General features: G+C 45.4%; 1 protein-coding gene across 1 annotated transcript; it reads left to right on the top strand.

Annotated features, from left to right (window-relative positions):
- Positions 1–43,096: 43,096 nt before the first annotated feature.
- ERGIC3 (ERGIC and golgi 3) lies at positions 43,097–71,451 on the top strand. Its single transcript, XM_084218163.1, has 13 exons — positions 43,097–43,208; positions 43,327–43,397; positions 43,918–44,005; positions 44,124–44,243; positions 45,478–45,571; positions 46,729–46,894; positions 48,374–48,431; positions 60,942–60,973; positions 61,616–61,712; positions 63,334–63,398; positions 64,197–64,333; positions 65,184–65,239; positions 67,793–71,451. Exons 1-13 carry the CDS (start codon positions 43,121–43,123, stop codon positions 67,870–67,872), a joined length of 1,152 nt encoding a protein of 383 aa, XP_084074289.1. The 5' UTR covers positions 43,097–43,120; the 3' UTR covers positions 67,873–71,451.
- The last annotated feature ends 412 nt before the right edge of the window (positions 71,452–71,863 follow it).

Here is a 71,863-nt window from a genome sequence, read left to right as displayed (position 1 = left end):
CTGGTTTACTGCAGTGCTCCACCCCGTTTCCTCACTGGTTTCCCAGGTGGCTGCCCCTCCTCTGCACCACTTGTGCTCCGTTGCCGTTGGCCCTTGACCCTCAGCTCTGCCCCTTTCCCCCCTTATAAAACCCTGTGTCCTCAGCCCCATTTTGTCTCTGTCCCTGGCTTTTCTTCATTGCACTAAACTGTATTTGGAGCTCTGCACAATGATCCATCTCTGGCCTTGCCCATCAGCAGGTTAAGCAAGCGTGCTCCGGGCTCTGGGAGTGCAGGTTGCTCACAGAGAGGCTCATTGTGGATGTGCCACAACACTAAAGATGGACTTGGGCAGGAGAAACCCCCTAACTTAATGGGCTCATCCATTGTATTTTATCCTCAAGCCAGGATTTCCCATTCCCTAACCTTGACGTGATGGAGCGGGAGGCTGCAAGGAAGAGGAAGATGCCCCAGGACACCCAGGCAGGTGAGGAGGAAGTCAGTGCCCCTTTCCCCCTCTCTTTTGCTCCATCTCCCAGCCCAGCACAGGCCCCGGCTGCAGGACAACCCCACTGCTGATGCTGTCCTGCTGGGGATTTACTGGGGGGATCTCCTTCCCCTTCCCTCTGGCATGGAGGCAAATCCCATCCTCTCATTGTCCTTCCTCCCCTAGACAAGGAGCTGAGGATGGAGACCAGGGAGGACAAATTCTTGCAGCGGAACCTCATGGAAGAGGCCGTTTTGAGCAGCACCACAGTCCAGAAATCCAAGGTGGAGGAAAAGCCCGGGAGATCCCACAGGAGGAGGGGCTGCAAACCTAGCCCAGGGTGCTCTGAGGAGGAAAGACCCACCCTGAGCCAGGAAGGTGGACAGAGCTTCTGCCAGAGCTCGGAGCTGGTGGCGCATGAGCAGCTTCATGATGGGGAGAAGCCCTACAAGTGCTTGGAGTGTGGGAAGAGCTTCAGGTCGAGCTCTCACCTGATCCGCCACCAGATGATCTACACTGGGGAATGGGCCTACAAGTGTGGGGAGTGTGGGAAAGGCTTTGGCTGCAGCTCCCACCTCATCATCCACCATCGCATCCACACTGAGGAGAGGCCCAATGAGTGTCCTGAGTGTCAGAAGAGGTTTCAGACCAGCTCCCATCTCCTCCAGCACCAGCAGATTCACACTGAGGAGATGCCCTTCTGCTGCCCCGACTGCAGGAAGGGCTTCAAGACAAACTCCCACCTCATCAGGCACCATTGCATCCACACCGGGGAGAGTCCCTACAAGTGTCCCCAGTGTGGGAAGAGGTTTCACACCAGCTCCAGTCTCCTCCTGCATGAGTGGATTCACACAGATGAGCGTCCCTTCCACTGCCCTGGCTGTTGGAAGGGCTTCAAGGACAACTCCGACCTCATCACCCACCGGCGCATCCACACCGGTAGAGGCCCTACGAATGTGGGGAATGTGGGAAGAGCTTCACCCAGAGCTCTGCCTTGACTAAACACCAAAGGAGGCACCGGTAAGGGAAGCCCTGCCAATGCCCCAATTGCGGGAGTAGCTTCATTGGCTGCTCCAGCTTTATCCCCCATTGGAGATCCCATGTTGGGCAGAGCCCTGGTTACCCACATTCCCAGTGATCCATGCTGGGAAAACATTTGTCCCTTTTCCTGCCCCTGACAGGGACATGATATATGATCGAAGAACATGAGGGTCTGGCCCTGGCTGTGTCATTACATTCACTCCCACCTCAGGTCATTGCTATGGGCAGGAAAGGGACTCTCACCCTGAGGAGAAGGGTATCCTTTCCAGGCAGGGGAAATGGTGGCTGGGAAGAGGCAGTCACTGGTGTTGTAGTTTTACCTTTTTCTTATCCCTTCTGTTATCAGTATTGTTTCTGTTCTTGTTTGTTCCTTATTTCATTGCTGTTCCCAATAAATTGTTCTTATCCCAGCCCAGGATCTTTGCTATTTGTGCTTTCCATGGGAGGTGGGAGAGCAGCGAGGGCAGTGCGATTTTAGTGGGAGCAGGAAATTGGGGAATCCCATTCCTGAACCCCGGCCCATGGAAACCGAGCATCCCAGCTGGTCCCAGCCCTGGTGGCCATGGCAACCACCTTGGGAGTGGGTCCCTGGCTGGCACTGTGGGAACCTTTTCACTCTGGTGCCCAGGGACAGGAGTGGAGGGAATGGCTGCAGCTGAGTCAGGGCAGGCTGAGGTTGGATCTCAGGAAAAGGTTTTTCCCCAGAGGCTGCTGGGGCCCTGCCCAGGCTCCCCAGGGAAGGGTCCCAGCTCCAGGGCTCTCTGAGCTCCAGCAGGGTTTGGACAGCGCTGCCAGGCCCAGGCTGGCATTGTTGGGGTGTCCTGTGCAGGGCCAGCAGTTGGGCTTGAGGATCCTGATGAGTCCCTCCCAGCTCAGCCAATTCTGTGGTTCTGGGATCCCATGAGCCTGGGGATGGGACTGCAAATGGTTGCCATGGGAAGGGGCTCTGTCTGCAGGCCTGAGCTGGTGACCATGGCAACCACCCCTGGCATGGGGTCTCCATGGAGCTGCCAAAGGACTGACCATAGCAACAGTGGACTGGTGATGGTTGCCCACTAAGGATCAGATTTTTCACAGGTCTTCAGAGTGATTCCATGGGGACTTTCCAAGAGTCTCCAGGCTGTTCAAGAGCTGGAATGTCACAGGAAGAGACAAGGGCTCCATGGAGACCTCCCAGGGCTTTCTGGGGATGGTAAAGAGCCGTGTGGTCAGAGGCAATCACAGCCATTCCATGGTGACATCCCAGGGGTCCTTGGGCTGTAAAGGCACCGATCTGTCACAGGCACTCATGGGGGCTCCACGGTGACATCCCAGGAGTCCCCAGGTGGCCAAAAGCCGGGATGTCCCAGACACTCACAGGGGTTCCTGTCATGGGCACAGTGGGAGCTTCAGGCAAAACCTTTATTTCTTTACTGGAGACACTCCTGCTGAGACATGAGGTGGAGAAATGACATCCAACAGCCACCATGGATCCTCAAATCCCTGCAGAGCCCCTAGACTTCTAAAATTCCTTCTAAGAGAGGAGACAGGGAGTGGCTGGTTTCAATCCCAGCCCCAGAATTTCTCAAAGGTTTATGTATAAAAGATTGGACAGGTGGAATTGAACCTTAGCTCACAGGGGCTCAGCACTGGCAGGGGCTGTGGGATGTCCCAGAGGGAGCTGTGTCACAGCAGCACCTCTGTGGCTGTGTCAGAGAGGCACAGAGCAGCTGTGATGTCAGAAAGACACTGTGTGACAGCACAGAGTGGGCTGTGTGAGGTCACAGATTGGTCTATGACATCACAGAGTTTGTTGTGAGATGTCACTGAGTAGCTAGAGCATCACAGAGGAGATTCTGTGACATCACAGAGCAGGCTGTGACGTCATGGCATGGCTGTGTGGCCTCACAGAGCAGGCTGTGATCTCAAAGTGTGTGCTGTGACATAACAGAGTGGCAGTATGACATCACAGAGAGGCTTTGGTGACATCACAGAGTGGGTTGTGACATTACTGAAGGAGTTGTGACATCACTGAGGGGGTTGTTACATCACAGAGCTGTCTATGACATGATAGAGTAGGGTGTGAGGCCATAGAGCAAATCCTGCCATCATAAAGGGTGGCTCTGTGACATCACAGAGTGGGTTGTGACGTCACAGAGTGGCTGTGTAAGATCACAGAGCAGGCTGTCACATCATGGAACAGACACTGGCATCACAGGGTGACTTTGTGACATCACAGAGCCTTCTGTGACATCACAGAGTGCTGTATGACATTCCAGGGTGACATTCCAGAGTTGGCTCTGTGACATCAGAAGAGTGATGTGTGACGTCCCAGAGTGGGCTGTGACATCACAGGAGGGCTGTGTGGCATCATAGGGGGCAGTGTGACATCCCAGGGGCTGTGTGAGGTCACTGGGGAGGTCTCTCTACGGACAGGTTTCGTGATGGTTAGTGGGGGATCTCAGAGTGCAAAAAGAACCGACAAGGTACAAGGGGGTTTGCAGCAATAATCAAAACAAATGCGCTTTATTGAAATAAACACAGCAAAAATGCGTTGGGTAAGGGTTGTGAAAAGGGAAAGATAAGGAAAAAGGGAGGAAAAAGGAAAGGGTATATAGCTCCCAAACGTGGAACGGCAAAGGTCCTTCAGTGTCCAGCCGACGGAGTTCACCAGTTCACGTGGGGAGATCTCAGAGATGCAGTTCATCAGGATTCCAATTACACTCTTTTTTGATGGGGGAAGGGAATGATTTTGAAACTGAATCTATTGTATTTGGAAGAAGGGTGCGCACAGTCCATATCTCCGTGGGCGAGAGCCATTGTTTTTGTGGTTGGTTGCTCACACCTGTAACATTGCTTTGGTCAGCTCGCCTTCCCCCTGCTCACCTCCCCTGGGCCGGGGGCTTCAGTCCCAGTCCTTGGAAAGTGTGGGAGGGGCCTTTTCACACGGGGATTTCATGGATCTCAGTTTATCTGTCCCGGTGGGCGTAAACGAACCGAAGGGGTCTTCTTTGAGGGACCACAGTCCAGCCAGGCCAGGAATCGGGAGAGAAGAAATCTCAGAGATACTGTTGCAGAAAGGTCAGAATGTTCCTCTCCTGGAGCGCAGTGTAGCATGCAGCAAAATACACACACCTGTGGTGACAGTAGCTTAGCAATGCTCTCAGGTCATCAAGCTCTCCTGGCTTACGAAGCCCAAGGCCTGTGGACAGGGGGATCTTCAGTGGTCTCTCAATGACGGTCGTGAGGCAGTTGAAGGATATTTCGGACAGACTCTCACAACACTGTGGACACGCCAGGCACAAGGACACCACGGACACAGCCCATGCTGATCCAGGTCACCCTCACCAGGTCATGATCACATCCCCATTATCCCATCCCCATGGCCACATCCTCACGGTTCTTGTCCCCTTCTGTCCCTGCATCCCAGTTCCCTTGTCCCTATCCCCAGAGCTACCTGAGCCCAAAGGTGCCAGTCCCCACCTTCCTGCCCCCACATCCCCATCCCCAAATTCCTGCCCCCTGTTCCTGTCCCCAGAGACACCCTACATCAGTCACAGTCACACCAAGGTCCGCTGCGGGTAACATGGACTGGCTCTGCTGGCACTGGGGACCTCTGGGGTCCCAGCAGCCCCCCTGTGCCCCCTCCCCTCGCCATCCCCGGGCTGTCAGGCCTGTGCCCAGGGAACTCACCCCACAGGAGCAGTGCCACCTTCCCGGCCATCTCGGTGTCCCCAGCCATGTGGACTGGCTGTCACTCGCTGCTGTGGCCACCGCTCCCCTGGCTGGCGGCTCTTTGGATGAAAGGGAAGGAAGCGAGGTCATGCCTGTCCCCACGTGGAGGTGGCCTTTGGTGGAGGCAGGGTGGCCACAAGCTGGGCACAGGATGGGGACAAGGCTGGGAAGGATAAAGTGGGACACAGAATTCCCAGGAGTGGAGGGCTCAGGGGGTTTGGGGAGCCAGGGATGAGTGTCAGGGGAAATGGGGGGATCTTAGGGATGGGGTGCCTGGCAAATGGGGGTGCTGAGGAGGGGGAGTCACTGAGAATGGGGGTGCCATGGGAATGGGGGTCCCCAGAGCTGGGGGGGACTCAGGGTTTGTAGTCCCAGGGGAATGTGGGCTCCAGGGATTTGGGGTCAGGAGATGGGGGTCCTCAGGATGAGGGTGCTGGGGGAATGGGGAGTCCTTGGAGAATAAAGGCGCTGGAGAAAGGGAGATTTCTGGGGATGAAATGAACAGGAGAGTGTTCCTTGGGAATGGGGTGCTGGGCCATGGAGATCCTGTGGAATGGCATTAATGGGATGGGGGTCCCAGGGATGGGGGGATATAAGGAATGGGGCTCCCATGGTTGGGTTCCCAGGGGAAGGGGTTACCAGGGATGGGCAGTTGCTGGATGGACACAGGCATCTCATCTCCTTCCCTGGGTGCCTCAGATCTTGGGGTGACCCATGGAATAGCATTGCCCCCATGGGGTGCTGGTTTCCTGTGCAGGCATCACATGGGGTCCTCTGCTTCTGTGCCCTCCCCTGCCCTTGATTTCTTCTCTCTTTATTTTTCTTTTTTCCTTATTTTCCTCACTTTTGTGCCAGGTCCCCTCACGACCGGTTCCTGGCTCAGCAATCCCAGGAAGCACTTGAGCAGGGAAGGGGTTGGGGGGACGGAGGCAAGGGGGAAAATGTGGAGCAGAAAGAGCAGGGACGGGTGGGGAGGCTGTGGGAGATGGAGGTGTTGGGCTGTGCCCCCTCAACATAAGAAGGAAGAGGCTGTTCGTGCTCAGTTTCAGATGGGAAAGGGAGGCAGTTCTGTCCTGGGGGCCCGCATCCAGGGGGCTCCTGTCCTGGGAGGATCCTGTCCCAGGGAGTGACACATCCTGGCATGGGGGAACCTTTACCAGAGGGTGGTGGTTCCAGAAATGTCCCTACACATTCCTGGAGAATCCCATCACTGAACCCCGGCCCATGGAAACCGAGAGTCCAGCCCTGGTGGCCATGGCAACAGCCTTGGGAGCGGGTCCCTGGCTGGGGCTGTGGGAATCTCTTCCCTCTGGTACTCAGGGACAGGAGTGGAGGGAACGGCTGCAGCTGAGTTGGGGCAGGCTTAGATTGGATTTCAGGAAAAGGTTTTTCCCCAGAGGCTGCTGGGACCCTGCCCAGGCTCCCCAGGGAAGGGTCCCAGCTCCAGGACTCTCTGAGCTCCAGCAGCGTTTGGACTGCGCTGCCAGGTCCAGGCTGGCATATGTTCCACCACTGGGCCTCTTCTTAGCCGGATAGCGAGACGGGTCCAGGGTTCCTTCAGGCGAGCAGTCTCAGGCCGGGCAGCTCAGCCTTCAGCAGGCCGAGTGTCCGAGCCGTAAGTGCCCTTTAGCCTGACATCTTAGCGAGCTCAGTGATTATCAGCTCTTAGTGATTTTCAGCTCTTTTATAATTTCAGCTCTTTGCTCGCTAAGATGTGGCCTCAGTGGCTTCCACAGAGCAGACGGAGAGAGAGGAGAAGGCAGCCTCGGAGATTCCACGATGGTTTATTTGCAGGGAGTTCGCAAAGGGTTCCGAAGGAAGCTCCTCTCCCAGAATGGGCCAGGGAGGCTGCTTATATAGGGTTAGGGGGGATTGAAAACTGACCAATTGTAAGGGTTAGGGAAAACTAGCCTATAGGGTCACAGAGATAAGCTTAGGCCAGAGGACCTAACTGAGGACTCCAGGCTTAGCTATACTGACTCGGCAAATACTTATCTCAGGCTTACATCCTCCACGGGGCCCTAGCCATCTCAGTGTCCGCTACACTGGCATTGTTGGCATGTCCTGTGCAGGGCCAGCAGTTGGGCTTGAGGATCCTGATGGGTCCCTCCCAGCTCAGCCAATTCTGTGGTTCTGGGATCCCATGACCCTGGGGATGGGACTGGAAATGGTTGCCATGGCAACAAGCTCTGTCTGCAGGCCTGAGCTGGCGTCCATGGCAACCACCCCTGGCATGGGGTCTCCATGGAGCTGCCAAAGGACTGACCATAGCAACAGGGGACTGGTGATGGTTGCCATGGAAACTGACCATAACAACAGGGGGCTGGTGATGGTTGCCCACTAAGGATCAGATTTTTCACAGGTCTTCAGAGTGATTCCATGGGGACTTTCCAAGAGTCTCCAGGCTGTTCAAGAGCTGGAATGTCACAGGAAGAGACAAGGGCTCCATGGAGACCTCCCAGGGCTTTCTGGGGATGGTAAAGAGCCGTGTGGTCAGAGGCAATCACAGCCATTCCATGGTGACATCCCAGGGGTCCTTGGGCTGTAAAGGCACCGATCTGTCACAGGCACTCATGGGGGCTCCACGGTGACATCCCAGGAGTCCCCAGGTGGCCAAAAGCCGGGATGTCCCAGACACTCACAGGGGTTCCTGTCATGGGCACAGTGGGAGCTTCAGGCAAAACCTTTATTTCTTTACTGGAGACACTCCTGCTGAGACATGAGGTGGAGAAATGACATCCAACAGCCACCATGGATCCTCAAATCCCTGCAGAGCCCCTAGACTTCTAAAATTCCTTCTAAGAGAGGAGACAGGGAGTGGCTGGTTTCAATCCCAGCCCCAGAATTTCTCAAAGGTTTATGTATAAAAGATTGGACAGGTGGAATTGAACCTTAGCTCACAGGGGCTCAGCACTGGCAGGGGCTGTGGGATGTCCCAGAGGGAGCTGTGTCACAGCAGCACCTCTGTGGCTGTGTCAGAGAGGCACAGAGCAGCTGTGATGTCAGAAAGACACTGTGTGACAGCACAGAGTGGGCTGTGTGAGGTCACAGATTGGTCTATGACATCACAGAGTTTGTTGTGAGATGTCACTGAGTAGCTAGAGCATCACAGAGGAGATTCTGTGACATCACAGAGCAGGCTGTGACGTCATGGCATGGCTGTGTGGCCTCACAGAGCAGGCTGTGATCTCAAAGTATGTGCTGTGACATAACAGAGTGGCAGTATGACATCAAAGAGAAGGTTTGGTGACATCACTGGGGGGGTTGTGACATCACAAAGCTGTCTTTGACATCATAGAGTAGGGTGTGAGGTGATAAGACAGATCCTGTCCATAAGACAGATCCTGTCCATAAAGGGTGGTTCTGTGACATCACAGAGTGGGTTGTGACATCACTGGGTGGCTGTGTAACATCATAGAGCAGGATGTGACATCATGGAACAGACAGTGACATCACAGGGTGACTTTGTGACATCACAGAGTCTTCTGTGAGATCACATAGGAGCTGTATGCCATTCTAGGGTGACATTCCAGAGTTGGTTCTGTGACATCAGAAGGATGCTGTGTGACATCCCAGAGTTGGTTCTGACATCCCAGGGGCTGTGTGAGGTCACTGGGGAGGTCACTCTGCCCTGTCCCCCCTCACAGTTCCCCCCAGAGCAGTCCAACCCTGCTCGTGCACAGCAGGGTCCCCTGTCCCCCCGGGTCCCCCTGCCCCGGCGCCGCAGCCTCCCCCAGAGGATGTTCCACGAGATCGACCCCAGATCCTGACACGGGGACGGGGGGCCGGGGCCCTGGGGGTGGGACAGGGGGACAGGGACCCCCCTGGCAGTGTCCCCGTGTCCCCCAGGGCCAGAGCCTGGGCCAGGGCTCCTTCACCCTGTTACGAACGAGGGCTTGAGAGCGCTGAAAAAATCCCTGGCAAGGGATCAGCAAAAACCAGATTTAATATTAAGGGACAGCAGCACAAAGTTCCTTGGCAAGAGTCACTGTGCTCCTGACTGGACACTTCAGGCACACCAGGGGAACAAAGCAACACAAAACCAAACAGAATCCAGGCAATCAAACCAGAAAAGAACCAAGAACTGTCCCTGTGTGTGTGTGTGAGACAAAAGGACTGTGAGGGCAAGGATAAAAGGAATACCGACCAAAAGATTAACAGAGCTCAAACTTAATAGGACTTAACTGTGACTGATACCTTAAACTTCACAATTTAGCAAAAGAACAGCACTTAACAGTATTTAACCTAACTTAAAATCTATGACATTGCAATTTAACAGAGGAATAACATTTAACAGTATTTAACTATGTATATAACATATATTAAAACTCCATTTATAACATATATTAAACAACTTAGCAAAAGAACAGCTCTTAACAGCATTTAAATTCACTTAGACCTTGTGATTTAACCTCACTTAGAGGCCTGACTGACTCAGCTACCCAAGGCTCTCAAACCCCTCAGAGAGCAGCATTTCTGCCACATTTCCCCAGCACAGGCACTCCTGTGTGCACACAGACACAAAGAGTCAGTGCAAGGCACCTGGGAGAAATTCCCCTGAGGGCAGGGAATGCTCCCTGTGGATGCTTTGGCATCTCCCCAGCGGGTGAAGGGCTGAGCCTGGAGGAGTGGGGGGATCGGCCCAGGCTCTGTGGTTGTTTGGGATCCCCGAGTGCAGCAAACGGGAGAGTTCCCGGCTGGGAGAGGCCCCACTCAGAGGGAGTCGCTGGCCCAGGAGAGCTCCAAGGGCTCCTTTTGGAGCGCTGTTTGCAGGGCCCCACGAGAGGGGCTTCAGTCCCAGCAATGGCTCATCCTGGCCACACTTGGCATCAGCAGCTTTCTTTGGCAGTGTGAGAACAGGGATGTTGTGCCACTGAGGGAACAGAAACAGTTCCCAGGGCTGCTCCTAAAGGAGCCAGGAGCTGGTTGGGCAGCAGCAGTGCCTGGAGCAGACAGTGTTTGTGATGAGCTGCAGAGGAGCTGAGCCCAGGGGCTGTTGGCCAAGGCCGAGGCCCAAGGAGCATTTCTCAGCTGGCAGGGCAGCCTGAGAAGGGGAGGGGGGAATGCAGCAGCACAGGGCCATGGAACCAAGGGAGCCTTGTGACACTGTGGGGCCCTGTGAGACCAAGGGACCCTTCTGACACTGTGGGGCCCTGTGACACCAAGGGACCATATCTCCATGGGAAGGAAAGAACCCAGCCCCAGTGTTGCAGAGGAAGCCGCCAGAGGCCAAGGCCAGCCAGACTTGATAGTACTGCCAGATTTTGCCTGGGAGCAACCCTTGGATATACAGAATTTTAGAGGTGGAATCCCAATTTCAGACAGGGACACCTGGAGGAGAAGGATGGTTCTTTTCCATAGGAAGGAAAGCATGGAACACCAGTGTTTCAGGGGCAGACGAAAGACAGCCATCAGAGGCCTAGGCCAGGCAGACCTCTCTGTCCTGGTAGCTTTTGTCTGAAAGCAACCCTTGGATATAGGGAATTTGGGAGGCGGAACCCCAGTTTCAGCCATTTCTGCATAGGTAAGAAGGACAGTTCTTTCTATAGGAAGGAAAATATCGTGCTCCAGGGTTTTGAAAGGAGTTGAGAGGCAGCCACCAAGAGTCCAAGGACAGCCAGGCCTGTCTTTTCTAGCAGCTTTTCCCATGGGAGCAATCCTTGGATATAGAGAGTTTTGGAGGTGGAATCCCAGTTTTGGCCATGGGCCTTCTCAAGATGGATGGGTTTTTTACCTATAGGAAAGTAAAGTATGAAGTCCAAGTGTTTTGGAAGAAGATGAGAGGTGGCCACCCTTAGGCCAAGCCAGACCTGTCTCTCCTGGCACCTTTCATCTAGGGGCTGTCCTTGGACGTAGGGCATTTTGGAGGTGGAGTCTCAATTTTAGACATGGGCACCTGGACAGGAAGAAAAATTCTTTTCATTAGGAAGGAAATCACAGAGCCCCAGGGTTTTAGAGGTATGTGAGTGCCAGCCCTCAGGAAGCCAAGGCCAGCCAGACTTGTCAGTCCTGGCAGCTTTTGTCTGGGAGGTATCCTTGGATATAGGGAATTCTGGAGGCAGATGCCCAATTTTGGCCTTGGGTGCCTGGTTAAAATGGCTCGTTTTCCCTCTAAGAAAGAAAAGCACATGGTCCCAGTGTTTCAAAGGCAGATGAGAGGTGGCCCCTGGGTGACCAAGGCAGCCAGATCTGTCTATCCTGACAGATTTCATCTGAGAACAATGGAGGAGGAATCCCAGTTTTGTCCATAGGCCCCTGGGGGAGAAGGACAGTTCTCACCCATAGGAAGGAAAGCCCAGAGCCCCAGTGCTTCAGGGGCAGATGAGAAGCAGCCCTCGACATGCCAAGGCCAGGACCTGTCAGGTGGTCCCCAGGAGGCCCAGCCAGCCAGACCTGTTCCATGTTCCCTTGGTTTATGTAATCCCACAGTGTCACAATGGTCTCCTCAGTTCCATGAGGCCCTGGAGTGTCACAATGTTCTCCTTGCTTCTGTAGTGTCACAATTGCCCCATGCTTCCACGGGGCCTTGCAATGTCACAATGGCTTCGTGGTTCCACAAAGCCCTGATGTGTCACCATGGCCCCTCAGCTCTATGTGCCCTCGCTGTGTCACAGGGCCTCCTCAGCTACACTCTGGGCTCCACAAGGTCATCACGGACCCCTGGTTCCTTGTGGCCCTGGAGTTTCACAATGGTCTCCTTGATTCCATGAGTCACCACAATGTCACAATGGCCCCTTGGTTCCAAGAGGTTCTATAGTGTTACCATGGTGTCCTTGGACTAATGTTGTAACAACTGACCCATGGTGGAGATCACCAAAATACAGAATGCCCTCAGCAGTTCTTTCTCTTCCTGAAATTTTCTTCAGTTCTCCAGGGCTTCGGCAGCTGATTGGACTCAGTTTGGAGTTCTGCTAAGGAGGAAGATTTCAAAGCACACCTCATGACTTTTTTCCATTAATCAAGTGAGTATTTTTTATTTACCAGCTGAGAGAAGAGCTGATAGAAGCATTCCCCAGGTGATCTTGATGCTGAAGGTCTTTTTAGGAGGTCTGGACACAGAGAAGAACCTCTGCGGTGAGGAATCCACCTCAGCGGCGAGGAAGCCGCCTCTGCAGCGAAGAAGCCGCCTCTGCGGCTCCCGGAGACGGAGAGCGTGGTAGCTGCTGAAACATGAAGAAAGAAGCCGCATAACACTGGGACTGAATGTGCAGCTTTCCAACAGAGAGAAAACAGTACTTTAACACTCTGCAACCGTTTAAACTCACAAAAACATTCATATGGAAGGAGTTCCTGCAAAACAATGCTGTGCTCGCTGCTGGTCCTCCTGAAGCTCTGGGTGCTGAATTTTATGCTTTCCTTACAATTTCAAGATGCAAAGAACTTGATGAGTTCAAGGGAAGGTGTGGGAGGTATTTGCTGTGCTGGCACAATTTCTCTCACCTAGAAATAGTGGAAAAGCTTTTGCCTGCGATGTAGGCGATAAGAGACGCATTAGACGGGCATCAGGAGCTGTCCAAAGGTAAGAGCCGGTTCCTGGCGTCTTTCGGCAGAAGCACCACTCCGGAGCACACAGCAGCCTGCAGTATGCTCTGTGCACAACGAAGCCGCCTCTGAGGCGAAGAAGCCACCTCTGCGGCTCTGGGAGACGAAGAGTGCGGTGGCTGCTGAAACGTGAAGAAAGAAGCCGCATAACACTGGGACTGAGCGTGCAGCTTTCCAACAGAGAGAAAACAGTACTTTAACACTCTGCAACCGTTTAAACTCACAAAAACATTCTTGTGGAAGGAGTTGGTCTAAAACAATGCTGTGCTCGCTGCTGCTCCTCCTGAAGCTCTGGCTGCTAAATCTTACGCTTTCCTTACAATTTCAAGATGCAAAGAACTTGATGAATTCTAGGGAAGGTCCAGGAGGCATTTGGTGTGCTGGCACACTTTCTCCTTGCTAGACAGAGTGGAAAAGCTTTTCCCTGCCATGTAGGCGACAAGAGATGCATTAGATGGGCATTCGGAGTTGTCCAAAGGTAAGCGCCTGTTCCCGGCCTCTTTCGGCACAAGCCCCCGCTCCGGAGCGCACCGCGACCCGCAGTATGCTCTGTGCACAAAGAAGCTGCTTCTTCGCCTCCCAGAGAACTGAAAGAACAAGCGGAACCTTGACACCTGTTTGCCACAGTTTTCGGTGGTTTTTGCGCTCTAGCCATTTTATTATTATTATTACTCCAGGTGTCGCTTCTGGGCAAGCTTTTGCTACTCTCATGAATTTGGGATTCTGGATTGTCAAAAAATCAGACGTAACTTTAGGTGTTTGATAGTATGTGACGTAGATACTATTAGACACAGCACACTGCAGAATAGTAGTGCTACAGATTTATTTTTGTTAGCCCATTGGCACGCCTGTATGGAATTTGAAGGATTGAATGAACCCACCTGACCGGTCTGCAGCCATTCACAGTAAACTCATACGGTGACAAGATACCATGAAGAAATTTACTGGGAATTAGTGGGGTTTGCATCAATGGTTTGAGGGATGGGAATGAACTGGATGGTTGAAAGATCTCATAAGTAGAGCTCTGTTATTACTGGTAGTCATTCTTATATTGCTTTGTGTTATTCCATGCATCATGAAATTGGTGAGCTGCTTAGTAGAAAATACGGTGGATAGGGTCTTGCTGGTGCAAGAAGAAGAAGAAGACGAAGAAGAAAAAGAAGAAGAAGAAAAGAAGAAGAAGAAGGGGGAATTGTGTGATGAAAGTTTTCTAGTTAAGAGTGGGTCAAAGCCATGGTCCTGCTCTAGAAGGAGATGAGGTTTCTGCAGTCTTTGTCATCTCTAGTGCTTGGGATTTCTATACAAAACCAGTGGGAAGTTTTCTGAAGGCAGTCCAGAAGCTGGCAATATGGACAGCTTAGAACTGAATACTTGCTGCAGTGCCACCATGGTGCTAGCAGAAATGACTTAGAAAATTTAAAACGGCAAACAAAGAAGTTGAAAGGAAAAGAACATTAACCGTTATTTTATTCTTCTAATATATCCTTCTTTAAATCATCATTTTCATGCAGTTTCATGGCTTGCATTGGTATCCCTCCAAAGGAATCTGCTACAGAGGAAGCTTTTTAATGGAGTAGATGTGACAAACACAGGCCAAGTTGCCTTTTTTGGCATCAAATCCGAGTTATGCTTCAGCTACCCTTTGCTTAAGGTTCTTAGCTCACACTAAGAATTTTACTCATGATTGAGCAAATTTTACTGTCATGATTGAGCAAATTTTACTGTCATGATTGGGCAAATTTTACTGTCATGATTGGCATTGAAACTTTTCAAGGAAAGCTCTGAATAGCAGTGTTTGTGTAAAAATAGTATTTTATCTCCTGTATTTGTGTGAAGCAGGTAAGCCTTTTGCTGTCACCAGTGTTGCTTAACCTTTGTCATACCTCATGTCATATCCCTCTTCATATCCATATTGTGCTTAAGGGTTATTAATCTACTTTAGAATTGGCACGTGGAATAAGACTACTTTTTCTTTTTGAAAGCTAATGTCATTTGACCTACTTACAGCAAATTATTCAGTAATTGTAAGTCCCCGGCTAACATCTTTTACACATATTCTAACCTTCTAAACAAGTAAGAAAAGCACTCTCCAATACTTTACTTTCTTAAGCACAAAAAATGCTTCCCTCCTTTGCAGTTGGCAGCTCTCAAAATGAACAACATATCTATTTTCAAAATAAATAAAAGGAGTCCCTTCCATTTGGAAATGTTTTTAAATTGGTTTTGAATATACAAAACATATCCTTACCGCATGCATTGCATGCAGATTTAATAGTTGTAAAAGCAGACCGTGTGCTTTTGTTTGGATAGCACGGTTTTCCACAGTTTTCTACAATTGTTCTTGGCACAGTTTTCCACTTGCCGGGACTGTTAGGACACTCAAAGATACTTCTAAGGAACTTTAGTAAGCAGAAAAGGAGGAGAGGTTGTGCCTTATTCTGGGCTTCCTTTGGTTTTCTTTTTGTTTTTTTTCCTCTTGCTCTTTTTCATGTCACCTTTCTAGATATTGTGATTTAGATTTGCAGTTGACTAAGCTATGTTTTCTGTCTGGAATTCTTGTAAATTCTGAAAGGAACCCAACCTGTTAATATGCATCTTTTTATGATTTGCTAGCTACATATAAAATCTTCCTGCTGCTCTAAAATGCTTTTATTTGATATGCATTTTTGTCACCATGCCAATGAAAAGAGAATAGTTCCTCTCTTCACTGCTTTTGTACTGTATTCAGTTCAATGTGCGCTAATGGTGCAAAAAAGTCCTGCTGGAAGAAAGGATCTGCGTACAAACCGACCAAGACACGTGCTACAAGGGTCTTGTAAAGGTTCAAAGTTTCTCTACCTTTCTGGCAGTCTGTCTTCACAGCAAGACTTGATGAGGTATTTTGCTAGTGTTTCTTTGACAGAAAGCAATAACAAAGCAAGCAAAATGGAGCAGCAAAAGAAGATAGCAGCAAAAGGTACATTATCCCCTCTGTTATTTCTCATTGTCAAAACAATTTTTTTCTCGCCACGTTACATAAAATACCTCAGTAGAGCTAAGGACTAGAAAAATGCAACTCTGTTCTGGATTCATTAAAACCATAGCTATCTGTGGACAGAAGTGCCCAGTGTGATGCTGGGAACTTCTAGCTGGTTTCAGTAAGCTGTCTGGAGAACTGCATTTTTGGTGGGCTTTACTCGTGTGTCTGTAAGGTGGGGAGTTTATATGGGGCCTTGAGCTCTGAGAGTGCCATAGGCACAGAGACCCATGGTGTAGCTCTCTGACCAGCCGCAGCACACTGAGACATGATGGATGACTCCCAGAGTTCACGTGGTAGAAAGGTTTTCTGCCTCTGTGAAGGACGACACTTCCATTTTCTTGCATAGAGCCATTGTGTATGTCACAATGATACCTTGAATTCATCAAGTGCTATTTGCACAATGGCCAGTGAGCTTGGATTTTTAAGCTACTCGTGTTTGATCTGTTTCCTGTTTCAGTAAACAGCAAAACTTCCAAGGACTGCAAGGAAAAGAAGATGAAGCTGCTACCGTATTTCAAATGCTTGTATAATAAAATGGTGATTCTTGCACATATTTGCAATGGTAATTTCAGGTACTGAAACACCAGCTCTGCTCAGGGCAATTCTGAAATTGACTTTAGCTGTTTTCCATGTTTCTTAGCGGGGGGAACTTGTGGAGGAATGGCTACAGGACAGAGGTCACGTAGACATTCTCTTGTTAGCTGACTAAGGACTGGGAAAGTACCAAACCCAACTTATCTGAGTTTCTGCACTTGCGAAAACATTGTGTCCTTGAGTGTAGCTGTAGTACGATAACAGTAATGAGAAAGAGACCTGAGAAACAGAAATATAAATTCTCAAGAATGAGGAAGAGCTGATATTGTAGTACAACCAATAGATTGCTTGGCTTACAGAATATGCATGAGCTTATTACTTGTTGTGAATAAATGTCTGGGGCTTTATCAATAAATCGGAGCTTGCTGATCCTCATATTGAGTGTCCCGAGACTTCCCTCACCGCAACAAATGGCGCCTGAACAGGGACCTTACAGAAGGCTTAGAACCTGCGAGCCACAGCCCAGTGCAGATCCATGTCAGTCCCAAAGCAGGGCGGGAGGCAAAAAGAGCGGGCTCCTTTGCCCTGAGCAACCTTATATAAGAGCTCGGCGGACTGAAAGTCGCTGATGTTCTTGCAAGGGCTGCAACAGCGCTGACGATTAGATTAAAAAGTAATGGAGAGGCAAGAGGTTTATAACCTTTTTAAATGCTTTTTAGAAAAGCAGGGACTACAAGGTATAGACCTAGCAAAAGAACTCCCGGGATTGCTTGCATATGGAGTTGCAAAAGGGTGTTTTATAGATCCTAACCAGGTCTTTGAAGAGTTAGAGTGGTGTAGATTTGGAGATAAATTATGGCAGGCAGTGCTAGATGATTGTAAAACTGCAAAAAAGTTGTCTAAAACATGGCAAATAGTTGCTGATGCCTTAAAACAACATCAAGCTGAGCAAAAAGTTGCTCAGGCAGCTTCCACTCGACTGGGAATGCCTGCTTCTAGCAGGAATAGCGGGGCCTCAGCATCCACTATTATCTCCTTATCCCCTCCCCCCAGCAACTAATATGGTGTATCTACCAGCGGGGACGACCTCAGCGCCAACCGCTCCCCCCACTCCCCCTGCGCCTCTGCTTGCCGCGGGGGATTGCCCTAGCCGAAGGGACGCCAAAGAAAGAACAAAAGAAATGCTTGACCCAGAGGCAGTCCAAATTGCTAATGAAAAGCATAAAATTTGGCAAGCAATTACAGGAGAAGCCATGGCCGCAAGCGACACAGCGGCTGCTAATGCCTTACTTGAAGTAGCTTGTCCCGTAGTTTTTACACTGAATCCTGCCAGAAGTTTGCAAGCAACAATTACTGCCTTAGATTGGAAGTAGGTGGCACAGCTCCATGCCACTGTAAGTGAGTGTGGCATCCACAGAGAACCCACCCGTCAAATGCTGAATTATTTATAGGGAGACAACATACTGTTGCCATCAGATATTAAAAGCCTCATGAAACTAGTGCTTACCCAGCATCATCAGTTGTTAAATGCTCACTGTCAGGCTGCGTGCCAAGAGTCTGTGGCTACCCAGAGACAGCCGGGAGATCCGCTATATAGAGTTACTGTAGAAGAGCTTATAGGAGTGAAGGCATACATAAAGACAGAAGCGCAAGTGTTAAACAGACCTGAGAAGCTGAAGGAGGCTATGCGGTTGGCCTGGGTGGGGCTCGATAGGGTGAAAACCCCAGGGGGTATTCCCTCATACATGAGAATTAAACGAAGAAGAGAAGAGCTATTTAAGTTGTTTATTGACAGAGTAGCGAATGCTATTCAGACAGCAGAGATCCCTAAATATATGCACAGAGCACTGTTAAAGAAATGTGCCCTGCAAAATTGCAACCCTGCCACTCGAAATATACTTGTCACACTCCCTAGTACCTAAACTGTTGAAGAAGCTTTAGAACGAATAGCTCAGGTACCAGTGGGGCCGCAAACTATATCAGTAGAAGCAGTAAGAGAATTAAGAAGTAATTTAAAAGAACAAGTGCAAGCAACACAGAATCAAGTGTCAGCTGCCCTTGCTCCCTTGCAAGTGTCAGTAAATCGGCCTCAGAGAAAAAGACTATCATGGTTCCGATGCTTCCGCTGTGGACTAGCTGGCCATATGCGACGGAATTACACAGTGAGAACTGTCTAGTGCCAGCGCTGTACACACACAATGAGTCAGCCTGCCATCGTGGCTCGAGAAACCGAAGGCTCAGCGGGAAAGGTTGCCTCGCGTTGACACAAGCTGCCCAGGACCCGAGCGCCTTCCCAGCACAAGTGCCTCCTCCCTCCACCCCACAACCCGCAGAAGCCTCAGCTTAGACTTAGCAACCTCAATAGACTGTACCTTAATGGACTGCAAGCCACAGTGTATCCCCCCAGAGATTAAGAGCCCTGTTACGGCAGGTGGACAATCAGTGGAAGCTTTATTGATTAGACGCTTGTCTGCCAGCATGGTAACACTTACTATTATTGTTGGACTAATTGATGCTGATTATACAAGAGAAATACAAATAATGGCACAAAAGCTATTCCCACCGTTGTTCATTCCAGCTGGATCACGAATTGCTCAATTGATTCCTTTGCCTCAATTAACCAGAAGAACTTTACCACTTAGCAAGCAGCAAGGTGGTGAAGGTAGTTTTAGCTCTACAGGAACAATGGCATTGTTAACAGTAGACTTAAAGTATGGTCCTAAAAAACATATTGACGTTCAGTATCAAAGCCACACCATCACCCTAGTTGCGCTCCTAGACACCAGCACAGACGTTAGCATCATAAAGACACAGAAATGGCCACCTCAGTGGCCCACCCATGCAGCAGATGCTACAGTGGCAAGAGTAAGAAGACTCACACTTGCACGAAATCCCCTCTGTTGAAAATTCTTATAGAAAGAAAGACTGTCACCTGTGCAGTTTCTGTAATACCACTCCCTGCTGGGCCGCGACGTGTTAGCACAATTGGAAATGGTCCTTACTACAGATCTCCCTTTATAGGGACGGCCATTGCATGGACTTTCCCGATCCCACTTCAATGGAAAACAGAGGACCTGGTATGGGTTGAGCAATGTCCTTTAAAAAGGGAAGGTCTCATTCAGCCACACAAGCTGGTACAGGAGCAGTTTGACCAAGGACATCTTTGGCTCTCTGTTAGCCCTTGGAATACTCCTGTTTTTGTGATCAAAAAGAAATCTGGCAAATATCGGCTCCTGCATGATTTACGTGCCATCAATGATCAGATGCATACTATGGGAGCCCTGCAGACCAGACTGCCTAATCCTGCAATGCTCCCTGAAAGATGGTCCCTCCTCATTATTGATCTAAAAGACTGCTTTTTCACCATCGCCTTGCATGAAGCAGATAAGCAACGCTTTGCCTTTACCCTGCCTGCATTAAATTGAGAAGAGCCTGCCCAGAGATATGAATAGATGGTACTTCCACAGGGAATGCGGTGCTCCCCTACCCTTTGTCAATTGTATGTTGATGCAGGTTTGCAGCCAATTCAAAAGGCGTGGCCCAAGGTTATCATTTACCATTATATAGATGACATTCTTCTTGCTCAATCATCACCATTCTCTCCAGAGCAAAACCAGCAATTAGCTCAACAGCTCCAACAGCAAAGCCTGGTAATTGCTGCAGAAAAGGTGCAAGAAACGAGCCCTTAGAAATACCTAAGGTGGAAAATCACTGACCAGCACATTCAGCCTCAAAAACTCCGTATTATGATTGATCTTCAAACACTCCATGATGCTCAGTGATTATTAGGAGATCTGCAATGGCTTCGCCCAGTGATTGGCATTCCCGACAAATATCTTGAGGAGCTGCAACCTCTTCTAAAGAGTACGGACCCTGAAGCTAAAGTATCCTTAACTTCACAACGAAGAAGCATACTGCAAGACATTACCACCATGGTTGCCCATCACTCATCGCCGCCAAGAGAGCCTTCCATTAAACCTTACCATCCTGGCAAGAGACAAGCACCTACTAAAGGCCATCACGCAGCACAAAAGAAAACAGAGGAGAAGCAGGCAGCTGAACAGATCCTCTTAAAGTGGATTGCCCCTCCCCTACAGCCTCGAAGAACGGTGCAGGAAAAAGTACGGACATCGGCGGAGCTTATTAAAAGGGGCAAACTCCGAATTCTGCAAATTACAGGGGAGCGACCAGGTGAAATTCACGTCCCTATCCATGAAGAAGACCTAAAGTGGTATTTGCTCAACTCCACAGCCCTCCATAATGCATTGATAGAAGATGGAGCTGTAATTCGTATTGAGCCTTTAAAATCACCTGTATTAGCATGGATGGCAAATCAAGGCTGGAAAAAAATTCCAAAACGGGCTGATCAACCACTGCCGAACGCTGTCACAGTTTTTACAGATGCTGGGAAGCAGTCTTGAACAGCTGCCGCCACTTGGAGAGACGTTGAGGGATGGCATCATCAAATCCTGCAGGCAGAGCAAAACGATTCCCTGCAGACTCTTGAGCTGTTGGCAGTAGTATGGGCCCTGTCACACTGGCTGCATCAACCTTTGAACAATGTTACAGATTCACAATATGTGGCAGGGGTGGCAAATCGCATTGAGGAGGCAAGTATTAGAGACGTGAGCAATAAACGGTTAGGAGAGCTCCTGATGCAGCTCCAGCGGGCCACACAACAAAGGACTGCCAGCTATGCTGTTTTGCACATTCGCAGTCATCAGTGGGACCAAGGACTTGGAGAGGGCAATGCAAGGGCAGATCGTCTAGTGGTTGTGACAAATGAAGCCCCATTGTCGCCTCAGTGCCGAGCTAGAGAGGCTCATGCAGTATTCCACCAGAATGCTCGGGGTCTCCACCAAGCATATGGTCTCTCCTTGGAAGAGGCTAGGGCCATTGTGAAGGCCTACCCCACATGCAGCCACCATAATCAGGGCTTAGGGCTTGGGGCAGGAGTAAATCCGAGGAGGTTGAAGGCCAATGAAGTATGGCAGATGGATGTCACAGATGGATGCCTGCATTAGGTCGGTTAAAATACCTGCATGTTACCATTGACACTTACAGCAACATGATTTGGGCTACTCCTCAGCCTGGTGAAAAGTCAAGGGACGTAAAACGGCACCTTACAAGTTGCTTCTCAGTTATGGGGGTGCCTCATTGTATCAAAACTGACAATGGGCCTGCCTATAAAAGCAAGACAGTTGTGCAATTCATGCAAACATGGGATATAAGCACATAACCGGCACAGCTCATTCCCCCACAGGTCAGGAATAGTGGAACGAGTTAATGAAACTGTGAAGAAGTATCTTGAGAAATTTCGGAGCACAGTGGGTCCACATTAAAGGGTTAATAAGAGCCTGTTTGTAATGAATTATTTATGTGTGTTTGGTGACCACCAAGAGCCTCCTGTAATTAGGCATCATGTTAGCCATACGGAAAAGCAAAAACAGCCATCCATGTGGGTCTGTTACACAGATCCCAAGACAGGACAGTGGAACAGGCCTGCAGAAGTGGTCTTTGTGGGCAGGGGTTATCTTTGTGTGCTTACCCCAACAGGCAACATCTGGGTCCCTAGCCAGTGGGCCAAACCTGAGGTCGGTCATCCTGGCATTGGAGGAGGAGTGGAACAGACTAATTCTTCTGCTCCACCTGGCCATAGAGCCGATCATCCAGCCAGTGATATATCTGCTGGGGTGTCATCGGGTGATATGGCAGACGCTTGAAGATCTTGATGAGCTGATAGCAACATTAGGAAACGTGTATCCAGGGGGTCGTAGTGATATACAGTGCTTAAATTGTCGTGATAGACACTGTCGTGCTTGGGTTAAGCTCTGGTGTGGGGGCTGTAAAAGAACCCTGTGGGTGCACCAAAGGACATTGCATAGCTTATGGTGCGCAAACTGTAACTTTCAGTGGAACCAGTGGAATATAATCAAGGCATTATGACAGGCGACAGTGTTTCCACGTTTGGAGGGTGTAGCTTTGTTTGAAAGTGAAGAACAGAAGGTCATAGCACGATTGAGGTGGAGGGCCCAAAAAGAGGTGGATAGGATCCAAAGTCAGCAGCTGTCCAAAATAGAGGAAACTGTCTGTGACTATGGCCTTAAGATTCCATTGCAATGGATGGTTCTGCCCCAGGACTGGGGCGAGTTGTGTCATCACTTTGCTCGCATGCCTCCTCCTAGTAGAGACAGCGGGTCACGTAGAAAGTACAGGGGTAGGAATTCCTCGCATGGCCCCAACTCAGCCTAAGACCAATATTTGGGTCACTCCAGCAAACTTAACCAATCAAGAGGCCATTTGTTTGTCATTGTCTTCTCCAGGTAATCCATTTACAACCTGCTTAGTCAGGCTACCAGTGGATCCTTGGCCATTTACCTCAAGTACACCCACCTTCAGGACCAACGACTCTAGAGCAAGTGTAGATAACTAGGACCAGTGAGTTTCCCATTTTCCCATAGCACCACAGGAACCCCAAGAATTAGAGCTGTTAGGCTCAGTGATGGCAGATGCATGCCCTAATTTTAACCATATAAGCTGGCTGCCAGCAAAGAACCATTCCACTATTGTAACTTCTGGCATGGCTGTCTGCCATGATACAACTGCCTGGTGCAGTTATACTACAAAGAAAGTGTCAATCTCATCAAATTACCCTATTCAATTGCCAGCAGGTTACTTCTTAATATGTGGAGACCGTGCCTGGCCTGGTATCCCATCTATGCTGCCAGGGGGGCCATGTACAATTGGATGGCTGTCTCTACTTACACCCAACACTTCCATGAAACTAAATACGAGCTGCTGCCATCATCAAAGTAAAAGAATGGCCCATGCATTTACTGCTGACTGTAAAGATGATGTAAAATTTTGGTCCCCAGGGGCCATAATTGCAGCGTCCTTTCTAGCTCCAGGGGTGGCAGCCGCAGGTGCCCATGCCACCCTAAATAAGTTGGGATGCTGGCTCGCGAAACAAACCAATGCTACTTCTATGGTGCTTTCTAGCCTTTTGCTTCATGTTGATTCTATACACCATGCAACGCTTCAAAATAGAGCTGCAATTGATTTTCTTTTGCTTGCACAAGGCCATAGCATAGAATTTGAAGGCATGTGTTACATGAACCTTTCTGACTATTCTCAGTCCCTCCACTCCCAGCTCTCTGAGTTGCAGAAGTTGACTATAAACTTACAAGTAGAATCAGGCCTTGGAGTTGATGGATGGCTCAAATCTTTAGGCCTGGGGTCCTGGCTACATGCTATTGCTAAGGCTGGTATTATAGTAAGCATTATAGCTTTTTAGTAGTGTTAGTTTTGCCTTGCTTTTGTATATGCTTGCAAAATATGGTGCAAAGAATGATATCTGCTGCATTTAATCAAACCTTGCTTGTGCAAAAAGAAAACAGGGGAATTGTGGAGGAATGGCTACAGGACAGAGGTCACGTAGACATTCTCTTGTTAGCTGACTAAGGACTGGGAAAGTACCAAACCCAGCTTATCTGAGTTTCTGCACTTGCAAAAACATTGTGTCCTTGAGTGTAGCTGTAGTACGATAACAGTAATGAGAAAGAGACCTGAGAAACAGAAATATAAATTCTCAAGAATGAGGAAGAGCTGATACTGTACAACCAATAGATTGCTTGGCTTACAGAATATGCATGAGTTTATTACTTGTTGTGAATAAATGTCTGGTGCTTTATCAATAAATCGGAGCTTGCTGATCCTCATATTGAGTGTCCCGAGACTTCCCTCACTACGACATGAACTGAGACACTTCTGGCTTTCAAGGCAAGGCGTTTGACAGTATCCTCAAAAAGGCTCAGGATGCTGGATGAAAAGGTGAAAAGACTGGGGTGAATGGGGGAAATTTCACTTCTGGTTTATGTCATGGATTCAGCCAGATGATCAACAATCATTAGTTTAATGAGGCAGCAGCGTAGTCTTTTACTCTTGCATATCCCCAAAGGCTTAAACCATCCAGCAGCTTCTTCCTTGCAACAAAAGCCACGGCCAAAAGTCAGGCCTGGCCGTCACCTTCTCCTCACAGCCTACAAACTCTGCCAAATGATACCGGTGATACTCACTTTCCTGCTCAGCTATATGGACAAGCACATCCTCTTCATGTCGCCGAGTCCTTAGTGAAACCAAACAGCGGTTCACCTTCAAACAGCTCAGTGTGCCAGGACAGAAAGCTTTCACTGACCTGTCCCCTTGCCTTTTCCTTGCAGCCTTTTCTTTTCAGAGCACCCACCGAGGCATTGCACTTTGCTTCTCAGCTGAGTGCATTGTCATATTGCTGGAGTCCCATGCGTCCATCTTCTTCTCTCACAAACTGCTTCTGTTGAAACATGTTGATGTGATGTGCTTTCCTGCTCAGCTATTCACACCGCCACTTTCTGTGTCCTGCTTGCAGTCTGAATCTAAACGGGGAAGTTCTGGCTATGTCTCACACACACAGATGTGCCAGGATGAAAAGGTTGCTTGGACCTTGCCACTTACGTTCGAAAACATCTGTTCACTCCACAATCAAGAGACAGCTTTCTTTGCTTTACATCTTACAAACTTCACACACACACATGTTGAGAGTTTTTTGCAGGACAATGGACATATACAGCATATGCACAATCCAGTCTACATAGAAACTGAGTAAGGTCACCATGCCCTTGAAGGACACGAAAGGAGAAGAACACGCTCAAAAGCAGACAGTTCAGGATGCAAAGGCAGACAAGAAAACCGCAGCGAGACACATGAAGAAGGAAGACTAACTAAAATTAACTAAAATATTAAAATGCGTGCGTAAAAAGGATTTAACCAATCATGTATTAGCTTGAGGCGTGAACAATAGAGAACAGTATAAAAATGGCTTGCTTTTTGTAATAAATTGGCTTCACTTGATCATATTGATCATGGCGTGATGTCCCGTTACTGTTCCTCCGCACACACACACACGCACACACAGAGACACAGAGACACAGACACACACGCACAAGAGAGAGCCGTGCACTTTCTTTCTTTCTTAGCTGCACTCACCTATTTCCCACTTTGACCTCTCTACCACTTTTCTCCTGGCCTTGCTGCGGAAGGACATTTCCTGTTAAGGTGCCCATTGTGTTGCCTATCCCTCCCTACATTGTCTTGCCTTTCCTACCCAACCTTGCACTTCCTTGTCATTGCTGACCATTCCTTTTTTTTCCTTTTCCTTCCTGACCCATGCATGTCCTTCCCTTGCCCTTCATACCAAGGCAGTGCCTTGCACTGTCTTGCTCACCTATCCTTCTTTTCCTTCCCATTTGTCCAGCTCCAATCTTTCATTTCCGTCTCCTTCTAGGACTCTCATTACCTTGCCTCCCACTCCTTTGTGTTGCCTGGCAAAGCCACCACTTATCTTGCCTTGCCCATGAACCCCTTCCTTGCCTTGCATTACCTTGCTCACCAGTCCCCCACCTGGAATTCAACACCTCTCTTTTTGTGGAATTTCTTCAACTTGCTTCCTAATTCCCTACCTGCTTCTCCTAGGATTCTCCAGGCTTCCACTGGCTTTTTTTTTCTCAAGGTCCCACATTTTCAGGAGCACGTGAGAGCAAGCCTGGAGGTCACATGCAAGCACACCTATCTATCCTGACAGCTTTCTTCTGACATCTATCCTTACATGTCTTGAATTTTGGACACAAAATTCATCTTTCACCCTTGGGCAACAGGACCAGAATGACAGTTCTTTTGAATGCAAAGGAAAGCAGGCAACCCAAGTATCTTAGGTGCAGATTAGAGATGACCCATACAAGATCAAGGCTGGACAGAGCGGTCTGTCCTTGATAGTGGGGCCCTGGAAAAATGTTAAAAATAGACTCTGAAAATGTTAGGCTTTGTGCTTGCCAGATCATGTGAAATTGCACCTGCGTAAGCAGTATATGATAAATGATATAATTGTTAGATGTAATGATTGTTTAGTAATTAAATATAATTATTGTTTAATCACAGGAATAATCATGAGAAACTATGTTAGAAGTTTGAGGGGGGTCACAAAGAGCCCATGCTTGAATGAAATCTATGTATACAATAGAACAATATAAGTTTAATAATTTACATGAAAGTTATATAACAATAGAATATAAAAACATGTTCATCCAGAACCCATGTCAGAGTCAGATTTGGGTTTGTACCCCTGACACCCAGAGTTCTTCAATAAAAGCACCTGCATATAATCATTCTCGTGATTATGTGTTTCTGAACCCTAATATTTTGGCTACCCAGATGGGACCCTGTGAGTGCTGCTGAGCGAGTTCGCCACTCAATCACGCTCCAGCCAGCACCGAGGGATTCTTGGGGAGCCCATCGGCCGTGACCGCCTCTGCTGCTCACAACGTCCCTGGGAGAGAGGTAAGGTGCTTTTACTTTGGTTTGGTTGCCTGCCAATAAGACACAGCAAAAGCTACGCTTGGTCGGGCTAAGGAATTCCTGTTCCATAAGACAATTGTGAAAGCATTGCAGGTTTGGCATTTGTGGTGCATTTTTGGATGGAGAAGCTCAAAGGGATGTTGGGCAGCAATGCCTCTATTCCACGAACTTCTCCTTTGGGGTGCTTATTAGCACATTAGAAACAGGGTAATTTTGGGTAAGAATTACGTAAGGCTAAGTTGATTGATTATTGTAATACATGGTGGCCAGAATATGTCTTGGAGAATGGTGAAAAACGGCCAAAGTACGGGATTTTGCAATATAACACCATTTGGCAGTTAATGTCGTTTTGTAAGCAAGAAGGAAAATGGGATGAGGTTCCGTCTGTTGATTTGTTTTTCTATTTATGGGAAAAGCCAGAATGGCAGGATGAATGTGGATTAATGGTGGTAAGAACATCTGCAAGTGATAAGTGTGGGGTTTGTGAGAAACGTTGTCTAGAACACTTGGCATTGACAGAAAGTCTGAGTAGGGAAAATTATACAGATATTGATTTACAGGTAGCTCCAATAAGACCAAGAGAACCTAGCCCTATCCCACCTGCTTCACCTGTCCCTATCCCACCGTCTGCCCTTACCCCACCTAATCCTGAATCGATCTCGTCTAGTACACCCTTCTCTCTTTATCCTCCTCTCCCACCGTCACCTGATCCCTCTTCCTTGGAAGATGAGCAAAACCTAACTGTGATAGAAAGGAGGGGGAGGGATGCAAGTGAAAAAGATAGTAATAGTGATGAATCAATGACACCAGTATCTCACAGAACTCGAAGTCCATCAAAGCTTGCCCCAATTGTGGGTAGAAAAGATCTGGGCGGACAAAAGTGAACTGCGATCCCTCCCTTGTGACAAGGTGTGGGAATGGAAGGGCCAGTGTTTGTAAAAGTGCCTTTTTCTCCTGCAGATTTAGTTATTTGGAAACAGTCAGCCAGAACTTACAGAGAAAATCCTGATAAGGTGGCATGAGTAGTAAAAATGGTTATGAAAACTCAGAATCCTGACTGGGATGACATACAAGTAATATTAGATACTCTGATGGATTCTACTGAGAAAGAGATGGTACTTAAGGCAGCCAAAGAGAGGGCAAGGGAGGATATCAGAAACGGGCTCGTAACAGGAACTCTAGATGAAAATTTTCCAATTGAGGATCTAAAATGCGACCCTAACTTGTCTTGGGGTATGAGGAGACTACAGAAATATCAGGAGTGGATCCAAATAGGAGTTCAGATTGCTGTGCCCAAAATTATGAATTGGTCTAAACCATACGAGGTTCGACAGGAAAAGAAAGAATCTCCTACTGCGTTTTTGGAAAGGCTCAAGGAGGTAGCAAGGAAATATACAGATCTCCAAATAGACGCAGAACAAGCAAAGGTTCAGCTTGCTCTCATATTCTTGGGGCAGTCACAGGATGATATCAGGAGGAAAATGCAAAAATTAGAAGGGGAGGAATTAAGGAATCCGGATAAACTACTTGAGGTAGCCTGGAAGATATATAATAATCGAGAAAGAGAAGCTAGTAAAAGGCAGCAGCAAAGTCTTTTGGCAGTAATACAAGGAAAGGGGAACCCAAATTTCAGGGGACGTGGCAGAGGTAGTCATGGTAGAGGACTAGTTATGCAAGGGTTAAGCCTAAATCAATGTGCGTATTGCAAAAGGGAGGGGCATTGGAAGAGAGAGTGCCCAAACAACCCAAACAACTGGTTTCACCAGGTCAATCAGTTCCAGCAGGAAAACGTTACCAAGGCGATGGTGTTAGACGAATATAACAGCTGACTAGACATGGAACCTGTAAAACAGGTTCAAGAACCTGTCATTAATATACAGTTAGGGCATAAGGAGGTCAAATTTCTAGTGGATACCAGAGCTACATATTCTGTGCTGAATGATCTGCAAGGACCAGCTGGGGACAAGCAAACAACAATAGTTGGGGCTACAGGGAAAGAGGAAAAACAGCCATTCTTGCAACCCCTAGATTTGTGTTTTGGGAACAAGGTTTTAACACATGAATTCCTATAGGTACCTGAGTGTCCAATTCTGCTTTTAGGGAGGGATTTGCTAGAGAAACTTGATGCGATCATAACTTTTGAAAACAGGAACTTATAATGAAAATACCTGAATCAAAGATGGAACAGATTTTAATGATCAAAGAAAAACTGGTTCCCTCTATCCCTAGGGAGGTAGAAGATGCAGTGATTCCCTCTGTATGGGAAACGGATATACCAGGAAAATCTAAATTGGCACAACCAATGCATGTAGAGTTAAAAGAAGGGGGGAGGGCTGTACAAGTCAAACAGTAACCCATAAAACCAGAAGCACAGCAAGGAATAGTAAAGATTATTGATAAGTTCTTGAAATACCAAATTCTAGAGGAATGTGAATCAGAATTTAATACACCAATATTTCCAGTAAAGAAACCAAATGGTGAATATAGATTAGTGCAGGATTTGGAGCAATAAATAAAATAACAAAGGACACTTATCCAGTGGTAACAAATCCCTACACATTGCTGACATCCATAAAAGAGATATATAAATGGTTTACTGTGATTGATCTAAAAGATGCCTTTTTCTGCATACCCCTTGACAAAGAAAGTAGGAACTGTTTGCCTTTGAGTGGGAAAACCCAGGGAACGGAAGAAAGACCCAGCTCACCTGGACACAACTTCCACAAGGATACAAGAACTCACCGACCCTATTTGGAAACCAACTGGCAAAGGAGCTGGAGATTGGGACCGAGAATGGGCAAGTACCAAGAGACCAATACCTGTTGTTGCAGTATGTTGATGATATACTAATAGCTACAGAAGAAAAAGCAACCTGCATAAAGGTAACAATTGAGATTTTAAATTCACTGGGAATGGGAGGTTATAAAGTATCCAGAGGAAAGGCACAAATTGCCCAACAGACTGTGATCTACCTGGGATGTGACATTTCACAAGGGCAACAAAAACTAGGTACTAACCGTATCCAAGCTACTTGTGCTATTCCAGAGCCCCAGAATCTACATGAGCTGCGAGTCTTCCTCGGGAGGGCAGGATGGTGTCGCCTGTGGATCATAGACTATGGACTGATTGCTAAACCCCTGTATGAGGCTCAGAAGACGCAACCATTCACCTGGGGCAAGCCACAGAAAGAAGCCTTCCTAAAATTAAAAGAAGCACTGACAACTGCTCCAGCATTATGGTTACCTGATCTGTCTAAAGATTTTCAGCTGTTTGTACATGAGAGGCTGCGCCTAGCACTAGAAGTCCTGACCCAACATCTGGGAAGTTGGAAAAGGCCAGTGGGCTACTTTTCCAAACAACTTGACAACATAAGTGCCGGGTGGCCTCCATGTCTGCGGGCAGTCGCAGCGACTATGATGCTGATACAAGAAGCCAGGAAGCTTACTATGGGAAGGCACATAGATGTCTATGTACCACACATGGTAACCACAGTCTTAGAACAGAGGGGGACCATTGGCTATCTCCAAGCAGGATGATAAAATTCCAGGTAGTCCTGACTGAGCAGGATGATGTCACATTAAAAACAACTAACCTTTTGAATCCAGCTTTATTCCTAGGTACCACAACTGAAGAAGGCCCATTAGAGCATGACTGTGTAGAGGTAAAAGAGTACACCTGTTCAGCAAGAGAAGACCCGAAAGATGTCCCACTAGAGCAGCCAGAGTGGGAGCTATTTACAGATGGGAGCAGCTTCATGGAAAACGGAACCAGATACGCTGGATATGCGGTAACAATAGTCAATACAGTAGTGGAGGCAAAGGCATTACCACCAAATACAATTGCCCAGAAGGCAGAACTGGTTGCCTTAACCAGAGCGCTAGAATTAAGTGAAGGGAAAAGGGTAAATATATGGACTGACTCAAAATATGCTTTTGGAGTGGTGCATGTACACGGAGCACTGTTGAAAGAAAGAGGATTATTATCTTCTCAAGGTACGCACATTAAACATCAAGATGCAGTCCTGCAATTGATAAAAGCAGTACAAAAACCTGAACAAGTGGCAATATACTGTAAAGCACACCAATCAGGAAACTCCAAAATCTGTGAGGGAAATCAAAAGGCAGACTGCATAGCCTGACAGGTTGCTCAAGAGGTGCAAACAACAATGGCATTGATATATTTAAAGCTTAATGTATCCCAATTCAATTTGCCTCCAAAACCAAAATATTCAGTAGAAGATGAGAGACTGGCACATTTGCTAAATGCACAAAAGAATTCAGAAGGATGGTATGTGACTGCACAAGGGCAGATAGTGCTACTCCCCTTGATAATGAGAGAAGTTCTACAAATTAAACATAACGAATGTCATTAGGGTGCAGAGGCATTGGTAAAATTACTAAAGCAGAGTTTAATTTCGGTATGGATGTTAACAATGGCAAAATCAGTAATGTCAAAATGTGATATCTGCTTGAAAAACAACCCAGTGGCTAGACGACAGGCACAGCTAGGAAGAATTCGGATAGGAATAGAGCCAGGAGACTATTGGCAGGTAGACTTTGTAGAATTGCCAAGAACTCGAGGTTACAAATACCTGTTAGTGGGGGTTGACACATTCTCTGGATGGCCAGAAGCCCTTCCCTGTCGCACAAACCAAGCAAAGGAAACAGTAAAGTGGTTACTACAGGAGATTATTCCCAGATTCGGGATTCCCCTAGGGGTATCATCAGATAGGGGGCCCCATTTTGTAGCTATAGTAGTAAGAGAGGTAAGTAGATTGCTGGGGATAACTTGGGACCTCCACACACTGTGGAGACCCCAGTCAAGTGGACAGGTAGAGAGGATGAATCAGACACTAAAAAGGCAAATCAGTAAAATATGCCAAGAAGCCAAATTGCAGTGGCCCCAAGCTTTGCCAATAGCACTGTTGAGGATTCGGATAAAGCCTAGGAGTGGGATGTCAGTCAGTCCTTATGAGATACTGTATGGGAAACCATATGAATCTCCTGAGCCTAACCCTAATGTACATGTCACAGGAAAGCAGGAAGGGTGTAATTATCTTTCTCTTGGGAAAACTTTAGCTTGGCTCCAGAGCATCCTTGTGTGGAATAGGCCACTGACTCTTGAGAACCAGTTCATAACATATATCCAGGAGACGAGGTGGAACGAAGAACCACTGAAAGAAAAGTGGAGTGGACCCCATCAGGTATCGCTGACCACCTTTACAGCAGTCAAAGTGGCCGGTGTGGACTCCTGGATTCACTATATCGGAGTGAAGAAAATCCATCCTGGATCATGGACTGTGTGAACTGTGGAACCAACAAGGCTGCAGATAAGATACATTTAATTGCTTCAAGAATGCTATCAGTAATTGTGCCAATGTTATGGTCATTAATGTCTTTGGGATGTGGAATGCAAAAAGAACAACTAACCACTCTTCATTCTAGAATGAAGAGAGAGGTACAAGCAGAAACAAGGTGATAAAAGTTTCTAATGCAGTTCGGGCTGAGAATGTAATGATTGGATTAGTCAAAGACTTTGCCAAAATGCAAAACACCAGTAGAATAACTGCCTGTCTGCCAAAACCAAAGGCAGTGGGAGACCCAGTAAATTGGGGAATCATAACATCAAAACTACCTGAAATACAAAAGAACAAAACAATTGCATGCAAACAGGTACTCAAGTCGACGCAAGTAGTCAAGGAAACTTGGGAGAAAATAAGAACATGGATGAAACCTTTGAGTCAGAAAGACTGTATTACAAGTGATAGCCCACTAGGAACCCCTATGGGAGAGTCAGGAGGCATCACACAATGGCAATGCTATTTGCCACACTATAAAAAGATTATAGAAAATGTTACAAAAACCACTCTGGTATGGAAGTGTGAAGCCAAGGATCAGAAAGATCAGATAGAGCCTTGGGACAGTGCATGGTCTGTGAGTATACTTCAAAAATTCCAATATATGGCAAACACTCCTTGGTGTATTAAGTGGGAAAGTTCCAAGAATGAAACAGATCCAGCAGTAACAAACACTGCCACCAGTAGCAGAACGAGGACAGACAAAGTAAGTTGGTGGGCATGTAATAAAACTTATGACTGCACTTCTGATGATGCAGAGATAAAACAGATGCCACCCCTGGTAATAGCCCTACAAATTGGTTGTGCTTGCAGAAGGATCAAACATAAACAAGGCAAAGTGAATTATAAAATAGTTGTAAGATGTACCAAGAGTACAATCCAAAGTCCAGGACAATTTGCATGGGCAACAAGCGATGGTACCTGGACAACACATCTGCCTGTAGACAGGAAAGTAAAGGAAATTACTTTGGGCTTCCCAACCTTATGTCCAATTTGGAAAAAGTCCCCATTTAATGGAAAACATGAACTTCTGCAGATAAGAGCAAGATGAGACGTTCTAGACAATGAAAATCCAGATGACACTTGGCAAGAACCCTCTAGTGGAGTGAAATTTGGGTGGGCCCTGGAGTCTTTGCTTGGTCCTATAGCAAACTATCAGAGTAGAGAGATGCTGTACAAACTTACAGGGCAGGTAGATAGACTGGCAAGTCACCTGGGAAGGATTTAAACAACTAAACATACAATTACAAGCCACCACAAAAATGACTTTAAAAAATTGATTTGCCTTAGATTTGTTACTCCTGAAAGAGCATGGAGTATGTGGATTTTTAAAGGGATGGGTTCATCATTGCTGCGTTCATATCCCAAATGTAACTGCAGATGTAGAATATGACATCAATCAGTTGAAACAAATAGAGCATGAACCACAAGAAGAGCAAAAGGATTTGACTACGACCTGGCTAGGCAAAATCTTTAAAGGGTTAGGGTGGAATGTGAGTTTATGGATAAAATCTGTCATTGAGAGTGTGATAATCTTACTAATTGTATTCTTAGCAATTTGGTTAGTTTACAGAACCTTTAAAGGAGAGATACAGAAGAAAACGTCCTGGAACCAGAAAATAATAAAGGCACTGACACGAGATCCACACCCACCATCTTCTGGTTCTCCAGTTTGTGATAGCATCCACGACAACGTTTACATCAACCATGGATTTGAAGAACATCAAGTATAAATTGAGAAATAAAGGACTGTATCAAGTGAAAACATTTACACCTATAGTGAAGTGAAAATGCTTTCAAAGGGGGGAGAATGATAGTGGGGCCCTGGAAAAATGTTAAAAATAGACTCTGAAATGTTAGGCTTTGTGCTTACCAGACCATATGAAATTGCACCTGCATAAGCAGTATATGATAAATGATATAATTGTTAGATGTGATGATTGTTTAGTAATTAAATATAATTATTGTTTAATCACAGGAAGAATCATGAGAAACCATGTTAGAAGTTTGAGGGGGGGTCACAAAGAGCCCATGCTTGAATGAAATCTATGTATACAATAGAACAATATAAGTTTAATAATTAACATGAAAGTTATATAACAATAGAATATAAAAACGTCGGAGTCGGATTTGGGTTTGTACTCCTGACACCCAGAGCTCTTCAATAAAAACACCTGCTTATAATCATTCTCGTGATTATGTGTTTCTGAACGCTAACACCCAGATGCTGGGGAAATGACATCATTTTCCTATGGATAAGGGCCTCTGTTTCAGGCCACTGCACCTGGCCAACCAAGGGTGCCAAGTTAGAAAGTGACAAACTTTGCTGGATTTCTCAAAACTAAAGCTGCAAGAAACAAGGACCCTTCAAGTCCACAGAGCCCCAAAGTCCAGCTTTCATCTGATATCCAGACGCTAGGGAAATGACTTCTTTTTCCCACAGAAAATGGCCTCCGTTTGCAGCCACTAGGATGACAGAGGGAGCAAGCTGAAAATAGGCAAATTTTGCTAGATTTCTCCAAAAGCAAAGCTGCCAGAAACTAGGACCATGTGCATCATTAAAGCCCCAAAGGCCACCTTCAAACTGATACCTAGACACTGCAGAAATTACTTCTATTTCCCACCGAAAATGACCTCAGTTTTTGGCCACTCGGCCTGTCCGATAAAAGGCGTCAAGCTAGAAATTGGCACACTTTGCTGAATTTCCCTAAAAGGAAACCAGCAACTCTGACCCTGCAAGTTCTTAGAGCCAAAAAGGCCACCTTTAATCCGATCCCCAGACCCTAGGGAAATGACTTTGTCCTATGGAAAATAGCCTCTGTTTGAGGCCAGTCACCCTGGCCAACAGAGGGCACCAAGGTAGAAATTGGCAAACTTTGTTGGATTTCTCCAAAACTAAAGCTGCCAGCAATGAGGACCCTGCAGGTCCTTAAAAGCCCAAACACCACCTTTCATCTGATTCCCCAGACACTGGGGAAATGGCTTCATTTTCCCACAGAAAATGGCTTACATTTGCGGCCACTTGCCCTGATGGACAAAGGGTTATGCCAAGCTAGAAATTGGAAAGCTTTGCTGGATTTTGCCAAACCTAAAGCTGCAAGCAACTAGGACCCTGCAAGTCCTTTGAACCCCAAAGGCTACCTTTAATCTGATACTCAGACCTTGGGAAAATTACTTCATTTTCCCAAGGAAAATGGCCTCCATTTGCAGCCACTCAGCCTGGCCAACAGAGGGAGCCCTGCTGGAAATTGGCAAATACTGCTGGATTTCTCTAAAACTAAAGCTGACTGCAACAACGACCCTGCAAGTCCATAGAACCCCAAAGGCCAGCTTTCATCTGATACCCAGACACTGGCGAAATGACTTATTTTTCCCATGGAAAATGGCCTCCCACTGCAGCCACTTGGCTTGGCTGAAAAAAGGGTGAAGGCAAGGTGGAAATTGTCAAGCATTGCTGGATTTCTCAAAAACGAAGGCTGCCAGCAACAAGGACCCTGCAAGTCCTTTGAACTGCAAATGCCACCTTTAATCTGATCCCAAGACCCTGGGGAAATGACTTCTTTTTCCCATACAAAATGGCCTCCATTTGTGGCCACTCAGCCCAGCCAACAAAGGGTGCCAAGCTGGAAATGGTCAAACTTTGCTGGTTCCTCTAAAACCAAAGCTGCCAGCAGCAAGGACACTGAACATCCCTAAAGTCCCAAAGTCCCCCTTTAAACTGAAACCCAGACCGTGGGGAATGACCTCTCTTTCCAACAGAAAATGGTCTCCGTTTGCAGCCACTTGGCCTTACCACCAAAGGGCGATGCCAGGGTAGAAATTCACACACTTTGCTGGATTTCTCCAAAATGAAAGGTGCCAGCAATGAGGACCCTGCAAGTCCTTAGACCCCAAAGATCAGCTTTAAACTGATACCCAGACCCTGGGGAGATGACTTCATTTTCCCATGGAAAATGGCCTCCCTTTGTGGCCACTCGCACTGGCTTACTAAGGACACCAATCCAGAAATTGACACACTTTGCTGTATTATTCTTATATGAAAGGCACCAGAAACTAGGACCGTAAAAGTCTTTTGAACCACAAAGGCCAGCTTATATCTGATACCCAGGAGCTAGGGAAATGACTTCTTTTTTCCTTTGAAAATGGCCTCCCTTTGCAGCCACTTGCCCTGGCCAACAAAGGGCGATGCCAAGCTAGAAATTGGCACACTTTGCTGGGTTTCCCAAAAATGAAAACTACCAGTAACTAGGACCATGCAAGTCCTATGAGCCCCAAAAGCGAGCTTTCATCTTATACCCAGACCCTGGTAAATGACTTCTTTTACCCATGGAAAATGGCATCGATTTGCAGCCACTCCTCCTGGCTGCCAGTGTGTGCCAAGCCAGAACCTGGGAAACTTTGCTGGATTTCTCTAAAATTAATGCTGCCAGAAACAAGGACCTTGCAAGTCCTTAGAGCTCTAAAGGCCACATTTATTCTGATCCCCAGACCCTGGGTTAATGACTTCTCTTACCGTGGATCATGACCTCGGTTTGCAGCTAGTCCGCCTGGTCGCATGAGCGTGCCTAGCCAGAAATTGGCACACTTTGCTGGATTTCTCAGAAATTATAGCAGCCAAAACCTAGGACCCAGCAAGTCCACAGAACCCCAAAGGCCAGCTTTCATCTGATACCCAGATGCTACGGAAATGACTTCTCCATTTGCCTGGCCGAAAAAGGGTGAAGGCAAGGTGGAAATTGTCAGGCATTGCTGGATTTGTCAAAAACGAAGACTGCCAGCAACAAGGACCCTGCAAGTCCTTTGAACCCCAAATTCCGCCTATAATCTGATCCCAAAGCCCTGGGGAAATTACTTATTTTTCCCATAAAAAATGGCCTCCATTTGCACTCCTTCACACAGGCTTACAAAGGGTGCCAAACTAGAAATGGTTAAACTTTTCTGGATTTCTCTAAAACAAAAGGTGCCAGAAACTAGGACCCTACAAGTCCTTAGAGCCACAAAGGCCACCTCTAATCTGATCCCCAGACCCTGGGGAAATGACTTCTCTTACCCATGGATAATGACCTCTCTTTGCGGCTAGTCTGCCTTGCCACCTGAGCGCGCCTAGCCAGAAATTGGCAAACTTTACTGGATTTCTCCAAAACTAAAGCTGCCAGACACTAGGACCCTGCGAGTCATTAGAGCCCTTAAGGCTACCTTTAATATGATACCCAGATCCTGGAGAAATGACTTCTTTTTCCCATGGAAAATGGCCTCAGTTTGTGGACGCTGGCCCAAGCCGAGGGTGCGGCACCAAGCCAGAAATTGGAATACTTTGCTGGATTTCTCTAAAATTAAAGCTGCCAACAACTAGGACCTTGCAAGTCCTTTGAACCCCAAAGGCCACCTTTAATCTGATACTCAGACTTGGGGAAATTACTTCTTTTTCCTATGGAAAATAGCCTCCATTTGCCGCCACTCGCCCTATCAGACAGAGAGCGCCAAGTCAGAAATTGGCACACAGACCCTGGGGAAATGACTGCTCTTTCCCACGAAAAATGGCCTCGGTTTGAGGCAACCTGCCTTGGTTGACTGAGGGCGCCAATGTGCAAATTGTACAACTTTGCAGGATTTCTCCAGAATTAAAGCTGCCAGTACGAGGACCCTGCAGGTTTTTAAAGTCCCAGAGGCCACCTTTAATCTGATACTCAGACCTTGGGGAAATTACTTCTTTGTCCTACGGAAAATGGCCTCCGTCTGCAGACAGCCAACCTGGCTGACAGGGGGTGCCAAGCTAGAAATGTGCAAACTTTGGTGGATTTCTCCAAAACTAAAGGTGCCAGCAATGAGAACCCTGCAAGTCCTTAAAGCCCCAAAGGTTAGCTTTAAACTGATACCTACACTGTGGTGAAATGACTTCTTTGTCCCACGGAAAATGCTTTCGGTTTGCATCCACCCAATCTGGCTGACAGAGTGTGGCAAGCAAGAAATTCGCAAACTTTGGTGGATTTCTTGAAAAACTAAAGCTGCCAGCAACAAGGACCCTGCAAGTCCTTTGAGCCCCAAAGGCCACCTTTAATCTGATACCCACACCCTGGGGAAATGACTTCTTTTTCCCACAGAAAAAGGCCTCCATTTGCAGCCACTCAGCCAGGCCAACAGAGGGTGCCCAGTTGGATATTGGCAACCTTTGCTGGATTTCTTGAAAACTAAATCTTCCAGCAACAAGGACTCTGCAAGTCCTTAAAGCCCCAAAGGCCAGCGTTAAATAGATACCCACACCCTGAGGAAATGACTTTTTTTTCCCACAGAAAATGCCTTCCGTTTGCAGCCACCTGACCTGGCCAACAGAGGACACCGAGCTAGAAATTGTCAAACTTTGGCGGATTTCTTGAAAAACTAAAGCTGCCAGCAACAAGGACCCTGCAAGTCCTTAGAGCCCCAAAGGCCACCTTTAATCTGATACCCAGACCCTCAGGAAATTTCTCCATTTTCCCATGGAAAAGGTCCCTGTTTCTGTCCTCTTGCACTGGCAGCCCGTGTGTTGCCTTGCTAGAAATTCACAAAATTTCCTGGATTTCTCCAAAGCTGAGTCTGCCAGTAAGTAGGACCCTGCCAGCCCTTAGAGCTCCAATTGCTGCCTCTGTGCTGACACACAGAACCAGGGTAATAACTTCATCTTGGAATGGAAAATGGCCTCCATTTGCAGCTATAGGGCTTGGGGAACAGGACGGTGCCAAGTGAGAAATTTGCAAACTTTCTAGAATCCTCCAAAAACTAAAGCTGCCAGCAACTAGGACTCTGCAAGTCCATGGAGCTCCAAACACCACCTCTAATCTGTTGCCCAGACCCTGGGGAAGTATCTTATTTTTCCCATGAAAAATGGCATGCCCCTGCAGCCAACATCCTTGGCAGACAGTGGGGTGCCAATCATAAAATTGGCAAACTTTTTTGCATTTCTCTTAACTTAAGAGAAACTTGAAACTTAAAACTTAAGCTGCCAGCAACTAGGACTCTGCAAGTCCTTAGAGCCCCAAACGCCACGTTGAATCTGATACCCACACCCTGAGGGAATGACTTCTTTTTCCCATGGAAAATGGCCTCCGTTTGTAGTTACTTGGATTTCTCCAAAACTGAGTCTGCCAGCAACCAGGACCCTGCAAGTCCTTAGAGCCCCAGTCACTGCCTCTGTGCTGTTACACAGAGCCAGGGGTAATGACTTCATCTTCAAATGGCAAATGGCCTCCATTTGCAGCCACAAGCCTTGGCAGGCAGTGCAGTGCCAAGGTAGAAATTGGCAAACTTTGCTAGAATCCTCCAAAAACTAAAGCTGCCAGCATCAAAGGACACTGCAAGTCCTTTGAGCCCCAAACGCCACCTCTGTGCTGATACACAGACCGGGGGGAAATGACTTCTTTTTCCCATGGAAAATGGCCTCTGTGTGTGGCCACTCACCCTGGCAGACAGGGTGCTACCTTGCTAGAAATTTGCAAACTTTCCCAGAATCCTCCAAAACTAAAGCTCCCAGCAACTAGGACCCTGCAAGTCCTTGGAGCCCCAAATGCCACCTTTAATCTGATACACACACCCTGGGTAAATTACTTCTCTTTCCTATGGAAAATGGCCTCCATTTGCGGACATAGGCCTTGGCAGACAGCAGGGTGCCACGCTCGAAATTTGCAAACTTTGCTAGAATCCTCCAAAAACTAAAGCTGCCAGCAACTAAGGATCCTGCAGTTGTTTGAGCCCCAAACACTGCCTTTAATCTGATACCCAGACCCTGAGGAAATTACTTCTTTTTACATGGAAAAAGGCCTCCATTTGCAGCCACTCACCCTGGCAGACACGGTGCTTCCAAGCCAGAAATTGGCAAACTTTGCTGGATTTCTCCAAAATTAAACCTACCAGCAACTAGGACTCTGCAAGTCTTTAGAGCCCCAAAAGCCACTTTTAATCTCATACCCAGACCCTGAGGAAATGACTTCTTTTTCCCATGGAAAATGGCCTCTGTTTGCCACCACTCACCCTGGCAGACAGGGTGATGCCTTGCTAGAAATTTGCAACTTTTCCTGGAATCCTCCAAAACTAAAGCTCCCAGCAACTAGGACCCTGCAAGTCCTTGGAGCCCCAAACGCCGCCTTTAATCTGATACACACACCCTGGGTAAATGACTTCTTTTTCCCATTGAAAATGGCCTCCCTTTGTTGCCAGTCTTAGTGGCAGACAGTGGGGCACTAAGTGTGGGAATCCATAAAATCAGAGGATTTTGGGAAAGCTGCAAAGGCAGGCCTCAGGGACAGCAGAACTGTGATTAGGGCTATGCAGTAGCCATAAGATTAGTCAGCAGAAAAATTATGTAAGAAGTAGAAACATAATGACAAATAGAACATTTGTCTCTTTATTAACGCTTGTCTACAATAACTTCCTAAGCTGCAGAAAAGTATACTTAGCGAGATATTAGGAAGTTCTAAGCTTAGAAATGGAGCTCTGTGCATTGTGTTTTAAGGTTTACAAGGAGGTATTGTATTCGAAATAAGCAAGCATTGTTTTAACTGACGGTATGTGTGCATATAATGGTTGGATGGAACCACTGTCAATATGTTTTTGCTTTGTGTGATTGGTCAAAAAACTTATAGAGTAAGTTATAACATTAAGTTCTTGGTCTGCTGCCTGGGATGGGAGCTGATGGCATCTTCCCATTGTCATAACCATGTAATGAGACTGATGCTGGAAAAAAATACAGCTCAAGACGCATTCCTAGCAGTCCCGTCCTGTTCATGATTTGTACATAGCCCCCGCCCAGCGATACAAGGTACTTTGCCTTCTATTTATTTCCCAAAATAATACATATGCAACCCCAGCAGTTCCCATCTCTTTTTTGTATTAAAATGAGGTTATTAGTCTTTCACCCGTGTGCAGTTCTTCTCTTGAATTGGGTCAGTGGTCCCAGGAATGAAGTCAGGAAGGTCTTTGTCAGATCTCTGCGACCCTCTGGCATGATCCAAGGCCCTCTGCTTTGTGATGGATTGACGTAGAATCCAGGTGCTGGGCATTGTTCTACTGGTTTCAATATGTTCCTATAATGGTTTCCTTGCTCCACTTCTTTCTACAAATGAGCTCATAATATAAAAATTAGCTTTAGCCTAAGCATCTAATAGTCATTGTTATAAATAAGAAGCTTGACTAGGCCAATATTCAAGCAGCACTTAATTTATTAATTAATATGGTAAAGTATGAGCAATACAGCACTGGGTACCATGGGGGAAGTTTTCTCTCCAACTGCACACAGATAGCTGAGGCTTACAGGTATTTATAGGGGTACTCATAAGCTTTCTCAGCAGTTTCTATTCCAATTTTTACTCATCAGCAGTTTCTCTTCCCAATTTTTATGTCACAATTCTATACACTATTGTGATTTAGTTTTTCTCAAGATGTATCCCAAAAAGGAGTATCCCCCAGATGGTGGTGGTCTGGTTTCCAAGATGGTGGTCTGGTTTCCGAGAGAAGAAAGACGAATCCCATCTGGTAAAGTCCAGCTCCCCAGATGTGGGTCCACCTTTTAATTACACGGACTATAAATCTCATAACAGAGATGTCCAGATTCCCTTGGTTGAAACTATAAATCCTTGAGTTGATGTTCATTCTCCTTTCTCAAGCTGCTTTCCTCTGTTTTGTTAAGGTGTGAGATAAGCATATTTCCTTTATATATATTGTTATAAATGATCAAATCTGCAGCCAAATTATTAAAAAAATTAACAAAGATTTATTACATCAATAACAAAATATAATTTTGAAAAACCCACCACCGCCAAGGCAGTGCCAACTCCGGAATTTGGCACTGGGTGAACCTGGATCTGACTGACAGAGTGCCAGCGTCTCCCTAGTGGCTCACCCCAACTGTCTCATACAGCCAGCTTATATCCTGTGTATTTTGCCTGGGGCAGAAATGACAGAATGTCCTTTCGTGTCCCTTCACATGCAGTACTGGGACTCTATAGATACAAAGCCAGTCCAGGTGTCCAAATGGCTGTCTGAGCTTCTCCGGAATAGCCTTCTTTCACATGTATAACTGGGACCACACGGATACAAAAGCCAGTCCAAGTGTCCGGATGGCTGTCTGAATTTCTTCTGGGTACCATTCTTTCACATGTAACCGAAAGAACTGAGTGGTGCCAGTATTCAGAGATGGTAGATGCAATCTGCTCCAGGTGCAGGTCCTCGTGAAAGGCTCAGACATTCCTGGGAAGTCGATGCTCATGGTCTGGGAAGACTTCATTCTTAAGCTAACAGACTTGATATTATCTGTAACCTTGTCCGGGAACTAATTGAATAGAAATAAGACTCTGTTCCCAGCCAGGGTGGTCAAAAACATGAGTTGGATTTTTACAATATTTTATATACACATATATATATAAATAGCATGAATTAACTCTATATATATAACATATTCCAAAGCTATAGTTTCAAGGATACAAGCAATATTATAAAATTATGCTTCAAAAGGTTATTATTGCAGAACTCTTTAAGGCTTAACTACAAGAAAAAGGAACATCCTTAACGCTTTAATTCAAATGCTCCTAAATCAACCAAGGTTAATTGCATACAAAAGATATGTTCAAAGGCCTTCTTCCATGCTTTACTTTCCTCAGTTATTATTAGAATTCATAACTGTCCCATTGTGGGTTTCCACATATATCACAATCACAAATACACACATTGCCTGTATGTACCTGACACAAAACACAGCTTTGTATTTCACATCATTAACCTATCGTTGGTGTATCTAACTTCAGTATTAACTGCTTCTAACCCTCAGCTAAAATTTTAACCCTTTAAAATCATGATTCAGTACTCCGTCGAGACGCTTTTCTTCCCGCACTGTTGGCGCCACAGCGGGCCCAGGGGCAGCTCGACTGCAGTCCAAAAGCTGTCAGTGCTCTACTCCAGCCCTCTTGCAGCTGGAGGCCTCAGACGGGACGGGAAGCTCAGGCGCCTACAGAGAGCCGCTTTCCGCCGGGGGCGGGCCCGGGAGCGGGGCGAGGCCGGCTCCGGAAGAAGGGTTCGGTTCCGGGCCGCGCGGCGTAATGGAGTCGCTGTGGCGGCTGAAGCGGTTTGATGCTTTTCCTAAGACCCTAGAAGATTTTCGGGTTAAGACGTGCGGGGGAGCGCTGGGTGAGCGGGGGCGCTGCGGGTAGCCGGGGAACCTTAGCGGGCCGGCGCTCTTCAGCGGCTCGGGGCGGCAGCAGTCGGGTTGCGGCGGGGCTGACGGTGGTTCTCGTCTCCCCGGCAGTGACGGCAGTTAGCGGGCTCATCATGGTGCTGCTTTTCTTCTCGGAGCTGCAGTACTACCTCACCAAGGAGGTAAGTACCGCCAATGGAGCGGACACGGCCCAAGTATCCCGGTGCTGCCTCCGACTTGCGGCGGGCAACCCTTCAGGGCGGCCGGAGGGCCCTCGCCCCTGCCCCCGCCGGGCCGCCCCCCCGGGCTGCCCAGGCAGCAGCCTCGCCCCGCGTAGACCCGCGGTTCGCGGTGTTTTTCTCTGCCCTGTCCGGTCGCCGCGGCGGTGGCAGCGGGCTGCCCTTCCCCGCCTGTAGCGTCCTGCCGGGACGGCGGTACGTCTCGCCGCCTTCGAGCAGCCGTGCCATGCCAAGAAGGGAAACCAAGCCCTGAAGCCCTGTTCCCTCCCCACGTTCAGAGACCTCCAGTTATTTAACACCATTGCAAATGGCATGCGCTGGGCTGTGCGTGGCAGTGGCTCAGCTGTCTGGCAAACCTCTTCTGACTTAAAAATCAGCTCCTGGGCCGCAGCACCAAGGGAAAGGGGCCTTTTGATTTGCTTACATGTAAAATGTAAGGGACTGTTTTCTTCTTTGTTCCCAGGTTCATCCGGAATTATACGTTGATAAATCACGGGGAGATAAACTGAAGATCAATCTAGATGTTATTTTTCCACATATGCCTTGTGCTTGTGAGTAAGACTTCTGAATGGTGATGATAGTTTTTGTCCTTGGCAGGGACTCAAGAGGCTCAGTGTGCCCATAACAAATGCAGGTTTATAGATCACTTTCCTTGTGCACTGGTTTCAGATTTGAGCATTGATGCAATGGATGTAGCAGGAGAGCAGCAGCTGGATGTAGAGCACAATCTGTTTAAACAACGTTTGGATAAAGCTGGGAATCGTGTAACTCCAGAGGCTGAGAGACATGGTAAGATGCTGTTCTGCCAGTCCTGGGTGGATGCTCTGTTAGTCTTTCCACTGTATGCCTGTTCTGAGATTTGTGGGGACAGCTGTAGACTGTTTAAATTCCGCAAAGTCTTGAATACCTTATAGCATGCACATCTATTAAACTACTCTTACACTCAGTACTTTTGCAAGAAAATCTTTGCTCAATCTCCCTGAAACTATGATAAAGACCCATGGATACATTTGAGGAATAAAGTTGCACAGTTGGTGGTCTTTTGGGATTCGAAATCAAGCAGCTGTTCTTGCACAACTTGGTTTTAAATCCCAGTGGGTGAACAAATGGGACTATGTGGTTCAAGGAAAGAGCCTTTCTCTAGGGAAGGTTCCAGTGACTTAAACTTTAAGCCTAAACTTGCATTTTACTCGATTAACTCTATGTGTGTTAATGCACACCTGCATAAATATGTGTGTGTTGATCTATTGTTTGCAAGCTATAATAAGTGATCCTTGGCTACATAAACCTCTCCTCTACAGTTTTTACATGTTATGACTCATCCTTGTTCTTTGATACCAACCAGAAAGGATCCTGACAAAGCATTTTGCAGTCACACAGTAATACTGTTTTGACTCTTCCTTTCCAAAACATGAGTTACTTATTCCCTTTTCTGGGAGTCAGTGTAGTTCTGAGTATCAACATGACCAAATTTTTAGCTTTGTATCACTTTAGATTTAACATTTCTGTTGTTGACATTGAAAAGCTAAACTAAGCCAAGAGCTGAACAATGGGCAGGCACAAGAGTTTCTCTGGTTGTCATGGGAATGTGGTGATAGTGTTCTTACTGCTGTGTCACTTAGCAGCCACCACAGGTTATGACTTTAAAAATTACTGTCTGGGGACAAAAACTATTCTACATCTTTTTAAGCAAGTCCTCTATCACTCATGGTGTACTGGTTGGGTTGCTTAAGACACGCTTTAGCAAAGCCTTTATGCAAGTAATGTCTGCTTCAGCAAGGCTTACAGATAGCCAGTTCTTTCCCTGGAGGCTGTTCTTGAAAAGAGAAATACTATGCTCCTTCTTAGTTTTACTCCACACCTCAGCAGGCTACATACATACCATTTTAGATGGGTGTTGGGTGCAGGATGTGCAGTAGCACATTGTGTGTGCATAGAGTATTCATTATGCATAGAGCAGAACAAGAGTACAAGACAGAGTTTCTAGATGTGTCTCATCACTTTGAATCCTGTTTTGTCGTAGAGCTGGGAAAAGAAGAAGAAAAAGTGTTTGATCCAAATTCTTTGGATGCTGATCGCTGCGAGAGCTGTTATGGGGCAGAATCAGAGGACATTCGGTAACCTTTGCACCTGTTTCCTATCTTCTTAGCGCTTGAATCCTGGTATGTTATATGCATAGTTTTTTCCAAATGTCTATGAAGATCTGTGCAATGAAATCCTGCTCTCAGGCACGTGTTCAGTGATAAGAGCTGTTGTGGTTTGGCTATGCCTTTGGAAGCTGCATTCAAGATTGTTGAGAAGGTGCATCTATAAGTTGTTTGGATTGTCTACATGCCTGTTTAAGCAGTACAAAAATTGTATCTCAGCAGGTGAGAGATTATCTGGCCTTGTTTGGTGTCCAGAGCAGAGGTGTTTAAATGATTTCACGGTTATGGGAGTTATCTTGATGTAAAACCTTGTTATGCCCTGGCCTTGCCTTCTCGCTTCTGCTGCTGGCATTGTATACTTACAGGAGCAAAGACCGGACATCTATGGCACACACAAACAACAGGTGTCTTTTCGTATTTCTCATTCCTCAGAACAGGAAATTACTGTAAGAATGGATCCATGATAGCCCATATAGGTTCTGGACTAATCTTGGCTATTTTTGGCTCAGTGATAACTTGGTTTTTCCCATCTGTCAAGTTGTGTCCTTTCCCAGAGATGTTTTCATCTTGAGGTATTCATTACTGCTCCCTTCAGCGGCAGGAATTCGTTCAACATGTTCACCAAAACATGAAACCAAAGAAGAAACCTGGGGTTTTTTCTGGTATCTAAGGTATTGTCCCCAGGTAGAAAAGTACAAAGAAAGTTTGCAGTTAAGCCCCGCTTTAGCCCAATGTCTTGGCCTAAAAAGAGGAAAGGAGCAATAGAAACAGGCAGATGCTTTGTTCACATGAGGAAGTTCCAAACTGCTTATAACTGGGGAACACTGATGTTATTTTTGTGGCAAATTTCTTTGCCAAGGGATGCCTTGGTTGTGTAAATGGCCAGGCAGAGCCCTGTTTGGACTCCAGGCCTGTATTCAAACAGCGTGCATCCTCACCTCCAAACCTCAAAAGGCACATCAAGAAGCTCATGCTCATTCAGGAGCATTAGGCCACTTTCCAAGGTCCAATCCCCAATGTTTTGTTCCTGCTTTGTTGAAGAACAATCTGTCAAGGACTCAAGTCCTGAGCTAGAGCATCTCTTCTTAATGATAAAGATGGTAAGATGGTGCTTGTGCTTTTTGCAGGTGTTGTAATACTTGTGACGATGTCAGAGAAGCATACAGGCGGCGAGGCTGGGCCTTCAAGAACCCAGATAGCATAGAGCAGTGCAAGAGGGAAGGGTTTAGCCAGAAAATGCAAGAGCAGAAGAATGAGGGCTGCCAAGTGTATGGTTTCCTAGAGGTCAACAAGGTGAGAGAGAGCTTTTGCTGTGAACCTGCTGCATGATGATGAGGACTGTGAAAAGGCAGAGTTGGGGCATTCCTCTCCTATTCCAGTTTTAGGTGCTTACAAGACTATCAGAATAACCTCTGGGATCAGCAGCGTGTTTGTGCTTGTCATGGGGTTCAGGAGAGCAGTCAGGAAGAGCAGTGGGAAAGAGGCTAATTCTGGTTTGTGTTCTGTGGGCTGGTAGGAAGTCATGGCAGCTGGAGAAGTTCACCTTTTCCTCCCACCTGGGTGCCAAGTCTTTTTGCTGAGATTTCTGGAGGAGGAGAGGCAGCTTCTTTGAGCTTGAATTGTTCCACCTGCCCTTCTGGTTTTAAATCAGAGGCCACAAGTGGGTGCTGGAGATAGCAGTAACCAACAACTCGCCTGCAGAGGTGTTGGAGAGAGTGAAGTGTTATCTTTTTTAGAAAAACAGTGGAAGCAAGGCTATTGGAGTTGGTTGTCAAGGCTGAAAATGCTCAGAGAGCTGGTTTACACAAATGATGTATGAAAATACACAAGATGCACCACGTAACTATATAACCTGTCATTTTGTGGGTTACCCCCACAAACAATGCAGGTTGCATACCCAAGTGCCTTCTAGAAGAAGTCAGACCCAGGCTATGTTTTTGTTTGTTTTTAACTTCAAACTCTGGGTTTTTGTTTTTTTTTTTAATCCTTGTGTATTCTTCCTGGAGACCACAGTCTATTTCTAGAAAGTAGACCTTGTACTCTCATATCCAGACATTGTGATTTGAGAATTATCAGAACTTTGCCCATCTTCATTCTCAACAGGTCTCCAGTTAACATAAGGCATAGGTTTGCCCAGCATCAAAGACGTAATACAGTGTATGAGCTTGGAACATTCAAATCTTCCAAGGCAGAGTGCATATGATTGCTAGTAAGTGTCAGGGAGGACTAGCACCTAATATCTATATCTCTTTAAGAGTCCAGGATGAAATTTTGCCAGTTTGTCTTTTGCAGATTTTTGAGGGGTTGGGTTGCTTGGGGGGGGGTGGTATTTAGTAGGTTTAGTGCTCTATTTTTGCATGCTCTTACTTTCATGGGTTTATACATTGGATCACTGCTGATTATTGATATAATGTTCACTCTCACTTTCCCCTCTCTTTTTCTTTGATACTGTTTTGTATTTTCTGAAGGACCAGTCAGTTCCCTACTTGGAGTTAATTCCTCCTTTTCTCATTTTTATGTCCACAAAATAATCTGGATCGAACAGCTGTTATCCACATCAGTATTTAATTATGCATTTCAGTATCATTGCTGTAATGAACATGGGAAATTCATACCTCTCTTAGGATAATGTCTGCTGCTACTATCACCTGTGGAAATGAGTCAGTTGGTGTCTGTTTTGTGTAAACAAAATCCTAAAAATCCAAACACCAGTACAACTGCTTTGCTTACATAGATTCAGACCATTTAATCAACGCTTACTCTCTCCTGCAGGTAGCTGGGAATTTTCACTTTGCACCAGGAAAAAGTTTTCAACAGTCTCATGTACATGGTAAAGTATTTTCTTTTCCTGTTTATTGAACCTTTTGGTTTCAAGTGTGTCTGACCATTTTCGTTTAATATCTTTGCATTACTGTCTGTAGTAACAGCGTCACTGCTTCAGTGAGGAGGACATTGTTAAAGTTTTGTAACAGTGGTTTAGAACTATCATGGACAAACAAAAGTGGTTTCTAGGGGTGCTGCTACATGAGTGTGGAAGAACTTGGTAGAGAATGTTTCTGGGCAGTCTTTCAGTTCTGCAAAACTTTGCTGCTTTGCAGTCAAACAACCTCAAGTAAAGTTTTCAGTCCTGAACCTAACTACCAGTACCTCTAGAAGGGATATTTTCCTCTATTCATGAGGTTCAGAGTAAAATTATGTTGTGAAGAACTTCCTTGAGTATATATATAGATATAGCATGACAAGAACAAGAGTGGTAGTTTACAAAATCATGGAATGGTTTGAATTGGAAGGAACCTTTAAAGGCCATGTAGTCCAACTGCCCTGCAATGAGCAAGGACACCTTCTGCTAGAGCAGGTTGCTAAGAGCCCAGTCCAGCCTGGCCTTCAGTGTTCCCAGGGACTGAGTGTCTGCCAGCCCTCTGGGCAACCTGTGTAAATGCCTCATCACTTTCAACATATACATTTTTTTATATCCAGTCTGAATCTGCACTCTTTTAGTTTAAAAGCATTGTCTCTTGTCCTATTGCAACAGGCCTAAAATGTCTGTTCCCATCTTTCTTACAGTTCCCTTTTGCTGTTAGAAGGGGCTCTCAGGTCTGCCCAGAGCCTTCTCTTCTCCAGGCTCTCCCAGCCTCTCTCCTTAGTAGAAATGCTCCAGCCCCTGGAGCATCTTTGTGTACTCGTGTAGACTTGCTCCCGCAGGTCCACGTCTTTCCTGTGCTGGGCATCCCAGAGCTGGAGGCATCTCTGCATGTGGGGTCTCACCTGAGTGGAATAGAGGGGGAGTGTCCTCCCCCTCACCTACTGCCCATGCTACTGGGAATGAACCCAATGTGCAAATGGTTTCTGGATTGCTGGTGTGTATGGCCAGGTCATGTTAAGCTTCTTGTCCACTAACACCCCTAATTCCATCTCCCCTGGGCAGTTCTTGACTTGTTCATCCCCAGGCTGTATTGGTACCGGGGTTGCTCTGAGCCAGATGCAGCACCTTCCACTTGCTCATGATGTTCACTGGCTCCACTTCTCAAGCTTGTACAGGTTCCTCTGGATGGCGTCCTGCCCCTCAAGCACAGCAGCCTCACTACTCAATTTGCTGTTATCTGTAAACAGACCGAGGTGCCCTCAGTTTCACTGTCCATGTCACTGATGATGGTATTAAACAATACTTCTCCCAGCATGAACCCCACTTGTTCCTGGTCTTCATCTGTATATAGAGCCATTGGCCACTACCCTTTGCATGTGATCATCCAATTTCTTATCCAGTGAAGAGTCCATACATCAAATTTGTATTTTTTCCTTTTATCACTCACTCCAATTTAATCTGTACTGCCGAGGTTAAGGTCAGGGGAGAATGTGAATGTGCTTGGTGGGAGTAACTGGTGTATTTGGAGAACAACAGACAAACTTTTGAGCACAGAAGAAGCACTTTTGTACGAACAACAATAATGAGAAAAGCCTGGTTTCCCCCATGATACTGATCGTTTGTAATAAAAAAAATATTTCATTATTGTGGCAAAACCTCCTTTGTGTGCTTAAACTATCATGACAACAGCAAACTTACTACAGCCAGAATCAACAAAGCCATGGCATATGTGTTAAGGAGAAGCATCTCTGTATTACACCTCTCTGTAGCAGACAGGAATGCAGGCTGGCTGCCTCAAAGCAAATACTTTGTGTACAGAGAGGTCAGGATGACTCTCTAATTCCATGTCCTCCAGAAATGCTGCACAGCTGAATTAAAATTCACTCAGTAAAGACAGATAAAACCCAAAAGGGCTGTGTAGTTACTGCCAGCCTCATCCACTCATTTGCTTGTTCCTCCTGGCTGTATCTGATGGCCTCTTTGTCTATGGAAAAAGAATGTGGTTGCTTCCCACTCTCTCTTTGCCCCATAGCATTTCATAGGTCTTTCCTGTACAGGGCTCAGGGCATATCTTTCCCTGTTGAAGAGTCACAGCTTATGCAGCTGGTCATTTGTGGATGCCAGTCTGAGCTTCCTTTCAGGATTTCTCTGAACCTCTTTAAGTTCAGCTCTGTCTGAAGGTACCAGATTGCATCCAGAATTGCAGTCCAGGCTAAGTATGAGAAGCAGTGGCCTAATGATTCTCTTCCTTTTGTTCTCTCTTGCTTTCCTAGTTATTAATAATGTGGGATTTTCCTTTTTACCCAGCCTTTTCCTTGGCAGTGTTTTCATGGCACTACAACAAACAAGGAATTTTTCTAGACCTGTAAGGAAAATGGACTGCTCAGAGCATAGTTGTTTTCTTTTACATGACTCACTGTAACCTTTCTTTCTAATCTTTTGGGGTTTTTTCCTCCCTTTAATTACAGGTAAAGAATTTGATTAGTATTAGACAACAGAGTTCTGTGAGATATTTCCAGAACTTGTATCTCGTTTGGATCATAGTTCTAGACAAGAACTTAAGTGCTTGTGGTGTTTGATTCTTTCAGTAAGGTCTGCTTTAACATGCAGTCCTGTTAATATATTTAACAGAATGTCACACAGGCTGAAGTTGAATGTCTAAGAGATATCTGAGTATTCCAAACTGTTGTTGTTGAAAGTCACATTAACAATTCACTAATTAATTTTACTAGACCTACTTGATGCAGAACTCCAACGACTGACAGTATTTTTGCTTTTCTTTCTATTCCCTACTGATATGAATCAGTAGAGAATATGAGGGTGAAGAATATGAGTAGTGTGGAAAGTTCAGTCCACTGCACCATTCTTCTTGCCTCCTATTGGAGTCTGCACCACGTTTGTACAGCTGATGGTTGGATTGTTATTTTGAGGTGGCATTGAAATACTGAAGCTTGCATATCAGCTTTTCAGTTTCTTGCTTTGTTCCTCTCTTCTTATGCTGAATTTCCTGTTGTATCATAGATCTCCAGCCAGGAAATGGGCATGGGCATCACTGTGACAGTCCCAGGGGTCCTATTAAGCAGCACTTTGTAGATCTGACTGCAGATGTAATCCTGATCTGAGCTTCTGAACTCTTGTTGTGTGCTTGGTATTAACATCTTGAAACTGTAACTTCTTTCCTAGGGAGAAGCAAGTTGAAATGGCTTTATTTCAGAAACTAGAATAAGAGGGGCTGACACACGTGGCAGCACTGTGTAATGTGCAATTTTATTTCTGTTTAGTTATTTCACTTCAGTTATATTATTTGCATAAGATCTATGTTCTCAGCTCTCCATTAGAGGCTGAGCACCTTACTACTAGAGGTAGTATTTTATCTTAGTATTCACCATTACTATGTTTTTGTGTGTATTGCTACTCATTCCTAATCTCAGGTTATCAGAATTGTCCTGTCTAGGATGATTCACATGGCTGATCATATGCCTTTTTGCCATCTAACATGGTTGATTACCTATTAGCTCTAGTGCATAAATACAATGCTTGAACATCTTGGACAGGTACTCCGTCTCTGTTCTTCACATCCTCTGTTCCCTGAGAATCTGAGCTGAACCTTTGGAAATGTGTTGATTTTGAAGCAAGCAGTGATGCTGCTTTTCATCCCAAGTTATTGGAAGCATTTAAAATTGGTGACTTTAGGTTTGCACCATGATGTGACAGCATCAGTGTCAAAGAAGACCCCCAACTCTGGAATGTCAAACAGGCTGCAAATGGTCATTTGTTATTCAGTTGCACTAAGAAATCCCAGATCATTAGGAGGAGGATTGAAAGAGATTGTGAGGAGGACTGAAGCACTTCCAATCAGAATTCTTAACACTGAAACTAGTAGTTTTGGTTTTCCTGCATTGAGGGAGGTCAGAGTCAAACATTACTGATGCTTAGAGTGTTCTGTTTTTAAGCAGCACAACATCAAACCCTGCTTATTCATTTGCTTCTTGCTGAGGTTGGAGTTGCTTCACTGTTGTCTGTTTAGACTTTGAATCCTAAACTGAGATTTTATGTTTGGGTCATGCAATATGCTGCAGATTTTGGTGAAGTTCTCTCTTTCACTTTTGCACTTGCAAGGACAGCCTCCAGCATCAGCTGGGCCTATTTATGACTCTGAATATTGTGTCTGTTTTCTTTCGCAGCAATTCACACCTCCGGTCTTTCCTTCCTGTCTCAGAGGAAAGAGGAATGATTGGGTGATTTAGCTGTTTAACCTCTGAGATTTGTGTTTCAGGGGCTGCTGCCATGTCTGTCCATGCCTGTACAGCAGCAGCCATTCCCTGCTTCATCTGCAGTAGTTGAGAGTGACTTTCCTGCCTCTGGAAACTTCACCTACCTAATGGTAGGCTCCTGAGGAGAGTGACATTCTCTACATCACTTCCATCTTTCTTGCTCTTTTTGTTATAGTGAAGGGGAAAAGCTGAGGGTTCTCATTCCTCCTTTAGATTGTCTTTGGGCCACTCTGTTGCTGAGCTGCCATCATGTTGTCATGTTATGCCTCGCTTTTCTCTGTGAAGAGAAATGTGGCTTCACCGTCATCAGTATTTTTTAGAGAAGATGTTGCCCATCATGCTTTTTTGACAGACAGAGAGCTTTTCAGGATTATTTAAAATGTCTCATTAGATTCCTTCAATTCCTTAAAAAGAAGATGGTGTTGATGGCATCATTCAGGACATTCTGTCCTGAAGACACACTCTGAATGACTGTGACAATTTCTGTGGATGAAGCAGTCTGTATGTGGTCCAAATTTTGTGGTTTTCCTATACCCTACAGGTCAGCTGGAGGAACAAAGTTATCTTTGAAGATGCTGTTTTTGAGAGATTACCATTTGTTTTCATCCTCTTTTGTTGTGATGGCTGTGGAAGGAAAAAATACAGGTTTGCTGCTCTTTGGGATGATGATGGTCTTGGAAAAGGAGCCTTCTTCTTGGAGCCACCAAGCTTTGCTTAGAAAGTTGTGAAGCTTTGTTAGCTCTCTAGGAGTCAGATCCGCTGTACATCCTCATTAGTGTTCTGTTTATGATTTAATGAAGGCCTTCTTTCTTTCTCTGCTAGATCTTGTTTGACAGCCAGAACCTGTTTGAACTCATCCTTGGATGCTGTGGGTCACCCCAAATAGCCTCTCTTATTTTACATACTCTACTGTTTTGATTACTGAATTGTGAAAAGATACCAAGTCTTTGACTGCAGTCTGGTTGTCATTTTTCAAGTCCCTTTGCACCTTCTCAGTGTCAGCCAAGAGCAAGTGGCACTAGCTCCTTTTTCTGCAGAGGCTGCAGTCTCCTTCTCTGTTCCTTTCCCTATAGCCCAAGTAGTTGTGGGCTCATTACCATTGCACAGGCCTCTACAGATAGCAGTTACTTATCTGAGTTCCTCTCCCGCCCAACAACATACTTAAAAAAAATGATGTGGGACTCAGTCTCCATCAGGACACCTGTTCAGTGTGGAGGAGATCCAAAACCTCTGATCACCTCTACGCTATTCCTTCCATAGAGGAGGTGTGTATGAGCTCATTCTAGCTTTTGTCCCAAAGTGGTGTCTATTAGGGATCTACTTTTATCCCAATACTGAACACTGAGAGTCTTACTTCATCCTCAGCATTGCTGAGGACTCTTCTTTTTTACCCTAGTGACCTCTTACATGAGTTTGGTTGTCTTGGTGCTGAAAGGTGCAAGGTCTCACCCACTTATGGTGGACAAACTGTTTCCAAGTTATAACAAGTTCGAGACAACATTTTGTTGGAGACAACAAAAATCACATTTTCATTTGTCACTTCACTATCATCCATCAGAGCTCAAGTTGTACAAGTTGTTGGGCATGCTTAACATTTATCAGGTAGCCCTCTGGAGCAGCCTTTCCTTCTCCATGCCAAAAATCACGCTATTGTAGAAGCCCCAGCAGAGATGTAGCTGAGGGGATCAAATTACTGTGGTAAGGATTCAGAGGCCCTTATGACTACAAGGCCCTTTAAGTCTATGACAGTTACTGATTAGTATTAAATGTATATATTGCACAGTGTTGAATACAAATGAACAAGCTTTTGAAACAAACAAAAAAGGAGTTTACTTAACCTCCCTTGAGATATGCTGTTCAAACATATATTTCCCTGCCCCCAGTCTTTCCTGGTATTCACCTTTGTCAGGATCTTGCAACACAATGAACAAAATTGGCCTCATGATTTGTTATTTCTTCTGTGCATCAGGTGGGATGAAAATAGCACAGGATTGATTAAGAAAAAAGAACCTATTACACAGCTTTGAATGTTAATATGTTGTAAATATAAACCTTGAGTGCATTTCTGAATAGCTTTGCTCCTAAAATTATCTCTCTTATCTTAGGACTGAAAAATAATCTAAATATAACCAATATTGTTGTTTGGCATGCTGCTTTGGAGTTCACTTAACATATACGCACATCCCACTGTGTTTTTCCTTTTGGTGATTAATTACTGCATTTTGAGCTCTCTGTTACACTTTAAATGATTGCTTGACCATATATCAGTCCTTCAGCTGCCTAGGGGGTGATTTCATATGGCCTAGAAAGCACATAAGCACAGATGTTTCTCCTCCCCTTTTTGGTAGTAAAATCATGTTAGTTCTGTAGTCCAAAGGAAAAAATAGTATACAGCAACACGTAATCTCAACAGCATGCACTGGGAAAACAAGTAAAGTAGAAGAGAAAAGAGAAATGTTCATATCCTTACAAAGAGATTCAGGTAGAATAGAACTTTAAATACTTGTTTTCCCAGTGCATGCTGTTGAGATTAGGTGTTTCTGTGTCCTTTTTTTTCCCTTTGGACTACAGAACTAACATGATTTTTGTTATTTGCTGAGCCCATAAATCTTTGGAAGGAACTGTTAATCTAGGCTGGGATTTGAGAAGATTTCCAGGAAGCTAATAGGAGAGCTGGGCCAGGTCATTCCTCTGTGGTAAACAAGGTGGAAAAGGTGGAGAATCCTTGTCTTAAATGATTTTAGTATCCCCATGTTGGAGATAATGTTTTGGCAGAAGTTTAACTTCTGAGTGCAGCTAATGTGCTTGAGGGGAATGTGCTGATATATTAGAGCAACTTCTGCTTTTTCAAGTCAGATGAGAGAATTATCTCACTTATTCTCATTTGTACAGCATGTTAGAGAATATTTCCTGAAAATTCATGTACCAAGCCAGCTGATCTGCGAGTCGTTTGTAGTAACTTTTACAAGGGTTAGTATACCATTGGATTTTTCTATGGGTAATCATGGCAGTTGCAGGTTGAAGTGGTGTTTCAAGTCAGTAGCATCTGCAGAGGGCTCAGACTCTTGGCTTTGCTTAGCTGCAACATTTTCTGTGTTGCTCCCTGCCTCATTCCCCTCTTCACCACACATCTTTGTGCCCCTTCCATCTTCCTGCCACTGTGCTCCTGTAAGATACTTTCCTCCATAAAATTCGTCCCTACTTTGAAAAGCAGTGTCCTATCTCACCTTGGAGCAATGTATTTGGGTGGCAGTCTTTGGTTTTTTGGAACCTTCACATGTTTATTGACAGAGTCCTGAATGGCTGTAAGTGCTCTTAATCCTCTCTTAGGAGTTAAGAACTGAGTTTTGTGAAGTCCAAGGAGGCTTTGTGATTGTCCAGGTCAGAAATGCAGGATGGGGAGAATTCTTCAGATAGACAGCGTTAGTTAAAACTGTGTTACTAAAACCATGAACAAATCTTGGTTCTATAAAGCAGACAGAGTTCTTGACAAACTTAAGATGTTTAGCAAGTATCTTTATTTTGCCTGTTAGGTGTGGTTAAGGAAATGAAAAAATGTGTTTGTTTCTTCAGAAATAAGAGTCTTTGGTCCTAGCAGACAGTCTTTTAAAGATCTTCTGTTCTCTTTTCTTGTCCTGTTCCTTATCTTAGCAGGCTAAAATAGCCTGCTGGTTTATGTTAAGATAAACATGTATCTGCGATGTAGAGTATGCACATATGAGCTTAGCATAATCATCAGTGATCAAGGAGAAATAAACTTGCGGGATGGTGGAAGACTCTTAGAAACTGAACAGCTCTTCTGCAGAGTTGTGAATCACTTATTGGAGGGGAGTTTTATTAAAACTACTTAGTTGTGGAAAACATAGCAAAGCGCTCCAGGGACATTTTTTTTTCAGTAGCCGTAACCGTTAAAAGGGGTCACACACAATGTAAATCTAGTGTAACTTGTTAGTTAATGTCTGGTCCTTCTCAAGTGATGCCCTGGGATTTCTCTGGTACTGTGCTATTCCTGTAAGTTTTGTCATGCTCACTAGTCCTCAGTACCACTTCACATGTACCAATGCATGTGACTACCTAGGTGATAAATCTGATAAACACCATAATCCTGCAAAGGGTTCTAGGAGCACAGCTACCACGAGGATCATCCCTCTGCCTCTCTGTGCATCACTGTGCCAGTGCAGCTGTGGGATTGACCTTACTTTGGAACTGTTCTGACTGTTCTGACTGAAGAATAGCCTCAGATAAAGCAAGACTTGCATTTCAGCCTTTTACAGAGTCTGAGATTGCTCATGACTTAAAGGTGGGTGGGATAGGAATGAGCTGAGGGACCAAAAGATGGTGGGACAAAGAAAGTTTTATTCCTTTGGTGGTATGAAATCATAGAATATTCTGAGATAGAAGGGACCCACAAGGATAATCACGTAGGTCCAGTTTAAATGCAGACCCATGAGAGCCAGGATCTCTGTGGAACTTTGTTATAACTGGAGGTTAGCCAGCTAGTGTCTGTACGAAAGGCAGCAAAGATTTGACAATTCATTGGCAGCTAAGCTACTGAACTCTTGACTTAACTGCAAATAGTAAGTGCAGCATAAAACAGCCTAGTGTTGCTGGTAATTGTTAAGAAGAATAGCATAGCATAATGGCAAGGCCACCTCTCCTTTCTTTCCTTCCCCTGCCCACCATCACATATACTTCCAAATTTTTACTAGGGATTTCTTTTTTGAAGTTCATTGACATGGTTGTCAGTGCAGGAATACAAACCTGTGTGCTGTCACTGTGCTAGTGGCAGTGACAGGTCTGCACTCCAGTCAGAGATAGCAAAAGGAATATCTGAAGCCAGTGCATCTCTGAGCTCTTTGAAATGCAGAACCATTGCCTTAATTCCAAGTACCACAGCCTAGTCTCTGGGCATTTAGCTGCATGAAGACCTCTCCCTTCATCAGAGCCTTAGGAGGAGTGTACTTTAGCATTTCCTTTTCTAACTGTACATTCTCTATTTTTCAGGCCTATCTCTTTAGTAAGGGTTTTATATAAATACAAGTACATCTTCTGGTTGTTTACTAAAAAATGTTAATTGAAAAAAAAGAGTTCACAGCACACTCAGGTAAATGTTTTAAATAAGAGGCTAGTTCAAATCAGATCTTTAGCTTTGCAGCTGTTGTGGTTTGCTACTGTCCAAACACCAGGCACCCACGAAAGTTATTTGCTCACCCTCTCTTGCTCTCAGCTGGGTGGAGAGGGGAAAAAAGCTAACTAAGGGCTCCTGAGTTGAGATGAGGACTAAGAGAAAACACTCTTAAGGGGAAAACAGGTTCAAATTCAAAGATATAAAGTAAGTTTCTTATTAACAGAGTCAGAGGAAGATAATGAGAAGTAAAATAAGACTTTAAACCACCTTTTTCCGCCCCCAGCTCTTTCCGCTTTCCCACTGACTGTGCAGGGAGACAGGACATGTTGGTTTTGATCAGTTCATCACCCAAGATATTGTTTCCTCAGGGAGCAGACTCTTTCTTCTGCTATGGCATGAATCCCTCCCATGGACAAACAGTCTTCCCAAAACTATTGTGGCATGTCACTTGTCCATGGGGTGCAGTCCCCTATGTTTGTGTTTGGAAGCAAGGGCCCTCGCTCTCCATTTGGGTCTCCCACTGGATCACAGCTTTCTCTGGCATCCACCTGCTCTGGCATGAGCACTTCTCCCATGGGCTGCACATGGATCTCTGCATCCCACATGAACTTCGTGCCTCACAGGGGGACAGTTTGTTTCACCATAGTCTGCATCATGGCTTGCAGAGGAATCTTGGCTTCGACACTTGGAACACCTCTTCCCCCTCTTTTTCCACTGACCTTGGTGTTGCCCTGTTTTTCTCCCTCACATGTGCTCACCCCTCCTCTTCTCTGACAAGAAGTCAGACTGCTGCTCATAGGTACTTTTGATAACGAGTTCTGCTAATCCAGAGATTCCTACAGGATCCCGCAGCTCCGAGAGGTCGATCTTGTCTAGGTTCTGTGCCAGAGAGTCTCTCACCATATTTCTGCTGCTGGCCACATGGCCCCACCCCACCAAGCGGGCAGTGACGGCCACCAGGGCCCTGGCGCTATTTAACCCCTCTCTTCCTGCAGCGCACCGGGAAGGAGAAGCTGCTGCCACTGCCCCTGCCCTTCCCACAGCATTGCTGGCTGGCTGTAGCCAGGCAGTGGAGGCTGGCCACGTGCTGCGCCAGGATGGCAGCAGCCTCACCCCCCCTGAAGAAAACTGCGCACATGCTGTTTCCATTTTTCTTTTTAACTATGTCATCACAGAGGCATTGCCAACCTCTCTGATTGGGCCAACAGCATGTCCATCTTCAGGGCTATCAGACATTGGCTCTGTTGGACATGGTGGAAGCTTCTAGCAGCTTCTCACAGAAACTACTCCTGTGGCCCTTCCTCGCTACCAAAAACCAGGCTGTGCCAAATAAACACAGCAGTTTGTCTTGTGCTAGGCTCTCAAGGAGCAGCATTTCTAATCTTTGTTAATAATGTAGCAACACTTGGTGATCTGACTCCATTAGCTCCTAAAGTAATAGCCCATGATTATTGAACTGTGTTTTACTTTGCTAAATTGAAAGGTGATGTCTGCCTTCCTGAGCACATGAATTTACCTGTTAAAATGGTCACAGCCTCTGGCTTCTTTGAGTTGATTGTATGACTTTGGATAAACCTGGTAGGTGTGATACTGAAATGGAGTTGCAATTTAGATTTTCATCCTGAGACTGATGCTCCTGGTGTTGCATAAAGTCATTTAAGCAGCAAACTAGAAGATATCCATTGCCTCCCACCGATTTTAAAGATAAGCATTTATATATTGATTGTCATCATAGTTATAGCAGTACCTTACCTACTACAATGCATACAAAAGATAATTGACTAAGCCATCAAAAGAGTATTCTTAGTACAAAAAGAAGGGGAAGATGTTGGAATCCAAAATGCAGGGAACCCTCAGAACTTGGGGCCTGTAAGCCAAAGCTTAGAATTAAACACAGGATTTGATCTGAGACCCTGAAAAAGGTTTCCAAACTTAGGTGCTGGAAATGAGAATGTGGATTTATAGTTTATAGCAGAGACACATTAAGCTAAATGGAAAAAAGTTTAGAGTTTTTAGAAAAAATAAAAGGAGTTACAAAGGTAAACAAGAGGTTTAGAATGCAGTACTGTAGGTTTATATGTCATAATATGATTGGCTAAGAAAGTTTACACTGTAGCATGAGTCCATAAGACGCAATATTTAAGGATTGGGTCAAAAACATAAATATCCTTGTTGGTAGTGTTTTATTGGTCAATAAATCCTTAAAAAGTCTTGTAACTGGAAGTCTTGTGACCTTCTGAACAATGCAGTGAAGATGTGAGCCAAACTCGCCCTTCCTGCCTATGTAGAACATAAGAAAAGTAAATCGCATAATCTAAAAAACTCAGAGGTACCGTCTCTAACTCATTCAAAACTCCTTCAAAAATCCCTATAACATATCTCTGCCAGATCACCTCTAGGCGTGTGTGGTGCTGCCAGCATTGTTACATTGCTTTATGTGAGAAGGGCAGAGATGGGGCAGGCCAAATTCCCCAAATCCCAACACTGGTGACAGTGACTGTGGCCCTACTAGTGGTTTGTAAATACCCTGCTCGGACCATTCCTGCAAAGACTTTTCCTTTCCTAGTATGTTCTCTGGGCAGCAGTAGCCAAGGCTGATAGGCAGAGTACTGAGAGTTACTAAGATGATGATGATTTTTAAGGGCACTTGCATGTTATATTAAAGCATGTGCTCTGCTCATTTGTTAGTTTAGATCTGTTGTGCCTCTGTGTTTTACAGTAGTGAGAGAAGTTATGTGTAGCTAACAGCAAAGCTTTCTTTTCTGGCCTCTGGGATCTTGTTTTTGCCCTAGATGAAGAATACATGCAGGTGAGGACTGAATACCTAATCGGAAGTAACCCCAAATTAAATTTACTTCCTTTCATTCTAACAGTGGCTCTGTGTAAGGATGGGTATTACAGCAGTTTTATCTGTCACACACCCTATTATGCAAGCAAGAGAGAAACCCAGGCAATTTTCTTGCCATTTTAGATTTTGATGGAAATGAAAGGAGCTGCCTTATTGCTAGAATATGGGAGAGAGATATTATTGCTATGACAATGTGAGCTATATTGTTAACTATTTTTCTATTACAGTTCACGATCTGCAGAGCTTCGGACTTGATAATGTAAGTGTTCTTAAAGCAGTGCTCTAGTTCTTTTAGTCTGTTTTCCTTCTGGATTTCCCCCACATTGCCACATTGAGATCCTAGACTCCTGCAGATTTGGCTTTATGGTCTAAGCAGAACCTGGGTCTTGCTTTCACAGAGGGTTCTGAAATACATTCTATGACATTTGCATGCTGCTTGGCAAGCCTGTGCCTCTCTTCCTGAGCCTGCCTTTTTCCTTAATCTATGCTTCACAGTTTCTTAAGGTTGATATTGTCACAACGGCTTCTGGATCTGTTGGAGTTTACCTTGAGCTGGGAGGAAAGTAGACGATGCTCATACTTATTCCTCCGAAGCAGCTGATGGCATGTGCTCCTATTGCAAGTAGAGGAGCGGGTGGGAGAGCCTGCTCTGTAGATGGAAGGAAAGGGCACTGAGATCTGTGGATTTCCAGCAGGAGAAATTCCTTGTTTTGAAATCTCCTATGAATAAAAAAGAGAGCAAATGTTTTGGAGTTTACTGTTGGGATGCACAGAGAAAAGGAGCGCCTGTCTCCATTCTAGAGCCATGCTCAGAAAAATATACCAGTAATGACCTTCAGGCCCCTTACCTTACCCCTCATGTGTTGTGCAGCTACTTGAGTTACTTGCATTTCCATTTCAGATCAATATGACGCACTATATCAAACATCTCTCATTTGGAAGGGATTATCCAGGCATTGTGAACCCTCTGGATGGGACAGCCATCACTGCACAGCAAGGTAAAAGACAGCTGAAAGAAGTCTCTTTTGAAGTGTCTGTATTAATAAGTGTTAGAAGAGAACAGGAGCAAAGTTCTCAGTTTCAACAAAAACCCTGACAGTGTTATGTGAAATGTGACTCCACCTTGTGCTCTTTCTGGAGCAGCTGTCTCCATTCACCTGGAAGAAATCTGCCAACATGTTTGGATTCTGTGACCTTTCTGAAAGGTATCTCTGTTTAGCATTCGTGATTGCACAACAGCAGGTACAGCGTGTCATTATTAAAGGCCTACCTCAGGTATAGTTGAGAGAGAGAACCAGAACATGCAGGGTAGACAAAAAATGCCTAATTGGTAGTTGCTGGAGAGCTGTGGTGTCTGCCTGACCTTAACATACCCAACAGTAAGAGCTTGAAAAGCTGCAGTGAAGTTGAAATATTGCTGATCTTTTCTAGATAGCTTCAGGTTTGCTGAAGCAGTTTTTTCCTCCTGCTCCTGCTGTGCTTAAGTTTATTTCCACAAGCTTGCTTTTCTATGATAGGTCTCTTCCATGCCACTGCAGAGGTTTTTATTTTTGATCCACTGAAGTCTGAATAGTTTGTCTTTGAAGGTAATTGGAGCTGTATGTAATAAAGCTTGAAGAAAGAAGTAATTTGCTTTGAAGTGGTGATAGTATTGTTAGTCCTACCTGAATTTGTTCTTTAAAGTTTTCTGCCATTGATTTTGATCCTTGTACCCAAATCAGAGGATGGAGTTTGAAAAAAAGTACAAAAACATTAACAGGTATCATAATGTTCAATATGATTATGATGCTGTAGTTATTCTGTGGAGTAATAAACTATCTGAGAGGGAGGACCTGTAGCTGACTGGTAAATTTCTGCATAAGCTCAAGCTTTTCATCCTGAGCCTCAGGGAAATTTACCTCAGTTGGTAAATTCTTGAAGAATTTGTTCTGAAGACATGCTCCAGTAAAGAAGTAGAAGCAGTAGATTGCAAGTCAAATTTATGTTTATTGCAGCTAAAGATACCATATGCAAGAATTATTTCTGCTGTAGAAATGGATGGATAGTCTTCTCTACGGAATTTCATAGAAAATAGTTTTTTTCTTGCATTGTGTTATCCTTAAGAGAACTGAAGGAACAGACTGGTCTGAGGCAACAGAAGGGGTTCTTCTGTTTTTTATTCATTGGTCCAGATCTTCCTTTTCATCTTCTGATACAATAAATTCCATGCTTCTACAGGAATAAACTGCAGTGTTAGTTGAAGTTGATATGAGATACTCATTTAGGCCTATGTTTTCTTAGGGCTATGCTGTTAAGAAATTTTCCTGGACTAGAATTGAATTTGCAAGAAGTTTTACTGGTAAAGCTATAGCAAGTTTGTAGAAGCTTTTCTGTTTTTTCAAGGCCAAAATGCCATGAGTTTTGGTTTTAGTTGGAGCAGAAATGAAATTCACTTTGGCAAAAGGAAGACACATTTCAGACATTAAGTTTACTGTCCTTGAAAACCTCCAGCAGCTGTTGTGCAGAAAGATGTTCCCTGACAAGCTGAACAAAACCAGTTTGTGTCTACCTGACCTGTCAGTGAAACCTTCCACCTTATGGCTTTATATTAATTGTGTTTCTCCCTGTCTTTGCTTATAGCTTCCATGATGTTTCAATATTTTGTCAAAGTGGTCCCCACTGTGTATAGGAAAGTAGATGGTGAAGTAAGTACCTTTTTCCCTGCTACTTTGACAAGTGAAAGCTTTCACTTTCTCCTCATATTCTTGATGCTGACAGTAACTGTGGATCCAGATGTATATCAGGGGCTGTATTCTACATTTAGTACTTGGAACCCCCAAGTGTGGAATTCGGTAAAGAAACCTGGATAATATCTTTCTCCACTTGGATTGTAATTTGTGTCAGATAACTTAGTAGGGATGATAGAACATAATTTCATTTTACAGAAACCCAGTTTAATTACTCTAAGAATAGGGCTAGTATGAACAATGTGTATGTAGAAAGATGTCAGGGCACAGAAGAATGCTGAAGAGTGATCTTAATTAATGTGAAGACCGGCTATCTCTTTCTCTGCTCTCCTGCCTGTATGTATTATTTTCCTTTTCCTCACTCTTGATTATTTATGGCTTTCTGCTGTCAGGGCTGTCTCCTGAAGCATGCTTAACAGGACTGCATTTTGGTTCTGCAGAGGATGGCATAGACTCAGGGTTGAGAGGGACAGCTTATGCTGTTGTGTGCCAGCAGAGACCAAGTAGTTCAGCCTGGGTGTTATGCTTCCCTCATACTATGGGCTAGCTGCAGCTTTAATTGGTAGCCTGTACTAAAGATATAGACCTGATAGCAAATACCTGATCCTGATAGAGCTCTTCATGACTCTTTCTAACCACTGACAGGTTGCCCACATGGGCAGGGCAACACTGATATGGTTCACTGAACTCATGTTTTTGTAGCCTTTCCTATTCCCTGTTAGCAAAGCAATGCTTGCTGTGTTTGTTTCCTGGTAGGTGGTAAGAACTAACCAGTTCTCAGTTACACGACATGAAAAAATAGCAAATGGGCTACTGGGAGACCAGGGTCTGCCTGGTGTCTTTGTGCTGTATGAACTTTCACCCATGATGGTGAAGCTGACAGAGAAACACAGGTAAGAGACATTTCATTCCATTTTGTTCATCCTGCATTGATTTTGTAATTTTACATAGCTCAAAACTTCATCATCATTTAGACATGATAGTGCAAATGCCTGAAATTCATCCAAGCCCCTTCCCAGCCAGCAAAAAGGAAGAGGTGCTCACCGATGCCCTTCCTCTCAGTGTGAGCTGTGGTCTGGGTTTTTTCTGTTACTATGTATCAAGATGGAAAAGGAAAGTGGGGCAAGGAGCAGAAGTGTGATATAATGGCTCTTGGTTCAGACTTCGAATGGGAGGACTAGGTTTACAGAGTATACCCATTTTACCAACAGCACCCATACAGTCCAACTGGTTCCTTAGTCTGCATTTGCTATAGCTTTTCTACATCTTCCAGCCAGTGTGGAACCTCCTTTTCTCTCTGGGTTAATGGCTGGCAATGCAACTGCAGGGGAAGGGAAGGGGCTGTGGCTGTAGCTGTACAGTCTTTGAAGTTCATAATGGGGGGCAGAAAATGTCTATATCTTAAAATGTATTAACATGTGCTTGGGATTTAATTACTGTGTTGCGTGACCCTCCTGTGCATTCTCACTGGGTAGGAATGAATACTGTCTTAGGGATTAAAAGCCCATCTTTCAAATTTATAAATTCAGTACTTCTTCTTAGTGCTGATGACTAAAAGTAGCAGTGACAAACTCCATTCTGTAGCCAATAGGGGTTAATTAATTCTTTAATTTGAGAATTGTTAGCTATGAATATTTAGGTAATGCATAATTATATAGTATGATGAATATTATTAGAATTATTAGTTTATTATTACATACCTGACATTGGTATTTGAGCTCATGTTGGTTGTTCAAATTCTAGGTCCTTTACTCACTTTCTTACTGGAGTTTGTGCCATTGTTGGAGGCATATTTACAGGTATTGCACCTTTCAATCATTTTGCTTTCTGAAGTGTAAACATTTACTATCTTACGCTTTCTGAAGTCTGCATGTCTAGTAATAAATCCCTGTTCGATTAAGAGAGATTATTTCGGCCCTTGGGAAGTGATACATGTTCTGCAGAGCCACAGGAGTGGCATCAGACTGTAGCTCTCACTGGAGGCTTACAAGATGCTGTAGATAATGTAGAACTATTACAGGATTTTATTTCATTAGACCTGTAGACCTGTCATAATATTTCATTTTGATGCTCTACAGGACATTTTGTTTCCTAACAAAGCTGTTCTTCACAGCCCATATGAAAGTGTCTGTACTTGCATTCTTGGCCAGCTTGGGTCTGTAAGTAGATAGTTGTTTTCATGTGGAATTGACGCCACTTAAGTCTCTGAACCCAGGTTGCCATGGGCATAATATATATCTGAGAGACATCAAACTGCTCCCAGATATAGGATCTCCAGCTAGTATTCTGCAAGAACTAGATGGGGTCTTGTGAGGCTCAGAGGCTCCTGCAGATACGTCTGAGTATCTGCACTTCAGTCTCACTGCTGGCATCTGGAAAAGCTAATCAGTATCTGCTCAGCTGTGCATGGAAGCAGCCTTGGTGCAGCCGTGCTCTCCAGGTCCAGGGTGCTCATAGTCAGACCTGTGGGTGTTAAGGGCCAGCCTGAAGATGTGGTCAGGGACCTGAGAAACCAGTTTCTGTGTCACATAACATCGGTATCAAATACCTATAACATCATACCTTTATCTGCAAGTTTTTTCCATCATCCAAGGTGTCACAGTGCTCAATTAATCTGATACTGTTAAACAGAATTTCTGTCTGCGATAAATTTTATCCTATTCATCTCTCTGATATGAAAAGTAATTCAGAAATTACTTTCATGACAAATTCAAGTGCCCCTTAGCACTGAGTTTGGCAGCCAATTCATGTTTCTGCCATACACCATGCTCAGACTCTGTATTTAGAGATCAAATCAGCTAATGGCCAATAAGGTCAATTACTTGTACCAGCAGTAGTGTGGCCAACAGGACCAGGGCGGTGACTGTCCCCCACTGCACACTGGTGGTGTACCTTGGATCCTGGGTTCAGTTCTGGACCCTTCATGACAAACAAGACATTGAGGTGCTGCAGTGAGTCCAGAGAAGAGAATGGAGTTGTGGAAGGAGCTGGAACGTAGATCTGATAAGGAGTAGGTGGGGGTTCTCAGCCTGCAGAAAAAGAAGCTCAAGAGGTACCTTCTTACTCTCAACAACTACATGAAAGGAGGTTGGAGCCAGATGAGGGTCAGTCTCTTCTTCTAACAGGGACAGGACAAAAGCAAATGGCCTCAAGTTGCACCAGGGGAAGTTTAGATTGGCTATTGAAAAAAAAATTTAGTCATGGAAAGGGTTGTCTGTGGCACAAGCTGCCCAGAGCAGTGGTAGAGTCACCCTCCCTGGAGGAATCTAAAAGACATGTAGATGTGACACTTAAGGACGTGGTATAGTGGTGGGCTTGGCAGAGCTGGGGGCAATTGGACGCTATGACCTTACTGGGCTTTTCCAACCCAGGTGATTCTGTACTATTCTAAAGTCACCTCTGTTTGTGTAACCTTATCAAATTGATTCCACAAGTAGAGATAATTTCAGGGCAAAACAACCACACAAGAGTTATCTGAAGCATGATAGACCAAATATTAAGTCCAAGAATTTCATATTATATAGTAATAAACAGAGGATTCAATTCCCATTTTAGCTGCAATGCTTTGTAACATATTGCAATGTCTTTGTATAAAGCCAGGAAATAATTTACTTATAACTTTGATTGAAGTTTTGAATTAAAGAAAGAATATGAATCTTTATAAAATCCAATCATTGAAAAATAGCTCCCTAGCAACCTTTGTGTTCCCTCCCTGGCAGGAGCTCAAGGTTCCTGTCCTGTGAAAACCTTGGTTGTCTGGGGTTTGTGATATAGCAGACCATTCTGAGTTTTTATGTGGTCACAAACAAACACGGAATTAATAGGGTTTTTCAGGGCTGGAGAGGTTTGAGGAAAATACCGCAGAAAGAATTAAAGGCAGTGGTTTGTATTGCTTTGTGTCTGGTGGGTGTACATTGCCATCTCCAATAAGGGCATCCTTCAAGGGCAGCATATGGTACTTCTAGGGTTGCTGTGAAACGAGCAAGAAATGGGAAACAAGTCCTTTGCAAGCTGAGTCAAGGCAACAAGTGGCATAAAGCACATCAGCTTCCTCTCCAAACTCTTCTCAGTCATCAGTAAACACACATGACACAGCCTGTCTGTTTTATTTCTGGAAAAGGGATCTTTTCTAGGGAAGCATGATAACCTCTGTCCTGCAGCGTGGGTCTTGTCTGTCCTGAGGAGATGAGGACTTTACTGTTCTGAGCAGCAACAGCAGCAGTAGAACCTTTTACTGTCTGATGGACCTGGGATTCCTTTCCTCTGACAGCAGGGTTTGTGTTTTCTATCTTTGGGAGTTGTTCTGTCTTTGAGGCATGTCTGACTTCATCCATTTGGTTTTTTCCTTTTAGTTGCCGGTTTCATTGATTCCTTGATCTATCACTCAGCACGTGCCATCCAGAAGAAAATTGAACTTGGGAAGACAACATAAATAAGCAATGGCATCAACCCATTTAAAAAAAAGCAAACCAACCAAAACAAACAAACAAAAACAAACAAAACTAAGGAACCCACCCCAAGCCTCCAAGGAGAACTGATCAGGCTCTTTGAAGCACAAGTGATCTTCTGAGAGTGCACAGGAGAAGAGGTTTGGAACTTCCAGGTGGCCCTAACCACTCATATGTTACTGTGCCCTGATTCTTTGGCCTTAGTTTGTGGATGGAACAACTTGAACCTTGCTGCTATAAAGATTAGCTATCATATCTGGCTCTGCAGGCCCTACTGTCACACTCTTTTTGTGTCAGTCCGTGTTCCTCCAGTTCTATTCCCCTTCCCAACAGAGATGCTAGAGATACTGCATTCTCTTTGCCTCTAGGAATAATGTACTTTATTGTCAAGAGACCTGTAATGGATTGAAGGTGCCATCAAATAAGCTTTCTAGCAACACCATCAGGGATTTTTAATTTTTCCATAAAATGTTTCTGGGTGCGCTGGTGCTGTATGTCAGACCTCCATAAAAATGTGCTGAATCCCATCTATTGCGTTCCAGCCATCCTGGGCTGTATGGGGAGCCTAAGCATTTGGAATGTACTTTCTGTGCTGAGGGAACTCCCAGTTGTTCTTCTTCTGAAAGATGCAAGTTGATGTTTCAAGAAAAAGAGGTGTCCAGAATTTTAATTGATTTTTTAATTGGATTTTTTTTCATTTCCCTATGGTATATATTTTCAAATAAAGTCCATCCTCTCTTGTTCTAGTAAGGCATATGGAAGAATAATTAAATTATTTGAAGTAGTCCTGATACTGAATTGGAAATAAGAATTTAAAGACACATTGCATTGTGGCAAAGTTTGTAGAGATTGTGATGATGATGGGGCTTTTTTATGTTAAATCATTATACAAGTCAGTAAAGTGCTTGGTACCTGAAACTATATTGGAAGAAATTTGAAAATAATGAGGAAAAATATTTGTGAAGTCTTGCTTATTTGATGTAAAACAGATTGATTGCTCTTAAATCTCTGATCTGGATTTGCTTTGGTATGACTCTAATATTGGTCCGAGCAATTGGACAGACACAGGGTCAGATACTGCAGAGAGAAAGCTGTTTTCTAACTTATTTTAGAACAGGTTTTACTAGGTGGTTGGGTTTTTTAATTAGTTGAACTTACCTATGAACCAGGGAGTCTAAAAACTGCTGTTTTTTCAGCTGGGGAGAGAAGCAATTTGTGGTGTGGGTAAGGAGAATTATTATCTTCAAGCAAGAATGTTGAAAAGCAGGTTTGTTTTAAATATATTTTTTACAAGGATATTTAATGAATCCAGTGGGTCAAGATCACATAGTACTACTACAGCATGAGGAATGGAACACAGTATCTGTATGTTTCTCAGGATCAAAAAGTGACCTGAACAGCTTCAATTGCTCATCAGTACATTTCAGCTTTGTAACTAAATTTACAGGAATAGTAGGAGAGAGAAGATGAAAGGAAGTATGCAGCAAGAGTTTAACCCACAGTGAAAGAGTTATCACTGTTTCCTGTCTAGGACTGGCTTGTCCTTAATAGGAAAGCCAATTGCTTGTAAACTGGACAAGCATTGGAGATTATTACCCAGAGCAGACCTGAGGACCTAAAGAAAGGTGAAGGGAAGGTGAAGGTGCAATACTTGTACTCATCATGGGAATCTGGAAATAGTGGAGAGAAGAAATCGAAGTCACCAAAATGGAGATTCTCTCTGGAGAGACAGAAAATTAATGAAGCTAATAGTTAAGTAATACAGGCTTCTGCTCTCAGTAGGGAGGATATGAGTCCAAGAGTTCTGGTGATTTTAATAGATGAAAGCCCAAGTGACTAACAACCATGATAAAAGCTGAGTCTGAATCAAGAATGTTAGTGATTGAAAGAGATAGAAGACATCCTGCTAACCCTGCTCTGGAGGACAAAAATCTTTGGGGATCTCAGTCCCCAGGGTCTGGAGTCTTGATCTGCAGGGGGGGTCATGTTCTGCAGGGATGCCTTTTCAAAGTTGTAAGGGGTCAAAAAAGCAAAGGAAGTGGTGGTTCGTGTGTTTTCTAAGTTTATTCAACATAAGATCATTTCAAATGTATTTGATTCCATTGTCTTCTTTCACCATGTTTGATTTTTCCCTTTTTATTCTTCCTTGATGCAATTTAAAAAATATTCCCTTAGTTAAGGACTGTAAAAATAAAAGTCTTAGTAAAAGACAGGGCAGGGTGAGGAGGGCATCTTCCTTTCCTAAGAACAACTATAAACCTCCCCCAAAAGCCGTCTGTGGGTAGAAATACCAGCTCTGTCATGTGGACAGCCACATTTGAGCAGCTGCTGTCCACCACTGGCTTCACAGCCCTGCAGGGCCACACACAGCAGCTCACAGGCTCCATGCCCACTTCCAGCCCTAACATCTCCCCTTTGTCCCACCCAACCAGCTTGGACAGAACTGTGCCCACCCTATGTCCAGCTAAATACAGCATTGCTACTGCCATGGGAGAATGGCACCCACAGTACCCAGCTGGTAGGACCAGCACAAGCAGTACCGAAACCCTGCGAATTGCAGGGTTTGTGAGCCCAGGTGCTGGGGTGGAGCAGCAAGCTAGAGAGCCAGGACAGCTGCTGGCAGTGTCCTTTGGCCCGTTCCTGGCCAAACAGCCTGGCTCCAGCTTCTTGAAAATGCATCACTTGTAAAATACAATCCTGCCTTCATGTACCTGTCTCTCAATGAGGCTGAATTCAACATCAGTGTCATGGGCTCTCATCCTGAGAAAAGCTCCAGACCAACGTTTTTTTTCCCAATAGTGGTGTCAGTTCCCTTCACTGTCTGCTCCGAAGCCAAACACGGAGACCTGTGCGCATGCCAGCAAGAATCAATGCTGTGTGTACACTGGGGCATCCTAAAGCATATGGAGAAGCAGTGCAAGGGGAGGTACAGTGGCAGCATCTGGTACCACTGGCTGTGGTGTCTGGTACCACACCTCACCGGATGGCAGGTGTGCAAGGCAGAGAGCAGGGCTGTGAAGCCAGTGGAGGGGTGTCACCCATGGTGCTCTGTCTAATTGTACTTGAGGAAAGCGGGGCTCAGGATCAACACTTGGCTGGGGAGTGGAGTGATACGGTGCTCTTCATGCTGAAACAGAACAGCCAGCCCAACACAGTGCAGCCGTTGGCTCACTGTCCAACAGAGTTCTGCCTGCCCCTGAGGAGCTGGAGTACACAGAGCCATTACCTTGTTCCTCTGATGAACTGTTTAACTCTCACATGTGCTGCAAAAGCAGAGGCAAGCAGTGATCATGTAGTACACCTGCTGCTGAGGGGGCCCATTTCTTTGCAGAGGGTATCCGTTGTCTCCCAGCACTCAGCCCAGTGGCATCTCCCACCCCTTGAGCTGGCCAAGCAGCATCTCCTGGCCTGGCTGTAGGAAGGGACGCATCAAGCCCATGGCCCCAGTGTGGGCACAGCTGCCATCCCACTCATAGGAGTATGGTACTGCAGGTTGCCTGAGCCCTGTGGGGACAGGTCAATGCCCAACTACCTCAAAGTGCAGGGCAGAGGGATGCCCAGTACCCTTTGTGCCATCAGGACTCATGCCAGGTCTCCAGTGAGGCACTAGAACCCCCAGACCACACTACGCCGTCTGCAGGGTTTCCTGTACAAGAGACACCATCCCCCAATGGTGACACACCGTATGAGTTCTCCTGTGGAGAAGACACTGGCCACCCACTGCAGATCCAGAGGTTTGAAGGGGACAAGGACAAGGTGAACATCAGGCCTTAGGTTCACTGCACTCTTCTGGGTACATGAATGTCACTGTAGAGATGGACAAGACACTTCTTCATGCGCAATAGCCTAGTAGCCCAATCTTTATTGTTCACAGTTCATATTTATCTTATTTATCACAGTTCTAAAGGCATCATGTTTCATTCTAATTGGCAACTTACTGCAAATCAGTTCATTGCTTAGTAGTTGCTTGTGTAT

This window comes from Fringilla coelebs (assembly GCF_963513975.1).
Source record: "Fringilla coelebs genome assembly, chromosome: 18".
Taxonomy (NCBI): Eukaryota; Metazoa; Chordata; class Aves; order Passeriformes; family Fringillidae; genus Fringilla; species Fringilla coelebs.
The sequence above is the reverse complement of the archived record's forward strand: the minus strand, read 5'-3'. Positions and strand labels throughout refer to the sequence as shown.

Excerpts from the sequence above, each read along its gene's own strand:
- ERGIC3 (XM_084218163.1), top strand. The coding sequence starts at position 43,121 with ATGGAGTCGCTGTGGCGGCTGAAGCGGTTTGATGCTTTTCCTAAGACC. Across the intron at positions 44,006-44,123 it reads TCCACATATGCCTTGTGCTT|ATTTGAGCATTGATGCAATG; the intron begins GTGAGTAAGACT and ends CACTGGTTTCAG. Across the intron at positions 64,334-65,183 it reads AAGCTGACAGAGAAACACAG|GTCCTTTACTCACTTTCTTA; the intron begins GTAAGAGACATT and ends TTCAAATTCTAG.